General features: G+C 42.4%; 1 protein-coding gene across 1 annotated transcript; it reads right to left on the reverse strand.

Annotated features, from left to right (window-relative positions):
* Positions 1–5,309: 5,309 nt before the first annotated feature.
* OLFM4 (olfactomedin 4) lies at positions 5,310–20,852 on the reverse strand. Its single transcript, XM_067713182.1, has 4 exons — positions 20,715–20,852; positions 14,466–14,678; positions 12,491–12,650; positions 5,310–6,131 (listed from the first exon to the last, which is right to left on the reverse strand). Exons 2-4 carry the CDS (start codon positions 14,604–14,606, stop codon positions 5,329–5,331), a joined length of 1,104 nt encoding a protein of 367 aa, XP_067569283.1. The 5' UTR covers positions 14,607–14,678; positions 20,715–20,852; the 3' UTR covers positions 5,310–5,328.
* Positions 20,853–72,089: the final 51,237 nt, after the last annotated feature.

Consider the following 72,089-nt stretch of genomic DNA (forward strand, 5'->3'; position numbering starts at 1 on the left):
ATGGACTCCATGTTGTAATGTGTGGTACCAGTTTGAAGGGGGGTGGAGATGACACCAGTGGTTTCTGTGGCTGATGTGGTAGTAGATGTGGTTTCTTGATCTCTGTGTGGTTGGTAGGAGTGTGACCTCAAAGCTAAATGCTAAAATGGCAGCTTCTGGTTGTCATGCCTCCAGCCTTTCCAGTGATTTTGTAAAGCACCTAAATCCTTTTCTCCTTGCAATACCTGAAGTGGTAAGGCAGCCTGGCCACCCATTTCCTTTTCTCCTATGTACCCAGCTGGGCTCTATATCTCCCAGCCTCCCTTGAAGTTGGGCGTGGCCCTATGTCAATGGATGGTGAACTATCATGATGCATCACAACTGGGTACCACTTTCAGACCTGAGCCAAACAACTTCCACCTAAGATCTTGCACACTCTTCTCCCTTCTGCTGGCCTGATGCAGACAAGCACAGTGACCTTAGAAGCTATGTGTGAAGATGCTGGAGACACAGGAGGGAAGGAAATGAGTCTGGGTCCCTGAATCACTGTTTGGAGGGGAGTCATCTTGGAAGAGAAGCTCCATCCCATCATAGTGGCAACTGGTATGCAACTGGTATGTTAGGGGGGAAAGTGGTATGGTAGATGAGGAAGATGTTATGGACACAATCACCAAGGATGAAATGGTGAAAGCAGTGGTCCCCAAAGTGAGGGAGGAAAAACCTGCTCTTATGCTAAGTCCCTGGGATTATGAGATTTATCTAATACGGCATTAGCAGCACCCCAGTTAAAAGAGGCTCTTTCTGTTTCTGCACTAAACTCTGACTGATAACAGCCACCAGGGTGAAAGTCAGAGTAAGTCACTGGTAATACTGACATGAAAACATTATAGGCCACAACCAAAAAGAAAAGAAAACAAAAAAAAAAACAAACAAACAACAATAGGTAAGCTGGCAGAATCCAACTAAGAAAAGAGAGAGTTGGAGGTCAGTATAAATTTCCTGGGTGGAAGCTCAGGAATGAAGTTCCTTTGATCATATAAACCCCATCACTCCATCCTCATCCTCCACCACCCACCACATACACTGAGCACCAGAAAAAACACATAGAAGCCCCCAAATAAACCATAGGTCTTTCTTTAATATTCTTGAGGGGCTGAAGTCTGGGGAATCATCCTCATAGGGGAACTCCTTGTTCCAAGGTGTCCAGGGAGGGGACCCAAGAAGAAGCCTCCCCTCTGGACAGAGTGAAGGCCATCTTTCTCCACAATGGACCTTGATTCCAAGGGCTGTTCCCTTTGAATGCATTCCAGGAGCGGATGCAGATCTCAGAGAAAAGTGGGCACATCCCAAGCTACAGATGTGAGGCCTGGCAGCTGAACTGACAACTCAAATAGCATCTCTCATGAAGGAGCCAGGCCAGCTGGTCTGTTCCCCTGGCTGGGAGCAGGCCTCAGAAACGTGCCTGCCTTTCATTTTCTGATGTGTCACAATTTACCCTTTTGTTGTTCCAGAACATTCTGGAGCACAGAAGGCTAATCATCTTTCATGGTGAGACACCTGCTGGAGGTGGCTGACAGCTTAAGCCCAGTACCTCCCAAACATCATCCCGAAGGTGGCCACACAGTCACCCTCAGTCCGTTCACTGCCATTGCCCTTTCACTGCTTCACGAATCAAGAAGAGAGGAAAACACACTCTTGAGGCTGGCAATGACAACAAATCCCCAAAAGATAAATGATTTTATTAAGAGTGAAGCACAAAATAAGTACCCATGCATGTTCTGAGAGGACGGACGTGCTTGTTGACTCCAGCAAAGCCAGTAGGAGCACATGTGCATCTATTTTGGTCCCATCCAGGGCTTGATGAAAGCCAGCCTTCATTTAGGTTTTCAGTGGCTCAAAAGCCAAGGGAAGCAGCCTCAGTGTCTGTTGCTCACGTCAGTGTGTCTCTTGGAGTCAAAAGATAGAAAACGTCAACTCTGAGGATCAATCTTGGAGCTGAGCACAAAGAGAGGATGTCCCAATGGATGGAACTCTTCCAAGCCAAAATGGCACCTGCTTAAAGAGTTACTACTTGCCACAAGTCTGGTAGCGGAGAGGATATAAACTCTGGTCCCAATAAGCTTTATATCTCGTCAACTCATTGAGCACTTTGAACCTAAAATTCAATATGAGAAACAGGGATAATAACTCTTTTTTTGAGGGCAGAGCGTGAGCCAAACACTGAACTGCGTACTTCATATACTTGGTATCATTGAATTCACCCAAGAGGACTCCGAGGTAGGTGGTTTTATCCCGTTATACAGAAAAAGACATTGAGTGTCAGAAAAAATTAAAGAACTTGCCCAAAGCCATACCACTAGTGAGCACCAGAACCAAGAGTCAAATCCAGTTTTACTTGACTCCATATCCTGCCCTCTTACCCACTATGCATCATTCTTCTGTTTCAGGACCCACCTGGGTCGAGATGCTTATGGCACAGGGGTCGAGATTAGAGAACAAACATTGAATAAAGCTGGTAGCAAGGGAACTTCCCAGTTTGGGGAGTGATGCCAGATGGGCTTGACTGACCACTCCCCATGGCAATTTCAGCTCACTAGGGAACACTTGTAAAAGCAGGAGCTCACCAGAGCTCTCCACAATCCCCTATCTAACCTCCCCCCAGATAATAAAATGTAGGGAAGCCTGAGAGTCGCTGATAATGTCCAGTTACCCTCTGCAGTAATTTGAGCCCACTCGTTCTCTTTTTCAAGAGGAAACCTGAAGAAACCAAACTCAAAAAGCTTCCTGTGTGTGATTCCACAGAGATAGAAAACAGATCAGTGGTTGCCAAGGGCTAGGAGCTGAGGGGCAGAGTGGACCACAAAAGGCACAAGAGAAATTTGGGGGGATGATGGAAATGTTTTATATGGTAATTATCCTAGCTATTACACAACTGTATACATTTGTCAAAATTCATTTAATCATACACTTAACATTGGTAGATTTTACTGCATGTAAATTACATCTCAGTAAAGCTGATTTAAATATATATACACATTTTTTTCCCAAAAGGGTGCTAGCTGATGAACCTTGAGCTAAAATTCCCATTGTGTAGCTACATTGCAGTAAACCCTCAGACCAGAATCCCTTGGTTGTTCAAACTTCCCAGCGGGGAGATTTCCTACAGGCAGCCACTGCAGGGTGATACTCCAGGTCCAGTGGCAAGAAGGTTTGGAGGGGAATTTTCATGCAAACGCTTCTGTAGAAGTTTAAATAAAGAGCTGATTGCTAGAGCTATCTTGGCTTCCTGTCTCCTTTCCTGAATCTTCAGAGGTCATACTGTGTACTTGGTAGAAACATTCATCTGGAAAATTGCCTAGAGCCAGATTAAATATAACATCACTGTTTTTAACTTCTATGTCACATGATATACCTGTCTTTATCTTCATATCTTGTTGCATTTTGAAGGCCATACCTGTCTCTATGCTCAGCCCTGAAAGATAGAAAAAAAGTCTTGCTAAAAATACTCAAAAAGCTTGGCATGGATTAAAAATAAGCCTTTCAGTAAAACTCACTCCACTATCTTACCTCTTCTTTCAGCTCTAGGTCACTTGTGCCCCGACACATTCTTTTTGGGGAAAGGTATTCTTTCCCCAGTGTGGCCAGTTAGTCTCTTTGCTTTCTATCCAAGACCTCCTGTTTGGGGAAGATCTGGAAGCTTCAGACCCATGTTGATAGCTCAGTTGGAAAAGGAACATAAGCCACACAAATATAGTCTAACATTGGAAATAATCAGATCAGTCATGCAAATTAATGAGTACATAAGATCACATCCCAAAAGAAAAGAGTGCAGGCTCATACAACAAAAGCTGCCAGAGAGAATGGATTTTAAAGGGAAATGAAAACTAAAGAGCCAGCCCTGACTTTGGAGTCTTAAAAGGTATTGATGTTCTTCTCTGCTCTTAGGTGTCCTGGCGCTTGGGAGGTAGCCATTCTCTGAACCTCACAGCAAAGTGTGGACTGGTAAGAGGGGTTTTTTATAGTAAAATAAAAGTGAAAAAACACAAGAGACAACACTTTTTCAAACCACATTTTAATCATTTATTAAAAGGGGAAGAATACAGCATTTAAGGAGCCAGTCCTATCAACGAAGACTTCTGAACATCAAACGAAAATAGACCAAGACCGGATGATAAAGCCATTCAAAAGCACAGAAGCACACACACCTGCAAGGTTTTCAGATTGCACTGATTTACTACATACTTTCAACTTTTTTTTCACATTGCTTCCTCAAAAAAAATTAAAATTTAATTTTCTTACAAGTTTCAGGCTTAAAGACAAAAATTGCATGAAGCCGTTGATGTGACTTAATACAAGTCTAACGTATGCTCTAAGGGCTTTACTATAGAACCAGATAGGCTATCATTTTATCACGGCCGTTTGCTTTTCTTATGGTCTTAGAGTCATGAAAGTAAAAGTTCATGATAAAACAAAAGAAAATTAGTTTTGTTTATCTTATATCTGTTCCATTAAAAACTGGTTAATTTTTTGTTGTTGTTAAGTAGGAGTTTGGGGGAGGTGTGAGAGGAATTGATTGGTAAGTCTGGTTCTAATCTTCTGAGCTGCCTTTGGAATGAAGTTATGAGGTAAGAGTCTTCTACTGACTCTTATGAAGGTCAAAAGAGAAAAGAAAAACCCAAGTACCTCCTCTGCAGATCCATCTGGGACTGATTAGATAATTTAATGCCTAAAAGGACTTTTCTCCAGAAAACTCAGAGCATTTCACAGATAGAATACAAGCACACTGAATTTACTTATCTGATACATACAAAACATCGTTCCACATGCTAGTAAGAAAAACAAAGTTGGAGATTTGGACCCTCAAGGAGTTTCAGATATTAATCTGCCTAATTAAGCCCCAGATTTCTTTCAGGTGTGGAAGAATTAACCAAGCTATATGGAGGGGAACTGGTCCTTGAGCCCTCTCTTTTGTACAAAGAATCCCCAAAGCCATACAGAGTTCTCTAAGTTCCTTAATTTCCAGATGTCACCTCACCGAAGGCTTCCTTAGAACCATGATGCCCGGAGACCTCTGACAACCCGTCCACCCTGAAATGACCTTATTTCAGTTGAGAAATGCATCCCAGGAAGCAGGTGGCTTCCAAGAGAACTCATCCAATCAGGGCAATGTCCTAAGTCTCTAGTGTGGTAGAACTCTGCTCCCAAACACTACAACTAAGCAGATACACTTTTGAATCCTGAGCCCCCTCCCCACTTCCTCATCCCTCACTCCCCCACAGATACCTAAATAAGTGGAGACAATTTTTTGTCAAAAAAATTTTATTTCTCTCCACCCTAACACATAAAAGTTTACTGGGGTATCTGTTGGAAGACAAGATCATAATTCAGAAGGTAACCATCATTATAGACAAAAAGTTTCTGCTCGAAAGGATGATAGTTAATACTCTGCAGTTTTTCCTTCACCTTCTGCATTACAATGTTAAGTTTACCCTCTTTCCCTGTGCTTGTGTCATAGTAGTAGAAAATCTCTTCTGTTCTGGTGTTCAGAGTACGGGTGGCATACAGAACCCCACACACCATGAATGTGTTAGTAACAGATGGTTTATACTGCTTGGTATGCCAAGTGTTTAGCACCTCAAGTGTGGTGTCGTTGAGTTTGCTAATCACCATGTTACCAGTGCTGGCTTCAGTTGCATAAGTCACCCACAATCCATTCTCATCCACAGCCAAGTCGATATCTTGCCAATCAACATTAGCATAAGAAAAGCGGTTATTATAGGCAGCATCAGGGAGAGTTTGAGTCAAAGCAACTGAGGCAGTGGTCAGGTTAACTTTGGCAATGTCCCGGGTGCTGTACCAGTTGACATACATGTTATTCTTATAAACTACTACACCACCACCTTGGCCATAGTTTATCCAGTTCTCTCGGGCATTTGTGTACAACAGCAAATCATCCAGTGTATTGTAGATTCTGTAATATTGCAAAAGTCTCCCATCAGTATCCAAAGGTGCCACCCAGTACAGTCCTTTGCCTGGGTGTTGAGGAGAGTAATCCCGACCCCAGGCGCCGTACAGATAGCTAAATCCTCTCCAGTTGAGCTGAACTATAACCGGCCTGCTGATGTTCACCACACCGCCGTGAGCACAGCTCCCTAGAGGAACAAGCAAATAAAAGGGCATTCTTAGAGAAAATGAATGACAAGATACAAACAGTTTAATATCCTAAGAACCAAAGGAATCCATAAACATTTTTCTTGTCGATGTTCAATGACAACCGTGGTCCTGATGGAGAAGAGGCAAAACCTACTCTTGGTTTCTGTCTCAATGCAAACCCGCTGTCAGTTCTAGAGAGCACTACCTTCTATTTACATGAATGAGCTTTCAATCTGGAAAACGGGGATAATGAAATTCCCAAGAGCCATATTAAGAAGCGTTGAGGGCCCAGAAAGTGGAAAGGAGGACTTGGTGAATTTAATATATTTTCTTCTACGAGAAAGCGTTTTGCCAGTATTATTTTATTTCCTTTTCCTTATAGAGAAATCAAGAAAGTAAGATCAGGTGAGAATGCTACCCTATTTTCATAAAGCCAGAAGTTGCTATTCACCAGGGTCAGGGAGAATTGGGATGAAGGAGAAGTCTGTCCTAGGCAAGTCTTTCTTCCCTTCACCCTCTGCCCTTCCCTGGGACCCCAAGGGCATATCCACACCAGGTACCAATGATGCCCCAAGCTACTCTCAAAAGAGGAAGTTTGTACTATGGCATTTTAAAAGATACAGAAAGATGGTCTCCTAATGGACCTCTAAGAGGTCCTCTAACGGTCCTCTAATGGTGGGATTTCAGCCTTGAGAAGCCATGGAAGTTATTATAGGGCAACATTGCCTGCTCTGTGCCCAAAACATAGCCGATCGCATAGATCACTTGGTGACCCATCTCACTGCACAGTTACAAGTGGACCTTGCTGTTCATAAGCCATAGTCTACTGTGCCACAGAATGACAGGCAAGCACTTCGTCGTTCCCATTCTGTTGCTGTCACTGTCACAATGTGTACAATCAAGTGGGACCAGACTCACCGGTCCCTGAATCTACATTCTCTGTAACACTTGGGTGCATAACTCAGTCTGGGCAATTTGGCCCTTTGCAGAGCCCTCCCTCTGAAATGCCTGCCAACCCAGACCATTTATGAGCTATAAAAAATAAAATAAAATTCCTCCAGTATTTTTACAATAGCTATCTAAAGATTTGAACACACATTTTCTGGAATCTTAACAAATACCCTTAAAAAACTTGTCATAAATTTTACTGGAATTACAGAGAAAAGTCAACTTCAGATACATTTGAGATCATTTTCCCTCATCCTTTAAATGCTTGGAGGGAATCAGGGAGCCACGGAGAGTGTGTGAGGTGGGCTTGGGCCAGAAGCAGAGCTCCAAAGAATTGCCCGAGATTAACATTGTGGGGAGCAAGGGGGTGCAAAGCATTCGCCTCTGAGTCCCGGCCTCTGACACATATGGAAAGACCCATTCCTTTCCTTGCTAAATGCCTCCCCTTTCTCCCCTCCTCATTCAAGGACTGTTCAGAGATGAAACCATCACTAGAAATCCTGCTTTTATTTTTCCAATCTGTTGGGGCTTTTTGGTCCTGGAATTAAATACGTGCTCCTTAAATGCTCTCATAAATCCGCAGTTGGTGGGAAAGCCAGCCAGCCATACAACAGGTAGAGAAATGAAACCACTCTGTACCCAACCTCAAATAATTTTGCATATCATTAAGCAGAACACAGTCACGGCTTTATTTTAATAATGCATGCACCATTTCATAAATAAAAAAGCAACGTGTGTTCAGCTAAGAGACTGCTCTCCTCTAAAGAAATAATAAAATTATAAATTATTATTTCCTCTTCTAAAAGTGATCTCTCAGATGAATGCTTGTTTGCTTTTGTTTATGAAACAATGCATGAATTATTAAAATAGAGTTAGCGGTGTGTTCAGCCTAATGATAACAAAAACTGTTTGAGTTTCCATATGTTACAAACTGGATTTTCTAGTTAAAATACCTTCCCGAGAACTTATTTATTCAACTACATTTCACTCTGAGGAAATAAACGAAAGTCACTTTTTCCTTGCAGGTTAGAAGACTCAGGCATTATTTGCTTAATTGAATCTTGCCCTCCTTGAAAGGAAAGATTCCAAACCAACAGCAACAATTGTTTAAGGAAAGCTTACGAGGCATATAACACATTCAAGTATTTTATCATGGGATTAAAGAAAATAAACTATTCTGTCCTAGATGTGGAAATCCTTAGATATGAAGGAACCAAAATAAACTTCTCTTAAAAATCACTACTACTACTAATGTCTCATCATTTCACAAGTTGACCAGGTGATTAAAATTGTACCTGGTATAAATATTAAAACTGTAGGTCATTTAAATCTCTTTTCCTCACCCCACAACAACTCTAAACATCTCCTGTCCTTTTTGTTTTTATCCTCTATCTCCTTTAGACCATTTTTAGAGCCCTGGCTCTCATCAAAGGAAGTGGAAATAAGAAGAAAACTAAGTATTCTTGTCCATGCTACAGATGTGGCTACAGCAGTGACAAACTGCTGACAAGGCTATGGCGGGTTTCCTCAACTCCTGGCGACAAACCGTCTTAGAAATATGAGTGAAACTGACAGCCGGCCCAGTGCCCACTGCTCATCTAGCGCAAGCAGAGACCCCATCCGCCCACCCTTTCTACACCAAGCTTCTCCCCGCCCTTTCTAATCTTGTACCCTTTCCCAGCCTGCATTTCAAGGTCTTAGAGATACTCCATTCTTTTCTTTCTTTATGCCAACTTTATCCTGCCAGTGGAACAACAGCCCACTGCCCAACCCTGACCCGAGAACTATGAAAAACCAGCGAATCATTTTGCACTTCCTGATGGAAGAGAACACACCATAGAAATGAGAACGAAGGTACCCTTTCAGCTACTCCGCAAGCAAAAAAGCCAAGCTAATTTGGTGTTAATCAGGTTGGTGACTTCTTGCAACTTTCTTGTCACTCTAGGAATCACAGGTGCACCTCTCTCTCCATTACAGCATCTGTGGAGGGCAGCCTGGTACACTGAAAACATTGCCAGATTCCAATTCAAATCCTGACTCCAGCACTTATGAACCGCGTATCCTTGAGCAAGTTACCCAACCTTCTGAGCCTCAGTTTCCTTACGTTAAAGGAAAAATAAGAATACATACTCTGCAGAATTGTGAGGAAGAGTAGACAGAAGACATGTACATTTGACTCAATAAATGATAACGGTCAGCATTATAATCACATCCATGTTACAACTGAAGGTTTACACGACTGCTTCCCCTCCAAGATAGTGGTTTCTGGAGGTTTCTGTACTTACCCTGATAACCCGAGTGCCCAGAACAGGACCAGCTACCCAGTGACACCAAATTATGTTTGTGGAAATAAAAACTGATTAAATCCCCCAAACTCACCTTACCCTTATTTATAAAACACTAGCTCTTTACCCTGGTACATAACTGAAAGTTTCCAAGAGCCTGGTATTCAATCCACTGAACGTAATGCAGGGAACCCTCTACACCGGATAGCCTTGGTTGGCAATCTCTTCTTTGTCATGCAATTTATTAGATATTGCCATGGTATTCTGAAAATATCCTGGGAGGCCACATGGTGAGATTTTAAAATACTCTAACTTGGCTTTTTTAAAGTCTCATGGCCAGTAGCACTTTTTTTTTTAAAGCTAAAGATTATATGCCAGCAGAGGAAACTTAATCTTGGATCCATCAATGCCCTCTCTCACCTGGGCCAGTGAACTTTGAGCAAAGACGATAATACAATTAAAATGGTTATAATCATAAAATGATTAAGATGAAATGGATATGTGTTACCTAACACTCTGCTCCTCTCTAGGCTTGGAATTTTGACCGGTCACCCTACATCTTTCGGGGACCATTTACTGTGCACCTACTATGTGCCAGCACAGATCCTTGCATCTTTGAGCACAACAGTGATGACCCCTGGGCATTCACATCCCATTTTCCTATCTGCAGTCCTTTAGATTCAGGGGGAGAACAGAGAGAAACTGAAGGCAGTTGTTTTCAGGAAAAACAGTTAATGAGCACAAGGCCAATTATTTTAGATTAGAAAGTTCTATGAAATGAAGCAGAAAAGGATGCCATTTGCAGCAGAAGCCATCTATAAAGCACATTTTATTGAGCCCTAATGCTACGTACTGGCTCTCAGATCAAGCTGACCGCTGGGGTAGCGAACTGCAGCTGCCCAGAGGGCCCAAGAGAGCACAGAATTACTTTATAGCTGAAACTTGCATAGAGTGTTTTTTGTTCCGCGCAACTCTGCAGTGAAAAAAAGCAGACAGGCCAGATTTTAAAGTCCCATAATAGTGAGTAACTTTAATTAAAGTCTCCACAGGCTCACAACTTTGTGGTGCCTAGGGACTTTCCAATTCTGCATTATCAACCAATCCAAACAGAAAGAGAGCAAGTGAAAGACATTGATTTCAAAACATGACAAAAAGTCAGTTTAATATAAACATCATAAATATAATATGAACAGAGCTGGAGGAGGGCCAAGGGGCTTGGCAGGGATCCAGCTACAGCCAAGGTTGTGGGAAAGTGAGAGGAAATCTCGTCCAATTTGTTTAAACAACACAGCTGGGCTGGGCTGGCTCACAAAAGTCTAAGTGTGAGGACGTGGGGGAAAGTTCTAGATAAAAAAAGGCTAACAAAAATAAGAAAACAGACTCACTGTTTTCTTCCTTAGATACCAAGCCATGTATTTTCTCTCCCACCGCCAGCCTTGAGTTACTGACGCCTAACCCTCGAGGTCCCGAGATGACAGGGAGCAAGGGGCCTTGCACTTCGGCCTCAGCTCTGTCACCAGCTGCCTGTGTGGCCTCAGGAAAAGCAGTATCCTCACCACTAAGTCCCCTCCTCTGAGACATGACAGCCCTGAATGTTCTTTCCTGCTCTAAAATGTCCTCATTCCAAGGGATGCATAGAAAACTGTGGCAGAAAAAGCTATTTCATGAGGACAATTTGCTGAGGTTTAAAAAGAGAGAGAAAGAAAAAAGGACAGGAGGGATAGAGGAAGGAAAGAAAGATTTGCTCAGGTAGTATCAGGAGTGGTCGCTGCTTGATTCCTGCCCTCAGGGAGCCCTCCGTGGTCCCGCAGAATGAGCTCTCATTTCCAATGACGACGTTGACACCTTTGATCCCAGACCACATTTAGCCTGGTTTGTTAGAGGACAGAGCATGGCCTTTGTCCCAAACCTCCTCTGCATGTCATACTGTGACAGATTCCCAACTGCAGAAGGAGGGAAGGTAGGGCTCTGAAAAACACCAAGAGGCTTATAACTGTGGCAGTATTTAATTAAAGCCTTAAAGAAACCAGCAACACTGACAAGGATCCAGAAAGGCGAGGCCCAAAAGGAAGCAGGTTGTGACAATAGGAATGAATGAAAATAACAAGAGCTGTACGATTTGATTAACAGATACTGTCCCAGTTCAGGCTGAGATGCTCGGGATGTGCAAAGAGAGCTTCCCTATGACCCTGGCTCCAGGGCTGGACCCTGCAGCTTTAGTTCTCCTGGAGGGATGTGCCGGAACACACACGGATCTAGCACTGCCTTTGTTTGCAGCAAGCTGTTCACTTCAATTATCCTCATTAACAACAAATACAATCGCCAGTGTATAAATGCCGATCACAGAGCTCTGAGTCTCCCAAGACTTGTTTTATGAATCCTCACAGCAACGCTGCCAAGTAGGTATTACTGTTCTCCCGTTTAACCAAGGAGGAGATTAAGAACCTTTCTGCTGTGGCTACACAGCTGGAAAGTTCAGGCCTTTGGGGTCACAATGCCATGCCCCTGATCCCTACACTCCACCCGTCCATTCAAGGAGGTATTTATGAGCACCCACCTCTACGCTACACTTAACCCCCTCCAAGGATGATTCCTTAGAGAGGAACACGCCGTCTTTGCCCTGCAAGAACTCACAGTCCAGGAGGGACGGCAGGACACACCCTCACGTACTGGACATGCGGAGCCATCCGTTAAATCCTCACTGAATCCTGGGAGGCGCTCCACAGCACGTGCATTTAAGGAAAGCAGGAAGGAGAAATAAAGAGGTGGACGGAAGGAGGGAAGGAAGGAAGGAGGGATGGAAGATTCAAGGCGTAACCCAGCTCATCACATAAATGAGCCAATCAGCCCTTACAATCCACAGGACAGCCCGGAGGGGAAGCCAAGCGGATTGCAGAGGCTTTCCCCGGGCCCCTGATAACCAGACAATCACCGTAGAGACATTTCTTCTGTGCGCCCCAGGACATAACAGTATGTAGAGCTCTGGTAGGTGAGATTTAAAAGCGGGGAAGAGTAAACTCAGAGCCGCAAAAATCCCATCCTTCCCTCACCTCCACAATCCCAGAGCCCTTCCCCACCCAACCCTTAGCTCCTAATGGGGCCTGGTAAAAATGGGACCCCCTTACCTGGTGCAGGGGGAGGGGGTAGGGCAGGAAGGTTTCCGACTTTAGAGTCCTCACATTCCTTGAGTTTGTTCTTCAGAGCCAGGATTTGTCGGCGAATGGCAAGGACATTGTTTTTGTCTAGCGTCTCAAGCTTCTCCACCATGAGAGTCATATTCCTTATCTAAGGAAATCAAAATTCAGAGTGACTTTATATTATTGCGCAATTTCCTTCATAAACATTCAGGGCTGAATATGTCACTTAGGGAAACATTGCCAGAGAATACACCTGAGATTCTTCTGACTGGTTTCATTTGGAAGAATACATTTCATGGTTTAGCGTGAATGCCTGTCAGATTGCAGGCCGATGTGCGTGACAAGAAGAAAATGGCAAAGATTTTAACAGCTTTAATAACAGAACAGGCTCCGTCTAAGTATCCACAAGTGTCCATTAAAGTTCATCTCTAATAACCTTCCTCTATAAACTCGTGTTTACTCATGTCGTACTATAATTAAGTTTCTAATGAATGGTGAGGGCCAGAGAAAACCTAAATTCTAAAATACAGAACTGGAATTCTCAATGATAGCCCATGTCATGACTGTGCTAGTAAATTCTCGTTGATATAAATCACCCAAGCAAAAAATCTACAAACAATAAATGTTGGAGAGGGTGTGGAGAAAAGGGAAGCCTCTTGCACTGTTGGTGGGAATGTAAATTGATACAGCCACTATGGAGAACAGTACGGAGGTTCATTAAAAACTAAAAATAGAGCTACCATACGACCCAGCAATCCCACTACTGGGGATATACCCTGAGAAACAATTCAAAAAAGAGTCATGTACCACAATGTTCATTGCAGCTCTATTTACAATAGCCAGGACATGGAAGCAACCTAATGTCCATTGACAGATGAATGGATAAAGAAGATGTGGCACATATATACAATGGAATATTACTCAGCCATAAAAAGAAATGAAATTGAGTTACTTGTACTGAGATGGATGGACCTAGAGTCATCATACAGAGTGAAGTAAGTCAGAAAGAGAAAAACAAAAACTGTATGCTAACACATATATATGGAATCTTAAAAAAAACAAAAATGTTCTGAAGAACCTAGGGGCAGGACAGGAATAAAGACACAGCCGTAGAGAATGGACTTGAGGACACAGGGAGGGAGAAGGGTAAGCTGAGACGAAGTGAGAGAGTGGCATGGACATATATACACTACCAAATGTAAAATAGATAGCTAGTGGGAAGCAGCCGCATAGCACAGGGAGATCAGATCGGTGCTTTGTGACCACCTAGAGGGGTGGGATAGGGAGGGTGGGAGGGAGATGCAAGAGGGAGGGGATATGGGGATATGTGTATATGTATAGCTGATTCACTTTGTTATAAGGCAGAAAGTAACACACCATTGTAAAACAATTGCACTCCAATAAAGATGTTAAAAAAAATAAAAAATAAATTACCCAAGCATAACATTAATGGGATAGTGTTTATCCACAGAGCTTAAAAGGCTTCGCAAAACATCCTCACAAGAAACTCCTTTAAAGAGGCTTGTGGAGTATGTAGAGAAGCATTCCAAGAGGGATCAGGACTGTGTGATCATTCAAAAGGAGAAACAGACCTAGCAAATCCAAAACCGTGGTCTTCCAGTCCCATGAGGATAAATCCAGAACAGAGAAGACCCCTTGATCTAGCTTGGCCATGGAGTTGTTCACACTTATGTCATCTCCTTTCTAGAGACACTGAAAGGCCATTTGGTTTTGGGGCAGGACTCTGACCATTAGACAACACCTACTCCTCAATCAGCATGTTCCCAACGTGTGTAATTTACTGTTCAAAGCCAGGTGTCCATCCAAAACAGAACACGGGCCTTGCCAGGCGGTCATGAGAGAGTACAGCATTAGACGTCAGAAGAGGGACTCCAATCCTGATCCTAGCACTTGCTCACTGAAGAGACATTATTAATGCACAAGAAGTGATTTCATTCCTTACCTCCACTTCCAGCTGGTCGACAATCACTGAGCTTCCAACAAAACCGACCTTCAGCTGTTCGATCAGTTTCTCCATCTCCTTCACTTCTACCTTGATCAGCTCAAAGTCCAGTTCAGTGTAAGAAATGGTATCTTTTTCCATGATCTCTATTCGGACGGTTAGGTTTGAGAGTTTCTTTTCATACACGCTGATTAATTGCACATACTCCTTCACCTAGAGGGGAATCAAACAGCTCAAGTCAGTTTTCAGAGCGATGTCATACAGCTTTCCTCCACTAACCAAGTCCTTGGGGACTATTTGATTGCCTTCGATCTTTTTTAATTAAAGAAATGGATCAAAAATATATTTACCTAAATATTTTTAAAAATCTATCCAAATACAAAGAATTTATTATTACAGTGGGGGAGAGGGTGGATTTTGCACTTGCCTAGACTAAAAATAATTGTGCTGCAGAATCATCATTCGCAAGTACATTTTAATCTCCATTTTAATGTTTGAAGATACTAGCACCCCAAACTAAACTCGTTTGAATCAGTCTTTTGCCCGCCCTCCTCCGCTTAGTACACATGCTCTAAATCAGGGTTTCCCAACCTCAGCACTATTTACATTTGGGAATAGATTGTTCTTTCTTGTGGGGGGCTTTTTGTGTAGTATAGGATGTTTAGCAGTATCCCTGGCCTCTAGATGCCAATGGCACCTACCCACCCCCCAGCTGTGACAACCAAGAATGCCCCAGACATTGCTAAATGTCCCCCAGGGGCAAAATCACCACCATCATCCCCTTCCCTCCATTTAGAAACACACTCTAAATCTAAGTATTTTCTAGAAGAGGGAGAAATGCTCTGAGAAGAATTCCTTTGTTGATCACCAAATGCAATGAGTTTTGAGCCCCTCTGCCTTCTATAGAGTGACATAAAGACTCAACTTACAGATTATGGTTTTCTCCAGATATATGCCCAGGAGTGGGATTGCTGGATCATATGGTAGCTCTATTTTTAGTTTTTAAAGAAACCTCCATACTGTTCTCCATAGTGTCTGTACCAATTTACATTCCCACCAACAGTGCAAGAGGGTTCCCTTTTCTCTCCACCCTCTCCAGCATTTAGTATTTGTAGACTTTTTGATGATGGTCATTCTGACCCATGCGAGGTATTGTAGCTTTGATTTGCATTTCACTAATAATTAGCAATGTTGAGCATCTTTTCATGTGCTTTTTGGCCATCTGATATCTTCTCTGGTGAAATGTCTATTTAGTAAGTAACAAGAACATACTGTATAGCACAGGGAACTATACTCAATATTTTGAAATAACCTATAAGGGAAAAGAATCTTAAAAAAATACATATATATATATGTGTGTGTGTATAACTGAATCACTTTGCTGTACACCTGAAACTAACACAACATTGTAAATCAACTATACTTCAATTTAAATAAAAGATCCAACTGACTCCACAATATGTGAGGGTATGTGCAACTGTAAAGTGCACATTTCATTAAGTGCACCCATATATTTATTCCAAGTTTATTCCAAGAACTGATTATTGCAATCAGACCTTTAAATTACACATTTGTTGCATATTTTTGAATGTCTGATCATTAAGTTAAAATACTTCCAAAAATTCCCATGGTGATTTAGTGTATAATTGGAATCTCCAAATGGATATTTCAATAAACACAGTTGGTGGTTCTTTCCGTATCTGATCTCTAAAAGAAATGCCATGGCTTTTTTAAGGACCTGCTCATTAAAAGTTGCCGGTTTTATATGCTTTTTAAAAATGTGAAGAGAAGTAATACTTTTCCCCCAAACTTCACTAATGTCAAGAAGCTGATCCACAGGGCCTGGATGAATTCAGAGCCAGATGTCAGCCTCTAATCTTTCTAATACCAAAAGCAGCCCTAACTTCTGTCCTTTTAGCCTTTCCACTTAACCCTACTGTACAAATTAGACACATAGGCCACGAACCTAAAGGGCTAGGGCTTCAGGCAAAGAGGATTTTAATGGAAGTTGAAAACGCAGCCCTTGGCACTGCTCGTGTATCTCCTTCGGCAACTGATGCTCATTGCCATCAGATGAGGCTGATAAGGCTGGTGACATTTTGGTGGATAAGGAGGTTAAAAATATATATATATATATATATATTTATATATATATATATATATATATACCTAGCAAGTCCCACTCAAAAGTACAAACACATATATAAGGTAGCCAGGTTTCAATTCCTCCAAAAATCAGGCATAAAACATTGGCTGTGAGAAAAAAAATAATAATAATGGAGTGCCAACCGATGGCAGAAATGGAAGTTTGCGAAATGAATATTCTTGGCATTTGGTCTTGCCAGCTCTTGGAACGAATGAAACACCCTCAGCTTTCCTGGCACATTTTGGTGGCATATCACAGCTGTTGTTCTATAAAAAATAAGTGGTTCGACTGTCATTTCTGCTAAATAAAATGTGGCTCTCCCAGATTCTCACTGCAAACCTCAGAGAACGTATGGTGGGCCTGCCCTGGTTCTGCCCCAAAGTAAAGGGTCTCTACAGATCTGTTTGGGGAAAATCTTGAGGTTCCTTCAAGAACTGGACTTGACTGGAATGTCAAGAATAGCTCCGGGATGTTCAGGAAAATTGGAATTGTCCATGGAGTTACAGAAGGCAGGAGAGAATTTGAGAATGGGCCAGAAAGGCTTCGTGGTGTGAATGTTGCTAATTTAAATAGATTGTGAGTCTAAACTCTTCACGTGTACGGATCTCTAGTGTTGAGATGGAATGGACAATTCTGGAAACATCCCAACTCTCCCTGGGAGGTGCAGCCTCAGCAGAGGCGCCCAGTTTACCTGGGGATGTGTAGCAAGAATATGCGTCCAGCCCTACAGGGACACTTCCCTGTGTCAACATTTTTCGTGTAAAGCTCCCCATCACTACAAGTTTGAGCTTTAGACGACTCATCTACACTTGCCCTCAGATGCTCAGCCCTTCATTCAGAGCTCCCATTCTTCTGTTCATTATGCACGTATCATGTCATTGATGGGTTCTAAGCATTAAAGTCTCTTTGGGGGGTCGTTGCTCTATACAGTCAATGTGGTCTTGTAATAGATAAGGATGCAGCCCAGGTGGCTATTAAGCTAAAGAATTAGTTGGCTTGTGTTTCTGCCAGTTCCTCAAAACCTGTGATCGTCACCATAGCTAGATTAATTGAAATAAATAAAGGTACTTTGCCACATACTGTCATTTTAATATATTTTTTAACAACAAGATTAGTTGAGCTTGAATTGGCCGTCAAGACATATGAAGCACTTTGCAGCTAGATCCACCTAAGCTCAAATCTGGCTTCAGTACTTCGTGGACAAATCACTTAATTTCTCTAAGCCTTCATTTCCTCCTATAAATCGGAGGTAACGGTAACAAGCTCACACGATGATTGTAAACTCTAGAGATAATGTATATTAAGTGCCTGGTGTAATGGATGCCCTATAAATTACAGCAATTATTAGACAGTGATTTCAGGTTTTTTTCAATCTGCCCTTTTAATTTATTATATTTCACTGCACAAAACGTGGCTCAGTAGACGTTGTTTGTTTATGGGTTGCCTAAATGTCTCCCAGGCTGCCTCAACTCTCTCATGCATGAGGAACTATTAGCAAAAGTGTCACATTAAATAACTTGCCCCAAAGACCATAACCCTCTAGAGAAAAAAAAATTCTGAGTTGTCTCCTTTCTAAGTACAGTTACACAGGGACATCTCATAACCACAGAAAAGTATAAAATGCTTTCAGCATCTTATGCAGAGGCCGTCCCTGTCTTCTCCATGTCCTGACAGATAATGAATCAATGTAAGACAGTCCAAATCCTTTTCTACTGGCCTGCCCAAACGGGCGTTCCCCCAGGCCTCTAGATAAACGGTGATTTCCAAGACAACGTAGGGACAGCTAGGTTGTTCCAGGTTGTCCCCTGGAAACTCAAAAGCCCTCAGCTGGAGATAATTTTGGATGGAAGGCATTACTGACCTGGTGCATCTCGTCTTAGAGCATGATAACCGCACGGCAGAGAGGAAAGATAATGATTGAAAGAGAATGATTCCGGGGCTTCCCTGGTGACTTAGTGGTTGAGAGTCCGCCTGCCGATGCAGGGGACACGGGTTCATGCCCCGGTCCGGGAAGATCCCACATGCTGCGGAAGCGGCTAGGCCCGTGAGCCATGGCCGCTGAGCCCGCGCGTCCGGAGCCTGTGCTCCGCAACGGGAGAGGCCACAACAGTGAGAGGCCCGCGTACCACAAAAAAATAAAAAATAAAAAAATAAAAAAGAAAGAAAGAGAATGATTCCGAAGACCGAGATTCCTGACCTGGCTTAACCAGCCAAAAGACCTTTACATTTATGTCTCTTTACCCTTATGAGCCTCAGTTTTTCCATCCCTACAATGGGGAAAAGAACACTGGCTTATATGCCTTAAAGGGTTGCTTGAGAGTAGAACGGGAAAGCGCAGAGGGAAGCTATTACTGCTATTGTTGTTATCCTCACCTGTCACACCCCGAATCCATTATGCAAATCTCAGTGGGCAGGTCAATTCCTTTCTTAGGCTTCAATCATGAATTATTTTTAGAACCAGCTACTGACACTTTCGAACTGAAAGTTTTTCCACCTACTCCACACTTCTTCCCTGCCAATTATTAGCAAGGCAGATACCACCTGTCCCCCCCGCCCTTAACAGGATTGGAATGAAATGTCCCAGACTCATAAAACTCTCCCTGGAGCAGCCTGGGGTTTCAAACTGCCGTTCACATCCCTACCAGCCAAGAAGACATGCAAATCAGTAGTTCCCACTATTTCAAAGCAAATGACTCTAACTGAAAAGATCTTTACCTAGGATTTCCTCCACTTGTTATGTTTTTATGCATAACTTCTTATCTGTACTTGATTATGCTATGAATATTAATGACTGGAATTTATAATTTAGTTCTGTGCCTTTTCTGCTGATTAATTCAAGGACATTTTATTTCTTAAGAAGCTAGGTTCCTGGAGTTGTCAAACACATTTTCCTGGACCCTTGTTTAAACTTAGAATATTTATCTACCAATTGAGGTTGAAAGCAGGGGCTCAGCCTCATCAGAACTTTTGTCTTAAAAGAGAGCTAGGCTCATTGAGGTAGCTGAGCTGAAATTTCTTGGGAAAATCTATTTTGAATCTTGCAGGGAAGCCAGAGCTCCTTGTAAGTAAATTAATGGAATGGTATTAAATAATGCATAATGTGATGATAGCCGAGCTTGGACTTCACCTGTACAGAAGATGGAAGTTCTTTTGGTTGATTTTTAACTTGGCTAAAAAGGTTAAAGGGGTCAAAACTGGAATGTCAAGTTCATTGCTCCAGCCAGCTCAGAGAAGGGCTAACCCCATGAGATGACTTCCTCTGGCTGGAGAAAGCAGTAATCAGGGGGTCAAGTGGAGGTTTTTATCAAGGCTGAGCCACCTACTAGTCTCATTTCAAATTCCCAGGGAAGCCTTCGGTTTGGGGCTAATGCTGGATGCATCTGATGTAATGTCCCTGCTGAGACAATAGAGGCTAACCCCAAGGAAGAGAGAGAGAGAGAGAAGAAAGAGAGTGAATTGAGAAGAGAAAATAGGAGGAAGAGAGAGGAAAAGAGGGAGGAAGGAAGGAAGATGAGAGGGAGATTTGTGGGAGGGGTGGAGGAGAAGGAAGGGGAAAGTCCAAAAGCAAGAGAAGACCAAAAAAAGTAAAAAACAAAATAAGAAGGAAAAGGGAAAGAAAGGACTGAGGCAAGAGGAGAAATAGAAATGAAGGAAAGGAGGAATGGAATAGGCTGAAAAAAATGCAAGGGCAGGAAGATAGAACATAAAGAGGACAGAGGAGAGGAAAGAAAAGAAGGCAAAGCTGGAGGAATGACCAAGAAAAAGACCAAAAGGAAGAAACCACAAAACCAAATACAGATTTCAGAGTTGAAATTTACAGGGAGAACTCAGGCTTCTTTCCAGCTGCACACACACCATGATATTGAAGCGAGTTTATCCTGTGGCGTGACTCATCTCCATCCCATCTTCTCCCTGTGCTCTCACTCTTCCTGCTATAAAGAACTCCATAGGTTGCTGTGAAATAAATGCTAAAGCTTCCATTAGATGCAAATGTGCTCTTTGATACAGTGAAGAAAGGCTGCTTATAAAGTCCTGAATAAAAAGTATTTTGTTTGTTCTTAACAAGATATTGTTGGAAGAGGAAAAAAGAATAAAATACTTACTTTAGAAAACTCTTTCTCGAACTTCTGGGAGATAGTTTGAGCTATGATTTCCAAGCGTTCCACTCTCTCCACAGGAAAGGTGGTGTCTGGCAGGATAACAGAGCAGTGGCAGGTCCCACGGTCATCCTTGGAGCCAGTGAAGTTGGGAAACGACTGTAAATAAAAATAAGTTCAACATCAGTAATAAGCCGGGAAATGAGCCTTTGGCAAGGGAAGTGACAGAAACTGGCTTGTCAAACGAGTGCTCAGAGGCAAGAAAGTGGAGTTCAATACATAAATGAATGGAATCATAGAAACACCCCAAAGCTGCTGCCATGTCTCCCAAGTGTAGCTCAGTGTTCAGTCACCTCTCCACCTGTTAAGCAAACCATATCATTCTCCTTTCTGGAAGTCTTTAAGGAAACTACTACTGTCCCCATGTAAGGAAAAAGAAATAAAGAAATGATGAGAAGACTTCCCTGTTGGCGCAGTGGTTAAGAATCCGCCTGCCAATGCAGGGGACACGGGTTCGAGCCCGGGTCAGGGAGGATCCCACATGCCGCAGAGCAACTAAGCCCGTGTGCCACAACTACTAAGCCTGTGCTCTGGAGCCCGCGAGCCACAACTACTGAGCCCACACGCCGCAACTACTGAAGCCCGCGTGCCTAGAGCCCGTGCTCTGCAACAAGAGAAGCCACCGCAATGAGAAGCCCATGCACCACCACAAAGAGTAGCCCCGTTCGCCACAACTAGAGAAAGCCTGCGCGCAACAACAAAGACCCAACGCAGCCCAAAAATATAAATAAATAAATTTATTAAAAAAAAAAAAGAAGACGCGATGAAAGTCCTAAGTTGGCAATTCTACCACTTACTGGACCTGAATTCTCTTTAAGTCTCTGTTTCCTTATCTGTCAAATAGATATAACCTGCTTCACAGGGTTGTTCCCAAGAGGAACAAAGTAATGTAAACCAAGTCTCTGGCACGTGGTAAGTGATCAGTAAATGTCACTCTCCTTTTCCTTCTACACCCTCATTTCCTTTTCCACACTTCTACCCCAGCCCCAACCCAATGCCTTTCAGGAAAGTGAGAAAAACATCAAGGATGTGGGTTACAGTGAAGCTATGCAATGCACATTCACATCCTCTCTTCACCTGGGAAAGTGTATAATTAACATCCTTCAAAATGGCGACAAACCAGCCATTTGTTAAAAACTGAGCAATGTATGAGTTTGAAGATTTTGTGCAAATTCTTTTTAAGTTTTCCAGCTTATCACTTGCAGAAAAGTCATTTTTAAATATTTGATGTTTCTTTAATATATTCAGGCTCCCACTTCGGTGCCCCTGAATATTTTAAAATGACAGGTTTGAAAGATCCTGTTTTTCTTTTGTCCCCTTTGAGCTTCCCCAAGGGGATCCCGGCACAATTAACATTTTTTTATTGCTACAATTGCCTTACAGAGTAACTCTTGGCGGCCAACTGAATGCCTTTCAATGATCTTCTCTGACGGCCAGCCCAAAACTCACCTGTGGAACATCAGCCCAAAGGGTCTTTTTCTGAAACTACCAAGGGGAGAGCGATGGTTTTCAGAGTTTGAAGAAATGCAGGCTACACTTCTCACTATTTCAGAGGTCAGCTGGCTGTAGCTGAGGTTGTGTGCTCTGTGATTTAATGTCTACCACCTTCCCTGATTCTTGAACAAGCTGGACTTGGATGCTTCTATAATCAAGATCTAGTCCATCAGTGACCTCTGAAACAATTAATTCAGGCTTTTGCAGCCAAATTGCTTGTTATTTTAACCTAATCTTCTATAAGATGAACAAATACACACACACACACACACACACACACATATATATTTGTACCCAAAACTCTCTATGCCATATTAATTCTTGACATTGGCCTCAACTTTCTTTGCCAATCACACCCCACACCTGCAAAAACTGGGGAGTAAGGAGGAGGGACAACCAGGTTTATGCTGAACACTGTGGCTGGGAGGAGGGTAAGGGAAAGGTCTTTGCCAGGGACAAATAAAGACTAGACAAGCCACACCAGGAGCCTGTCAGAGAGCAGCTTCCCTGGGAACCAGTTTTATTACTCCCACGGAAGGTAGAAAGACTCCAGCTCAAGCATGCCAAGGCTTTTGCAGGAGGACCTGTCCATGCCATCATGGACTTTTGAAGAAATAGCTTATTATAATAACTGTCTACCAAAAAAAAAACGGTCTTGCATCGCATTTTGACAAGGGGAGGTCGATTAGCTGCACAAGACAGGGTTGGACCATTCTGAGAGTTCTTGGAAAAGCTCTGTCAACGCCATAAACAGTAGAGATCATCAAGCAGTCTCTAGACAATCAACTAGAAACTACTAGCTCACAACCTTTTCATCCTGAAGTTCACCTGAAAGGCAGGCAAATAATTATGAGACCTGCTGATAGCCATTCCGCTGTCTTGTATTGCACATCTCCGTCCTGGCACAGTGGACTTCCCGCCTTCCATCCTTCTTATCATCAGCCCAGCGTGCTCAGCTGCCATCCAAATGGTCCATAAGTTTGATCAGCGTTTCCCATTAGAGATATTTCTGTTCCTCGCACTCAAAGACCATGAAACTAATGGCGATGGGTCTCTTTCTGTGGCAAATGCTTAATCTCTATGTGAGTGTCACATGGGGGACGGGAGACAAAAAGAAGCACTTGTCCCCTTGGCCTTTGGAAGGGTATGTGATCCCCCTGGGGACCCCACAGACACCTTACACTGATCAGTTCTCACTCGGCCTGTGTTCAATTCACATTTACTGGTGTCTACAGCTTGCCAGGCTCTGGTCTGGAGCCGGACAAATAAGAGACAAATAAGACCCACTTCTGGCCCCGTGAATCAGGCCCCTTGTCATTATGAAAGCCTTAGTGTCTTTTTCCTCAACAAGCCCTTTAGCCTGATGACAAAAGCATGTGACTCGAGGTTCTGACTCTTGCCAGTTGCTGTGTGAGGCGAAGCACTGAGGCTTTTCTTGCCTGTGAGTTGAGGACCGTGATAGCAGCTCCCCTCTTTGGAGGGCGACACCTGAGGCTGGCGGAGTGCTCTGAGCACGCCAGCGAAGGTGCGACTCACATTTGGGATCTCAGGTTGCAATTGGTTCTAATTAGCAGCCAAGTCTAAGTGCCTGTAAAGATTCAAGGCATAAAATAATGGTACTCAACATTTTCAAAGTACAGAAAATGATATGTTTGGAACTTGCTCAATGACAGTTATAAAGGGGTTTTCCACCACTTTCCAAAGAGCTCATCAAGCAGCCCTAGAAAACTGGGTTTATAGCGGAAGTGACACCTAGCCTGCCATAAAAAAGAAGTTGGAGTCGTGATATTAACTCACCAGAGGGAGATAAGTAAACCTGGAAGGAAATTAAAAACTCTAAGTATAATTTAACTACTGTCAATGGTAGTTAATATTTATCTTATCTTTTAAATATTTATCTTCTTACCAAACAACAGACACTTTGAGTTTCTCTGTTTCTTGACCTATATTTTCTTTTCTATTATGTTAGCTGATCACCTTACCTAAAAGCCGGTTTCTGATTGGTGATAAAACCTCACAATATACTATTAATTTTCATTTTAATTTTTTTTAAATGCTAACCAGTTCTCATTGTCCCCAGAAGCCATTTAGTATCATGGAATAAAATGATAAGTCTGATTTCTGGCTACAAAGAATCTTGGTTCATATTCATGATTCCCAAACCATTCCCTTCTTCAAAATAAGCACTTTAAATCTATACTACATGAAAATATAGAAGGCTGCATGGAGAGAGATGGCGAAGAGCATGAACAACTAAGTTTGAACTGTATCACTGGCTAGTTTATTGACTTTAAGCCAATGATTTCATCTCACTAAGCCTCAGTTTTCACATCTCTAAAATGGGACAATTAATTGTACTTACCTCTGAGGTTAAATAAGATAATATATATTATGCACTTAACGTAGTCCTGACATTTATAAGCACTCAGTAAACACTGTTACTGCCATTTCTGAGCCCTATCCAAACCATTTCATTTCATAATTGACAAGTTTTCATTGCCTTTGAGGTTCTGATGGTGAAAGGAAAACAAAAGTCTTTTCCTCCTCTTTTCCTGTTGGCCCTTCCATTCAGATGATCCTATAAACAGTGACCTGACCTGTGAGTAAAGATCATAGAAGTACAGAGGACAGCCTCGGGGGGAGTTAAGACTCCCCCACCCCAAATCATACATTAGCAAGGAAAGCCTAGGTTTCTCAGAGCAGGACTCCTACAGAGAAGCCCGGAGCTGATGGAGGGAGGAGCTGCTTCCTGTGCCCTAACTTCTCACCCCTCTGTGCCTATTTCCCTTTCTTCAAAGGAGATCCAAAGAGGGCTCATCCCCTAAAGAACGAGGCTCACTGCACATTGTAGAGATGTGGGCTAGCTGGACCAGTCCCTTTCTAGTGCATGCTTTGTTTTTCATTTGTTTGTTTGTCTTGTTTGTTGCTACTGCTATCGTCATTTTGAACTGGAAATGGCTCTTAAGATCCCTTATAAGAAAGACTGAAAAGAGCTAACACTCCTCCAGGGAACTATGCATGTGTAACAGCACTTTCCCAAGGACCAGGGATTCCTCCTCTTCCTTCTGTCACCCATCTCCCTTACAAACAGGCTCAGAGAAACTCTCAGGTCTCCAACCAAAGCACTGTGGGTCCCTGATAGCCGCAAATCAATTAGACACACTTTTCTGGAGCTTCTACTGGCAGGGCTCATCCCCTAACAGCTGGTATCTGGGAGAGAACCCAGGCATCTTCATTTTTCTTAGTCCCCTCCGCCCCGCCCCGATTCTAAGGTGCAGCCAGGTTTGAGAACCTCTTGAAAGCTTAGATTCTTTCCCTAAAGCCCCCAGCCGGAGAACCGACAGGCTGTCTATCCTGCTAACAATTTAATTATTTTACCCAGGTTTTAATTCATTTTCAGGGCACCTACAATTAACAAAGGGAGTCGTAACTCTGCTCCAGTGTTCAGGCCTAGCCATCCGTGAGATTATATTCAGTTCCCCAAAAAGCCAGAGGAAGGGAAGGAACGCAGCTATCAGACTCTGGGGCATCCTCACCTGGGACTCGAAGCCGGGGGTGGACCAGCCAGAGCCAGAGGCGGAGGTGGAGCTGAAGTCAGAGGTGAGTAAGGAGGTGGAGGCGGTGGTGCGGAAGTGGGTAGAGGTGGCGATGGTCCCACCGACGCTCGCAGTATCTGAGTGGAGGAGGCACAGAAGGGCCAGCAGGCAGGGGAGGCCCGGCTTCATCTTGTGCTCTAGGCTGGAGCCACTAGCTGCTGCAGGAGCTCCAGGGCTTCTTATAGTGCCCAGTGGGGATTTCCCCCCGGGCCAGTGTGCAGGGAAAGAGGAAGCTGCCAGAGAGCACGTGACCACCCAGGAAGGTGAGGACAGCCGGGAACTTGCGTCACCTGCACATCGGGTCCTGAGCCCACTCTGACAGATGCCCTTGAATCTGGGTCTCTCCTACCAAATCTTAGCTCAAATGCGCTTTTGCAAGCCCAATATCTGGTTTCCGACTTGACGCTTCCTTGAAACAGATGGGATGAAAGTAGTCTTTGTGGATGAAGAGCTTGGGGACCCCAGGAAGGAAAAGTAAGCCTCAATCTTTTGCCCAGAAGCCATCTCTATTTGCCCCCTGCCCCCGCATTGTCCTGAATGCGGCTTTCCAGGGAAAGCTAGGGAACTCCATCTAGAGACTGTGACTCTCCCCAGGGGATTCCCTCTTCACTGGCTACTGCCCAGGCTGTCTCTGACCGCTCCCTTGTAGTGTCTGCTTCCACACAGAGTTCTCTCAACAGCCCCACTCAGAAGGAGACACCAGCCATGTGTCTGCCCTGGGACTTCAGTCAGGGCTCTGCGCTGTCAATCACCCGGCCCTGTGAGCTTGACAGAGGAGAAAGAACCCAAGCAGGAGGCTGCCCCAGACCCAGTTCGGGAGGCCCATGGTTGAACAGTTTCTTTCTCCAGAAGGTTCTCTCTTGACTTCCTTATCCCAGACCCTGTTGTGAGCTGGTTGGGCATTCAGGAGCTCAAGGTATATTCCTGAAACTGAGAGATAGGGGTGGTCTTCAGGCCCATTTACACCCCTCCACCATTTCACACACCTCTGTGACCGCTGCCCTCCTTCCTGCAGGGGAAAAGGGTGTCGGCCTGAATATTCAAAACCAGCTCTCTCATTTAGTCAGTGGCATTAGGCAAATCACTGAGCCCCCTAGTGTTATAACAATTCCTAAATCATTAGAATTAAATGAAATATTGTATAAGAAGTTGCTTATAAGCTTTGAAGTGCTATACAAATGTCAGATTTTTTTGTGTGTGCTTTTTTGGTTTTATTTTTAATTTCCTAAAGCCCAGCTCAATATGAAGGTGTTTGGGTTCGAAACAGGGAAAGAAGGTCCCTGCCCCTCACTGTCCCCACCCCCAGGCCAGGAGCAGTGCGGAAGACCTGGTCTGAAGGGTTCTTGCACCTCAGGGGCTGCACAAACTCTCAGAATCAACACTGTACTCATGTGAGAAGCAGGGTCTTCATTGAAACACACCTGACCAGCCACACAGGGCGCCTTCTCAGGGCAACTTTATACCCACATTCACGTGGACGTGGTGATAGGCAGTTAGAGCAGGCCCAGGAAGGTCAGGATCATTTTCCCAGAAGTTTTCTGGAAGCAACGGGGTCTGCTTACCTTATCTGCTCTAAGGCAATGTGCAGTGAAGATGGAGGTCAGGGACAGGGGATCCATGGCCATCTGTTAGAGGAGAGGAAGAATATTTTTTTTCTTTTTTCTTTTTTCTTTTTTCTTGAAGTATAGTTGATACAATGCTGTGTTAGTTTCAGCTGTACAGCAGAGTGGTTCAAATTTTTATATATGTGTGTGTATATATGTATATTCTTTTTCAGATTCTTTTCCATTATAGATTATTACAAGATATTGAATATAGCTCCCTACTGCTGTACAGTAGGTCCTTGTTCTTTATCTGTTTTATATATAGTAGTATATGTATGATAGTCCAAAATTCCTAATTTATAAAATTAGGAGGAGTGTTTTGAAGCCCCTACCTCTCCTATTCTGCCCTATAGTGTGTTGTCAGATTTAGCAAACAAAAATACAGGACATCCAGTCCAACTGAATTTCTAAAAAGTAACGAATCATTTTTTAGTATAGGGATGTTCCATACGATATATGTGGGACATACCTGTGCTAAAGTAATGATAGGCTGTTTACTTAACAGTTGAATTGAACTGGATATCTTGTGCTTTGTTTGGGAACCTGACCACCGAAGGCTGCTTGCTCTACCTGGGCAGGGCCCCCTGGGAAAGGATGTGAGCTGTGAAGCTCACTGTTCCCTACCAAAGCAATTCAGCTTCGGCCCCTTTGGCAGAATGGTCTAGCTACTGAGACATCTGGCCCAAGACAGGAAAAGCGGATGGCACGTGTGAGAGTGGAAATTGGTGAACTGAACCCATTATCCTGAGATTGAACACCATGACTATGAATAGAGAGAGGAAATCTTCCTCTGCTTCCCATCGTGGTTTCCCTCTTCCTCCTGCTTCCCACCAAAGCAAAGGGCAAAATCTCTTCTCTTTTGCTTGTAGCCTCTGTCTGTGGGTATAATGAGCTTTCCTTGCTCCTTTTTTCAAGGAACATGTCAGTGCCCTTGTCAAATAAATAAAAAATCTCATTAACAATGGCAGCCCGTAGTCATGACTACCTTTAGAGCCCTCTATGACCAATCCTTTAGGAGACCCTTTTCCAGAGGGGCTGCAGTCCTGCAGGAATGAGGCAGCAATTCTCTCAAACACAAGTGTGCCCTAGGCAGGAAGATACTCCCCCTCCCCCTCCCCCCCCCCACTCTCCCTCCCTGCCTCCCCCCCACACCCCGCCTCCCTGCCACTGCCTCACAAGCTGCTTTGTTCCTGTGTGCCTCCATAGTTTTCAGATTCTGTACTATTTGGTAGCAGCAAATGCACAAAAGCATTGATGATGACTCAATAATGAGATTATTAATAATAAGAGTTTGATCAGCTCTTCTGCAAATACCTTTGTCCAAAGAAACAACAAGTTTCCTGGTAATTTGACAAACTGAAAGACAGGAAGAAATTATCAGCACTGCAAAGCAAACAGTGTATTATTTATAAAAATTTGTTCTGACAATGGGCTCCTTCTAAAGGAAGAGGTCACTGAAATTCACTTGAGTAACACTGTATTCTTCACTGACAGCTTGAAGGAAAGTTACTGTGTGTGCATTTCATTAGGGGGATTCCCTAAAGCTGTACTTTTTGACCAGTTGCAACACACAGGAAAAAATAATCATATAGATAAAACCTTAATTTAATCCCCCGTCATTAAAAAGCAATGCCAAACATACCAAGGTACTTCCAGAAGACAGTGTCTTCAGGGTATCTGGTCTATAAAAAGACAATAGAGGCCAGTTTAGCCAACAGACTGACTACGGAGGTACGTAGTCAGTACCTTTCCACATCTTTCCACGTCTGTTGACCTCCAGACAAGGAGATCTGGAGGTTGGAGGTGGAGGTGTTCAACACCTCCAACAACCCTCGAATTGCTATTAGCAATACTAGAAATGATGTGTAAAAATAATAATCAACTGACATCATTCATGTACCCTGGAAAGAAGGTAAATGGTGTGTATGAGGCCTTCATTAACAATGTGTATCAGGCCCCACTCTGTACAAAGTATCAGGCCCTATGAAGACTTAAAAAGAAGGAAGAAAGCATAATTATTGCTAATAAAAATGTCCGGTCACTCAGGGGAGGCGGGCCACTTCAGAGAATATCCTAGGAATGAAAACAACAAATTGGACTCAAAGCCAATGACATGAATACTGAGGAATGACCGGATGGATGATTGGGACCAGTCTGAGTGAGCTGATGTGGGAAGAATTCACCAGGTGTTGAGCTTCTTAAGGATGGAGACAAAGGCCTTCTTAGTTTTGAATCGCAGCACCTGGCCCAGTGCTTGGTACTTGGTGCCCAATAGACATTTGTACACTGAAGGGACGTATTTAATAAATATATGAGTGAATGAATGAATGAGTTGATTCAAGGAGAATTGTGAAAAACTGTGAATTTTTTAAATTATTGGAGGAAAGGGAGTGAGTTCCCAGCAAGAGAAATTACATGAGTACAAGAACTCAGGCAACCTGAATTCTCTCCAAGGTCATGGTGCTGGCCACACCCCTGTAATTTCACATGGCCACCCTAGCAACTCATCCTCAGATCAGAATTCCTAAGGTTGTTCCTCAGCCTGACCCAAACCCCGAAACACTCTAATTCCCTAAGTATATCCTGTATAAGGAACTACACAGACTTAGCCATCCAATCATGGTTCAGAGAATTCCAGCTCCAAAATACAGAATTTTCAACCAAATACTTATGTTTTTAATCTGCAGCAAAATCATTAACGTTGGCTGAATGAAGAACCAAGCTAGTCAAAAGCGCAACTGATGGAAACCAGTGCAAAGTTCTGTGAAAATGCTGAAAAGCAAAAACAACAACCAAAAAATGTGTTGAAAGTCAACATATGCTAACTTTTTAGGAAAAAGAAAAACTCTACATTCTCTGAGACAAAGCGTGGACTAATGAGCCACAAGTGTGCTCAAAACTATTTCCCTTAGGATTGCTGGTGTACAGTCAGGAAACACCTGCCACCGTAAGGGGCCAATGGACTCAGGAAGCACCACACCCCAGGCTTATCTCTGGACCCCTCCAGAGAGACTCTACCCAGACACTTGGGACCAAGGATGGCCACATAAATTCCTCTTGCTGTTTCCTGACCACTGCCTTCACTTCATCCCAACAGCAGCACCTGAGTTTCCCACACCAGTTGGATATTGTAAATCACCCAGTCAACCTCAAATGGCCAGATCAGTTGGTTTCCCCAACCAGAAGTGAAGGTGCATCCTCCTCTTGCTTAGCTGCCCCACTACAGAAGCTCTGCTTGCCTCACATCCAAACCACCTGAGTTAATGATACCAGCTGTCTCAGCAAGGCCCGTTTTCCCCAGCGTTACTTGCACATGTTCAGCCTCATGCACCTCTCATGGTGAGAAAGAAGCACACTTTCTGCACCTAAGAGGAGTTGTCACCTTGAAATCCTAAGTGTGACCCCTGCTACTCCTGCAGCATTTTCAGATTTAGTCTTGTCTTTTATTTTTCTCTTTCCATTACTTCCCTGCCTGAATCTTCTCAAACCCTACAAATGCCAAGCCCAAGCTAGGTGTCAGGATTCTGCACTTAAAGAAAGGTCCATGTACTGAAAAAGGCAAAGAGTCTAAAATACTGAGCAAAACTATTGGATCTACCAACTTCCTAGCTGAGTGACTTTGGACATGTAAGCACAGCAGGACACGTCAAACCTGAGCTTTCCAATAAAGTAACCACTAGACACGTGTGTCTATGGAGCAGTTGAAATGTGGCTGATCCAGACGTAAGTGTGTTATAACTATAAAATACATACTGTATTTCAAAGACTTAGTATAAAAGAAAAGAATGTAAAATACCTCTTTAGTCATTTTTATGTTGATCACCTGTTGTAATGGTAATATTTTAGGTTTATTAAATTTAATAAAATATTCTAATTAATTTTACCTGTCTCTTTTTTATTTTTTTAATGTAGCTCCTAGAAAAAATTTGATGACTTGTGGGGCTTACATTAAATTTCTATTGCTATGATGGAGAAGCTTCTAAAGGTTACAGAAATGTCAGAAGTTGTACCATTTGGCCCTTCCCACTGATAGGAGGTTAGCTAAGCAGGTGTGTTGCTGTCATTAGATTTCAAATTTAACATTTCTTCGTAAGTGTTAAATGTTACAGACATTCTCTCTAAAGAGCCTCAAAATGAAATTATAGATTTTTTTTTCTTTATCTTAAAATGCTTATCATGTAAGAGAAAGGAAAAATATTGGAGAGCTATTTGGGACAAAGTGAGGGAATCATGTTAAGAATTACCTCTACAAGAATGGTCACATGGGGGCTCCCCTGGTTGTAAAGTGGTTAAGAATCCGCCTGCCAATGCAGGGGACACGGATTCGAGCCCTGGTCCGGGAAGATCCCACATGCCGCAGAGAAACATCCCATGCTCCACAACTACTGAGCCTGCGCTCTAGAGCCCATGAGCCACCACTACTGAGCCCACGTGCCTAGAGCCTGTGCTCCACAAGAGAAACCACTGCAATGAGAAGCCCACGCACTGCAACGAAGACCCAACGCAACCAAAAACTAATTAATTAATTAGTTAAGAATGGTCACATGGCATTTTATTTGAGCCCACATTTTTAAAAACCAAGAAATTTCACATAAACTCCTATGTCTGGAGTTCCTTTGAGGGCAAAAGAAAGTTCTAGTGACAGCAGACTTACACTCCCCGTATCAGTGAGCTGGAGCTGGGAAGCAGCTGCCCCGTTAAACCACACGCCTATTCCCCATTTGGCCACGTTCCTATCATTCACACCTGGTCTATTTCCTTTATGTGTATGACCTATCTAGCCTTTATAGGACTTTTGGATATGCCATTATTGTTCTCATGATTTCAGATTTGAAAAACAGCTTTTCAGAGGCAAAGAACATTTCCTCAAAAAAAAAAAAAAAAAAAGAGAAAGAATGTGGCAATTTAGATATTGCATTTCCCCTATTTCATCAGAAGAACAGCATCATGTTAGAATGTATTACCAAGGATTACATGCCATATCACTAAACTTAGATTTATGAGTTTTGGAAAACTATCAGAACACAGTGAAACAAATTTTGAAACTGCTATTTAAATAGAACTAAATTTAATGAATCATAAAATGAAGCCATAGGCAAACATGTGCAGGAAATTCATGCAAATATGATCACAAAACTATCAAATAACCCAACGTCATGTATGATCAGTTAAACATAATTGAAGTTGGCTCTTCCTTGTCCATCCTGAGCCTCACTTAACACTCCCTACCTAGCTCAGCTATGACTTACTTATCCATGAGGCTTGGCCCACGTGTGGCCCAGTGCAAAATGAAAATGTGGACCCCGTGTTCAAAAATGATTAAGAATTTTAAGGCAGTGATAGCAAAGCATAAAACCAAGTGCAAAACCTTTCTAAGTAGGGGGCCTTGTGGGACCGCACAGGTGGCATGACCATGAAGCCAGCCCTGACTACAGCAAGGGACATCTAGCCAATTCTGGAGGCTTAAGGAAGTCTTCCTACGGGAGGTGAAATCCCAAACTGATACTTGAAACTTTATTTTCTAATCTGTACCACCTAAAAATGGACTTTGCAGTATCAGGATAGAAGGGGTACTCTTTGATCTCCTCCTGTTCCTATCCAGCGGCCTTTGGCAACCAGCAACTAGAACTTGAAGGCGCCAGCAATACTGTGATGAGAGGAACTGAGGCTTCTCTAATTTAATCTCGCTTTTAAGAATTTCCCACTCTGGTTGCTATATAATGACACTTTACAGTTTCAACTTTTCTTATAGGATGTAAAACTTGGAGTTAGAAGGATGGTGACTTTGATGTCTTCATGAAAATTAATATTTAATGAAAAGCTTCCAAGATTATTTGAAAAATAAGTAACATGTATAAAACATTAAGCTGAATTCTTTTTCAGTTTATTGCTTAGTTACAACCCTCCAGTGACCAGACCAACCATTATCAAATATAAGTAGTCCCTACATAATCTTGACCCTGCACTGCACCTCACCCACTTCTTTGGGTCACACACGTTGGTTATGCCATACCTGTGTTTAGTTAAGTTTTGTTTTGTGTGTATAGGTATCTATAGGTGTGCATGTATGTTTGGTGTCACTTTGGGTCCTTACTGAGTTCCCAATTCTTTCATTCATAGAAGGGAGAAAAGAATAATAATTCTTCTTAGTTAATAACACTATTCATTCATTTATTTACTAATCTTTAATGAGTGTGTCCTACGTGTCAAGCACTGCTCTAGATGCCAGGTGATATAGTAATTAAAATTAAAATGCCTACCCTCATGGATCTAACAGTTTAATACAAGACAGGCAATAAAAAATATAAATAAGTAAAATATGTAGTGTGTTAGATGGTGTTAAGTGCCATGGAGAAAAAATACAGAAGGAAAAGGAAATAGGGAGATCAGGGGTTGCGTGTAGGAAGGAGATATTTGAGTAAAGGTGCAAATGAGGTAGAAGAGGAAGACATAAGGCTGTCTGAGGGGAGAGCATTCCAGGGAAAAGCAAATGCAAAACCACAGGGCAGGCATGTCACATGGAATTGAATGACGCAGCCTGAAGACCAGGTTGGCTGGCAAAGAATGAGGTGGAAGGGACTTGTCAGTGGTGTCAGAGGGAGTGCCATGTTGTGCTGGGCTTTTAAGACCATTAAAAAGATGTTGGCTTTGTCTCTGGGTAAGTGGCGGCCATTTGAGGAGAGGAATGACATGTTCTGATTTCTCTTTTAGCAGAATCACTCTGACTACTTGGTTGAGATCAGACTGTCCTGAGCTGATTGTGAGACTTCTGAGATAATCCAGGCAGGAGATGATGGTGTACAGACCAAATTGACGGCAGTGGAGATGGTGAGCCGTGGTCATGTTCTGGATGAAACTTGATGTTAGAGATGAAAATATCTGCTGTGGGCTGTAAAAGAAAGAGAGGAGACTGACCCTGCAGTCTCTGGTCTTAGCAAATGGAAGAATGACATTGGCATTAACTGGAATGGAGAAGGCCACAGAAGGAGCATGTCTAGAGGAGAAGTTCAGAGACTCACTTTGAGATTGTAAAGTTGGAGGTGTTTTTTAGACATGCGAGTTGCAATGTTGTGTAGGCAGTTGGATATAGAAGTCTGAAATTAAGAGCAGAGGTCCAGGCTTATAGAATTGTTGGCATATCAATAATGTTTAAAACCATGGGACTTGGTGAAATCACCAATGAAGTGTTTATAGATTTCTTTTTTTTTTTTTTTTAATGTCTGAGATCTAAGATCTAAAAATCTCCAAGGTTAAAAGTCAGGGAGTTGTGGAGGTAACAGCCAAAGAGATGGAGAAGAAGCTGCCTGTGAGGTCAGAAGAAAGGCGGGCAAGTGTGACATTGTTGAAGCCAAATGAAGAAAGAATTTCAAGAGGGAAAGAGCAACCAACTGTGTCAAATGACTCAAATGGGTCAAGCAAAATGAGAAGACTGAGAATTGATGATTGGACCTAGCAATGTGTGGGTCAAGGTGACCTTTAACAGAGCAGTTTTAACAAAGTGGTGGGCCTTGAAAGCATGATTGAGGACATTTAACAGACAGAGAAGAAAGAAACTGAAGCCACAAAGTACAGACCATTCAGTCAAAGAGATTTGTTTAAAAGGGCACCAATAAAATATAAGGACCAAGTGAGATACCGTGTGTGAAAGTGCTTTGGAATTATAAATGCACTATGTAAATGCTGGCTATGATTGTAAGAACCTGAACCTTCTGTGTTCTAAGAATATGGCTTTCAAAATGTCAGCCAGACTGAAGCATTTCTGTGCCCAGTTAGAGCTTTAGCACCTCAGAAGATTGTGTTCTCACTACACCCATGGCTGTTCCAAGCAATCACTAAATCCTCAAAAAAAATCAAAGTTCAAAGACAGTGATAGCATGGTCTATTCAACTCCCCTTCGCAATCTGGTTTTACAATCAGCCCACAAAGTACAGGATGAGGAAAAAGTCAAAGTTCTATACACAAAAGAAAGCTACAGATAGTCTTTAAGAAAAGAGGTCTTTGTTCTTCAGGGGTACAGAGCCTTGGGAAATTCCCAAATCAATCAACTCCTCTTGATTATGGTATCAAGATATTATAAAATGAGTTGTTTCCAGTAAGAGAAGTGCCCTCACCCACTGCTAATGAGAGACATGGCCCAGATGGTTATTGAAGGGCGTTGCGACCGTTCAAAATGGGCATCTACCCTGTTCCCGATTCAGGATGTCAAGTTAATACTTTTTCCTGAGGATATGGGCAAGGTGCACCACACGCCTGCAGGACTGGACCCATAGACTCCAGGCAGCATGTTTCACCTCAATTTTCTCCATCCCTTGGGGATCCAGGCCAGCTGCAAGACTGCCCAGCTCAGAACATTCAGCATGAGAGGACCATGGGGTCACACCTGAAGCAGTCAGATCTTAAAGCAACATGAGCTGAGGCTGAGGTGAAAAGACGGTCACCTATCCTTTCCCTTTCCTATGCATCCATCCACCAACTCATTCACTCAACAGATGTGCCAGGCTATACACTCTAGGCCAGTAGAGTTCAATAGAGATATAGTTCGAGCCACAAATGCAAAGCCTCATATGTGGTTTTAAATTTTCTAGTAGCCACAGGAGTAAAAAAATACAAGTGAAATTAATATTAGTAATATATTTTATTTAATGCAGTATATCCTAGGTCTTATCATTCCAACATTAAAAAAAATTATGAACAAGAGAGTAAAATTATTTTGCATTTTTTTGTACTAAATGTTTGAAATCCCATGTCTATTTTATAGTTCCAGCACATCTCAACTCAGAGTAGCCACATTTCAAGCACCCAGTAACCACAAGTGGCCAGTGGTTACCATATTGGCCAGTACGGATCTAGTCACAGGGGATTCCACAGGGAAAAAAAATCACAGGTCTTGCCTTGGAGAAGCCTGCAGACTAGTAGGGGTGGAATCACACAAGTAAGCAGGCTATTAGAATTGTACCAAAATAAAGGCCGCATGTTAGTGGGCTGCAGGAAAATAGCTCCTAATAAGATCTGAGTGGCGGGGTCAGAAAGACTACCCCAGGAAGTGAAGTCTTAGCTGAGCCCCCCAAAGGATGTAAGAATCTAAGAGAAAGAGAGGCAGGAAAGGGCACAGGAAATGCACTGAAGACAGAGGAGCATCATTTGCAAAGTTCTGGGAATAAGAGAGAACATGGCATATTCTGGAACTGGCAGGCATTCATTATCGCCAGACGTTGGAATCTAAGAAGGAGAACAAGAAAAAGCCCTCAAGGTAAGGAGGGACCAGACCACAAAAGGCTTTGTGAGCCATAGTGAGAAAGTTGGGCTTCCTCCTGATGGGAATGGTTGTCCTTAAAGAATTCTGAGTAGGGGTTCTTGGTTGCCCCGTTTTCCAAGTCCATCTACTCCAAGCCCATCTTTTTAATTGAGGAACGGTTAGCCCATAGAGGTGAGGTGAGCTGCTTAGAGTTCCCAGCTGGCTGATGGCAGAACTGAGACCAGAACCCCGACTGTGACCTCAATCCCACAAGGTCCTTCCACTGTCCCACCCGCAGGACACAGGTGTGTCTGAGCAGAAGTGGAAGTGCCATTGCTCCACACAGCAGATAAGGTAACAGAGCCCATTGCACCGGACAGTGAGGCAAGACAGTCAGGAACTAACCCCAGGAGGGAAGAGGAAGGGGAAATGTGATTGCCTAGGAGGGGCACTACCTCACCTGCTAAATTTCTGGGTGGCCAACTCTGGGTCCTGTTCACCTAGCTGAGCCCAGGCTTGGGGTAAAAGGAAAGTGTAAATGAGATCAGGGCCAGTAGCCGGGCCCTCTGCTGGCTGTACCTCCAGGCCACCTTGGGAAATGGAGCGAGTGAGGGCTGGCCCTGCCCAGAAATTCAGCAGGTGTGACAGTGGGTCTGGAATGCGCCCATATTTGTTTTAATATAAAAACAGCATTTAAAATGGACACAAGGTAACCAAACTAAACACCTAGACTGCGGTATTCTACCCTCAAGGTGCCAGGGGTGTAGAACGCCACAGGATCAATGTGCATCTTCCAGCTGTGTCCACTTTAAATGTTATTTGTATATTAAAACAAACAGGGGTACATTCTTGACTCACTGTCTCACTTGCTGAATTTCTGGGCAGGGTCAGCCCTCACTCCACTTCTTGAGGTGGCCTGGAGTTACAGCCTGTGAGGTGGGGAAAGCTTATAAACCTGTTCTCAGGGTCAGAAATGTTAAGTGATTCCTCTAAAGACACCCAGGAAGTTGGTGAAGAAGCCAAGTTGAGGACCCATGTCTTCTGGTTCCTTGTCCATCGGAGTAGAAATGGACAAGGAGGACTAACAAACCCATGGGAAGTTGATCCAAGGTCACGATCATCACCTCCTAGCCTACTTGTTCCACCATTATGGCTTAATGCCTTTGGGTGTGGGTGTGTTTATAGCTCTAGGGCTACCCTTTTCAGTGCGAATATTCCCAGGAAGGGTCTAATCTTAAAATATTATCCATTAACAGAAATTACATAAAATCAGGAATGGGACACAGAAAAGGTTGATGGTGAAGGGCCAGGATGAGAGCCCAGGAGGGCATAACAGATTCTGAGGGGGTGATGGGAAGGCACAAAGGCTGGCTTTGCCCTCTTCAGTTTCCTGGAACCAGTCTGCATCCATAGAGCAAACATTTACTGAGCACCTAATATATACAAGGCACTGTGCCACACTCTGTGAGAAACACAAAGAAGTATAAGGAAGGTCTTCTGCTCACCCTGTCCTCAAAATTTAGTGTATTAATTCTCTATTGCTGCTATTAAAAATTACCACAAAATTGGTTTAAAACAACACAGATGTATTGTCTTATAATTCTAGGTCAGATCTCACGGTGCTAAAATCAAAGGTGTTATCAGGGCTGAGTTCCCTTCTGTGGTATCCATGTCCTTACCTTTTCCAGCTTCTAGAGGCTGCCTACATTCCTTGGCTCATAGCCACCTCCTCTGTCTTTGGCCAGGAGTGTCTTGCCCACTTCACAACCCTCTGAAACTGACTCTTTTCTTTGCCCTGCTCCTCTACTTTTAAGGACAGTTGTGATTACATTGGGCTCACATGGATAATCCAAGATCACCTCCTCATCTCAAGGTCAGCTGGTTAGGAACCTTAATTCCATCCTCAACCCTAATTCCCCTTTGCCTTGTAACATAACCGTCAGTGTCCAGGGATTAGGGCATGGACATTGTTGGTGGGTGAGGAACATTACTCTGTCAACCACAGGGAGGTTAAACACTCAGATATAAAATTAATTCTAAATAAGTAAGAACCACACAGATCATAGATGCCACAGAGTTCAAGAAGGGAAAGATCACTTCCTGCTGGGATCATCAGGAAAGACTTCCCAAGACAAGAGGCTGTGTGATATGCAGGAGGTACCAGGATACTCCATGAGATGAAGGGCTTGATCTCTGTGATCCCACTCATCTGTCCAGTGCTAAAGCATTTTGTCCCACAGAAGCAACAGCAGCAAAAGCAGCAGGAGAGAGAAATGCCGAGCTGTGGCTGCCAGCGCCTGGGGAAATCACAGGATCTCCACTGAGATGAGTTTTCAGGGACAGGTCATGGAGGGCTTGCATGCCCGGCCAAGGACTGAAGCTTTATCCCATAGGCTCTGGGCAGCAATTTAAGGCTGACTAAATAATGCATCCAGTGATGATGCAAGGAATATGGGGATACAGAGTGATGAGGCCAGAAGGGCAGCATTTTCAGCAATCCAGACAGAGGTAAAAAGGGAGAGGATGAGGGTGATGGCGGGGGGGGGGTGGGGGGAGTGGGCTGGAAAAAAGGCACAGACACATGGGCATCTCGCAGGCAGAATGAAGAGATGGGTGGGTTGTGGAGAGGTGGGCAAGGAGAGCAGCACGGTCGTGATGGGGAAGGACATTTCAGGAGCACGAGTCTAAGGCGTGGGCAAGATCCCAGGAGGAAATCGTCCTCTGGCCGTGGAAAAGCAGGGTTCAGGAATACTTGGAGGTATGGAAGGAATTAATATCTATGATCAAGAGCAACGTAATAAAGAGAGGGGCACAAGGATTCAACCCTGGGTAATATCCTATTTAGGGGTCTGGAGGAGGAAAGAAGCCACTGAAGGAGATGGGAGCAAACAGCCCCCATGGGCTCACACACACACACACACACACACACACACACACACACCGGGAGCAAGGCTGCCCTGTGACTTACAATGTTATTAAGATACAAGCACCTTATCAGAAGGGTGGTGCAGTAAATCGCTACCAACCACAGTGCTTATCAGCAAGCAGCCGATCAGCCAGGAGGGCCCTGAGAGGTGAGAACAGTGGGTCAGTGACAGAAGCGCCCAGCCTGGGGCTCTGCCCGGAAAAGAAAGTTCAAGGGAGCACTTCCAGCTCCCTTTCTCCACCGAGCAAATCGGGAGTGCTGCCCTCACTTGGAGGGGGTTTCTGAGAGGACACACTAGGGGCTGAAGTCAGTTCTGAGAATGTGGAGACAGGGCCCCTTTCCGATGTCCCCACCAGGTGCTGTTTGTAACATCCTTTAGGCAACCGTGTGTGTCCACAGTCCCTGGCACAATGTCCCGTGTGTAACAGACCTGCCATGTTTGTTGGTTGCAAGCAGAGATGAAAAGACCAGGACAGGGGCACTCAGAGGATTTCCCATCATGGTATTTCTCCACACAAAACCAGGCTATGGTGCAAGCAGACTTACCATGTTGTTCCCTTATGTGGAACTCAAAATAAAGGTAAAATTAATGTGTTTTGCTACAGGTCAACATAGAGGTCACCCTTAAGGGTCAGGAGCAGTGACTGGGGTTGCACACAAGGGGGGCTTCTGAGGAGTGGGAATGCTCTGTCTCTTGGTCCAGGGCTGGTTACACGAGGAGGCTCTCTTGGTGAAAAATTCATCAGACTGTGCTCATATGGTTTGTGCTTTTTTCTGGATGTATATTACACATAGATAAAAGAGTTCGCTTTTCAAAAATGCTACTGTGGAAATGCCCTGTGCCCCTGAATGGGAGGTCAGGAATGCTGTGCTAGGAAGAGAGGAAGTGATGCCAAAGAGAGGAAGAGATGCCCAGAAAGAAACCTTGGCCATCCTACAAGGGCCACACTGAGCTTTGCTCCAAAGAAGGGAATCTGGTTGATGGAGGAAACTGCCAACTGGTCAAGCTCACCAGTCATGGTCAGGGGAACAGGCAGCTTTGGAGTCCCCTGCTTGTCATGTGAAGAAGGCACTACAGACTCCACAGTCAGCAAGATGCTTGGTCTCGGTGCTGGTCAATTTTAAGCGCCAATCTGGCTATGTTAGGATGCTTAGTTTTTTGGTCAAATGCTCATCTAGGTGTTACTGGAAAGATATTTTTTTTAGATGTAATTAACATTTACAATCAGTTGACTTTTATCACTTCTCAGCCTTTTGGACAAGATCATTTGTAGCAATTAGTTGACATTAGGTAAAGCAGATTATCCTCCATAATGTGGGTGAGCCGCATTCAATCAGTTGAAGGGCTTAAGAGCAAAGATGTGAGGTTTCCCTCAAAAGAAGAAATTCTGCCTCTAGACTGAAACATAGAAATTCTGCCTTGGGTTGACAAACTTCAGACTCAAGACTGCAACATCAATTCTTACTTGAATGTCCAGACTGCCCTACAGATTTTGGACTTGACAGCTCCCACAGTGCTGTGGGCCAATTTATATAAATACTGGTTTATATAGTTCCTATTTATATTGGCGCACCATATTGGTTCTATTTCTCTGGAGGTCCCTGACTAAGACAATTTCCAACAGGCTGTTCTCAGGGGTCTCAAAGCATCTTTCTCAGGCCTCCTCTGAGGGCAGAAAAGGTGGCAGCAGCATTTCCATTTGGGGGCTGCAGCCTAAAGTGAGGATCCTTTTTCTAAGGAAAAAGAAATCCACAGCCAGTCCAAGGATCTAAATGCCGGCTTTGCCCTCTTTACTCTTAATTCAGCAAATGTCACAGGCACGCTCTGTTAGCACTGAAAAAAGGAAGTTCTGGGAGAAGAAAATATTGAGAGAAATCTACATGTTTCCAGTTTTTCCTGCTTGGGTTACTTATGTGACTTTTTCAGAGGGTCCCCAGAAACCCCAAATAAACAACCACATTCCTGCAGGTATATCCAAACCCACGTAAACTCTGACCCAGTTAGATACAGCAGAGGAATTGGGTGAAACAAACACAATGTTTGTAGGGCTTTAATCTTCTCCAAACCCTGAAATACTGTTGAGATGCTTTATCTTCCATTGCACGTGGAGAAGATTAAAAAGCCATGATAAATGGTGTGCTCTCCAGGAGGGAATGCCATATATAAGGCAATACATAATTTCCTGCTTCTGGTACCGTTTGGGATAATCGTCGTGGTGACGTGAAAACAGGAGGGATATTAATTTAAGATTAAGGCATAATTATAAGCCCTGTCATACTGTTAATTTCTTTTAAATGTTCTTCTGAATAATTCCACATTTGAGAGATGGAATAAGCACACAATTAAAAACTACATTAAATAAATGAATAACTGGGCTTCCCTGGTGGCGCAGTGGTTAAGAATCCACCTGCCAATGCAGGGGACATGGGTTCAAGCCCTGGTCTGGGAAGATCCCACATGCCATGGAGCAACTAAGCCTGTGCTCCACACTACTGAGCCTGCACTCTAGAGCCCGCGAGTCACAACTACTGAGCCCGCGTGCTACAACTACTGAAGCCTGCGTGCCTAGAGCCGGTGCTCCGCAACAAGAGAAGCCACCGCAAAGAGAAGCCAGCACACCGCAACCAAGAGTAGCCCCCGATTGCCACAGTTAGAGAGAGCCCGCACATAGCAACGAAGACCCAATGCAGCCAAAATAAATAAATTAAATAAATAAATTTAGAAAACCAAAAATGAATAACTAATTAATGAATAAAAGAACTCTGAAAATAAAATGGGCCATGCAAATTCTAAAAAATAATTTTAAGAGGCCAGATCTTAATCCTTCAGGTCTTTGAAGGAATTGCACTTGGATTCAGATAGATAGCATCTCCCTCTAGATTTAGCTCTCAAAGAGCTGTGTTCTTTGGTCACACACTGCCCAGGGACAGATTTAGGTGCAGACATTGCAGGCGACTGGGCTGTATAATTGACCAACCTCAACACCTTCCCAATCTTAACACCATTGCCTCCTCCATAATGCCTGAAATTCTACACTTTCCTTTGTCCTCCAGCCAGAAATTCTACTAAGATGATTCTACCATTGATTATGAATTCCATTAGAAAATGCAAATACTCCCATAAAGCTGACAGGTGGATCATTCCTTAGCACACTGATATGAAGCAATTTAATCACATTGCTTTCCTCCCAACACCTAATGGAGGCCAACTTCTTGGAAGAGTGAAATGAGGAAGAAAGGAGTGGTCATTTTGCAAGAAAGGGAAATAGTAGGCTGAGAAAGGGAGAACCACCCAGTTCAGGAGTGTTCTGGGAGCTCAGGGAAGGTGAGAAATAAGACGCCATGATGAGCCTCTATTACGTGTCCGCAAGGAGTTAAGACTAGGGTGAACCATATGGATGAGGAAGAAAGGGAGGGTGCTATCACCCAAGCTTGTCTTCTATGTGCCAAATGAAGGTCATCATGATTATATGCATTTTACCAGTTGAGGAAACTGAGACTCTTGTTAATAACACAAGACCACACAGTAATGTGGTAAATGGGAGAGAAGAAATTACAGCCTTTTTCCATCTGACTCCAAAATCTATGCTTTCAACCACACCACACTTCCTCACAGCAACTTAACAGTTAGATGTGATTATTCCCATTTTTTAAATGAGCAAATCAATGCTTTTAGAGACTAAAGAGGCATAATCATTCAGTGTCTCCAGGTGTGAAAACATTAGCTTGTGCAGTAACTGCAAATACTTTGGTTCCTCGTCCTGAGGGTTGGAATGGCAGGAGAGGAGGCTGAAATGTTGTCGGTGAGATTGCAGGAACCAGGGAAAACCGCCAGTGCTGCCCACAGATATGAGTCAAGCTCAGATCCTCACTTCCAGTATCTAACAGGATGTCCTGACCTTAAACTAAGTCAAGGTGCCAAACCTGGGAGAGCGTGCAAGTCACACCTGAAAACATTATTTTCACTTCACACCATTCTGCTCTAACGGACATTGATAAGGGCTGCAATTAACAGCTCTGTTATCAGGGGAGAATAACCAACATAAAACCCTGCAGTTATAAAAATTATCACTTAAGTCTGGAAGAGGACTGAGAGATAACCCTTTTCTCCAGGTACCAGGAAGCATGAAAACACTGGGCTTGGGAAAGATCTCTAACTCCTATCCAAGGAGTGTTCTCATGAGACCAACGGCAGACATCACAGAGGCCAGGGCCACTGGGGACCCTGGGACTTTGTGGCTCTCCACTCACCTAGTAGGACCTCATGGGAAGCCCTCACAGTCTAGGAGCCTGCTAGCAGCCTGGCCTGAATGCCCACCTAGCAGAGCCTTCTCAGCTGGCCACCACCAGCCCCACCTGGTCCCTAGAGCCGTCCTACCACCAGCTCTGTCCCAGCTGGCCCCCCAATTCCAGCTCTTCCCCGGCTCCCCCTGTTCACTGACATCCTCCTCTTCTGGGGTCTCCACCACCCAAGCATCCCAGACCTGCTGGGGAAACGGAGTTCCCAGCAGGATCACCTCTTTCTTCAACAGTCCCTGACCCCTCGCTCTCCCCCCACCTGTATCCATCTCCTCAGTCTCCTCTCCCTCCTAAAGCTTTTCTGAAAAACTCACTCACAGTGCCCACTACACCTCACAACTGGCATTTGTCATGCATGTCACAAGGCTGCGGCGGTGCCTAGCTTCCACCCATTTCTCAAGTTCCCGCTATGTTCCAGGCACTGTGGGGTGCCAGGTATCCAGTAATGAACAAAAAAGCACCACCTTGGCCATTGCAGTCAAAAGCCTTTGAAGGCAGGGCCAAGCTGTATTCATGTATGTAATCCCAGCCCCTAGTAGGGTACCTCATACACAATAGGTAATCAAACATTGATATTAAAGCTAAAGGGTATAATTACAGTTTACAGAGGTTTTTGATTACTGTCTTAAAATGCTTAAGTGTTAACAGCCAAAAGAGAATCAATAGGTTTTCCATTATAGATAACATATTTACATGTTAATGAGAACCATTAATCCCTTAATCATCACTATTCTCCCTCCCTCCAAGTCCCCACACCCTAATGGTTAGGATTTCAGTTCCTGGAAGAGGGAGATATTTGAAGGAGAAGCCCCTCCAAACCACACTAATTATCAGTCTTCTATGCTAGGCACATAAAAACATAAAAAATAGGCCTTGGTTGTCCCATCTGCGCCTGCCGCTCCCCCCACAAACACATCAGTTAACAGAGTGCCCTACTTTACGTTTTTTGGAAATCTGAAGTGTGTAGCCCAAAGCCAAATTCAGCCCACAGATTTTTTATGAGGCTCCACATTATTTCATAAAATTTGAATTTCACACAATGCCCATCTCAGTGTGCCACAGACCTCACCGTTCTCTTCTATTTACATCTGGCCCTAATCAACAGATTTACTTTATTTGTCTGGCCCTCACCCCCACCCCAGAGGCATTTGGATTTTTCATTCTTGATTAATATGTAACTGTTTAAAAATAATTTGATGACCACAATAACCCCTTGAGCTAAGTAGGGGGTATTATTATTTCCCCCATTTTGTGGTTGAGGAACCTGAAGGTCAGGGAAGAAGTGAATGACTTTCCCATTTTCAACCACTGTTTTCTACGGTCTATGTCAGTCTGGTTTGTGGGGTTTTGATAGGTCACTAGCAATCACCAGTGACTGCCTCCAAGGCCTTGATGGCCTATAGGGTCCAGAGTCCTTCAGAGGTTCTTAATCTGGCCTCTATGTACCCCTAGACATTCTAGAGATGAGATTTCAAGGGTTCCATTGGTCTCTCAAAACAGCACACAATTTTTGTGGGCATACATACACTGGGGAAAGTGCCTATAGCTTTCATCAGCTCTCATGGAATATGTTAACAGCAGGGTGAGGTGACCACCTGATTGGCAATCTTTTCCTGGAGAAGATTTCTCTCCAACCCACAATGTGCAAAGCTACCTGGCAGGGCTAAGAGGGTCACTGGTGGTTTATAGTTAACCAAGTAAAAGGACCACAATCTGCTCTTGCCAGTAGTCCCTTGGATTATCTCTGAACTGGAGTAAGAGGGTAGCAGGGTGGAAGGATCTAGCCGGCCTTTATGAATGTCTCACCTGGAAGGAGACTCAGGCTTTTCTGAATGATCTGCCACTAACAGAAACATGAAATATTCCCCAGGTAGGTGGATATAGTGTCTTAGCAAAATTGATCAAAACCAACAGGAAGTTAAGGCACTGAAACTTTCCTAAAGATGGTGTGAGGGGGGCAAATCTAGAAGACAAAAGTGACTACACAATACAAATTCGATAAGCCTCACTAAAACTACCATACAAGGCCCTCTCCTCTTGCTGGAGCATCTCCCTAGACATTGCCCCATTTTTCATGCATGTAATCTTCATGATCCAGCTTCCTCTCCTCTACCCATCAAAACTGACTCCAAAGAAAGAATGTAAACTTGGCTCCACTAAAGTCTTAAGAACTAGTGGGGCTTAATAATGTCTTACTGTGTTTTTCCCCCACAGGCTTTGTTTTTTATGGGTAATGAAATATTAAGTCAAAGGAATAAATCTTTACCTGAGAAATTTCTGATATCAATCCACCAGTGAGACATATTTGTTGCCTTTGTAAGCATATCTGGACAGACATGAAAAAGTGCAGCCAAATATACAAGATCTGGACTTGGAGTCAGGAAATCAATTATCTTATATGTCAGGTTTTAATAATTTTCCACTTAAAGAAAAGGTGCCTTGTCTTTTGAAAGCAGAGAGAGGGAGAGATTCAAGATGGTCGAGGAGTAGGTGGACGTGGAGTTCATCTCTCTCCACAGATGCATCAGGAATACATCTATAGATGCAACAATTTTCACAGAACACTGGCTGAAAACTAGCAGAAAACCTTGGACACCAGAAAGGACTAGAAAGATCCCTGCATAACTGGGTAGGATGGAAAAAAAGAAGGGAGAAAGAGGAGGAGAGGAAGTAGGATTGGACCTGGACCCCAGGGTGGGGAATCTGAAGCAGAGGAGAGATTCTTGAATTCGGGGAAACACTCTCTCCAATGGGGAAACCCCCTCTCCATTGGGGAAATTGACTGGGACAGAAGGGAAGCATTTGAGGCTGTTGGAAGAGGATGAAGCAGCTGATCTGTGGCAGATGGGATGGAGCAAGGAATACACAGATGGTCCATACCACAGCCCTACATGCCCCAGACTGGGATGTGTGTTCACAGGTGTGCAAAGAGGCTGGGAGCTGGTGCGTGGGGATTGGAGAACAGGCCCAGAAAGTGAACTGCCATTGGCTGTGGGGAGACGGACTGGGGGATGGGAGGGAGGAAATCTGCAGCAGGGAATGCCTACGGAGGAAGACTGGACTGCCATGGAAGCAGGTGCTACTGCTGAGTCACACGCAGCAGAAGGAGCCACTATTGTAGCCTCTCTCTCCCCACACGCTGGTGCCTGCCAACAACAATAAAAGAAGCCCACTCAGGGCTGGCTTTTGTGTGCCGGCTGCTGAACAATTAAAAAAAAAAACACTCAGAGCTGGCTATCACGTGCCTTATGCCGGGCACCAGAAAAGGCCCTCACTAGGGCCATATCTCCTGTGCCCTTGGCCACTGGCTTCCCTATGCATTTGGCACCACCGGGGCTCATGCAATCCAGTCCGTCATACCACTTCTGTGCCTAGTCCTCACAGGGGCAGACCCAAGAGCTCCCAGAGAGCCTCAGGACCAGACTCCTGTAGGTGGACTACATGCAGAGGTGGGGATAAAACCAAAGCTGAACCCCAGGTATGGGGTGACTAAGGAAGAAGATCGAAAATCTTTCCATCAGCTGTACAAGCTGCAGATAAATCCCATCTATGGAATATCTGCGTAGACAGTGAGTGTTCCCACAACTGAAAATGGTCTAGCTCTGGCAGCTGTGGACTTTGGGGGGCAGCACACACAGGAACTGGGCCAGATCAGAGTCTGAGGGGCCCCCACAGGGCCCACAGCAGGTCCAGAGACCAGCCCAGAGACAGAGGAGAGACTCTTGGGGAGGCAGAGGTGGGTTGTGGCTCACTTACAGCAGAGACCCCAGGGAAACAAAATTATTACTACTAATTTTATTATGTTTTGATTCATTCTGTTGGTTGGTCTGGCTTTTTTTCTTTTTTTTTTTTTTTTTGATTTCTTTTTCTTTATTTTTTGTTTGTTGCTGTTTTAGTTTTTTTTTTATTTAGTCTTTGGGGTCTCTATGTTTTATAACATATATATATTTTTATATATATTTCTATTTATACTTTGCTTTTCTGTTGTTCTGTGTTCATTTCCCTTATTTTTTTGTTTCCTTTAATATATTTTTCCTTTTCTATATATATTTTCATTTCTACTTTGCTTTTCTGTTGTCCTGTGTTTTTTCACTTTTTATTTTATTTTATTTTATTTTATACTATTTTATTTTACTTTATTATTTTTTAATTATTTTTATCTATTTGTTCTGTTTCCTTGCTTTATTTGTCAGTTGGCATACTGCTTCGGTTTTGGTTTTAGGTTATGTGTTTTTGTTAGTTTTAATGCTAATTGTTTGATTTTGTTTTTGAGTTCTTCTATTTGTCGGGTTGTTCTCTTGCTTTTTCTTTTATTTGGCTCTGTTTTTGTTTCTTTTACATGTGTGTGTTTCCTCGTTTCTGTTTCTGTTTGTTTGATTTTGTTTTTACCATTTCTCTGGAGTTTTGTCTTTTTTTTTCCTTAATATATTTTCTATTTTCTTTTATATTCCTATTTCTGCATTGCTTTTCTGTTGTTCTATCTTCGTTCCCCTTTCTCTTTTTCTTTTCTTTTTTTTGATCATTTTTGTCAGTTTGTTTTGTTTCTTTGATTCATTCTTTAGTTGGCACTCTGCTTTGGTTTTGCTTTTTGTGTTTTTGTCAGCTCTCTTTTTAATTGTTTGATTTGGTTCTGGGTTCTTCTGTTCGTCTGCTTGTTCTCTTGCTTTTTGATTTATTTGGGTCTGTTTTTGTTTCTTTTGTGTCTGTGTGTCTTTCCTTATTTCCATTTCTGTTTGTTTGTTTTTACTTTTTACCATTTGTCTGGGGTTTTGTTAGTCTTTTTTTTAAATCCCCTTTATTTCTGGGACAAGCAACTTGTGGGGTCTTGGTCCCTCAACAAGAAGTCGGACCTGAGTCTCTGGGGTGGGAACACCTAGTCCAGGATGCTGTAGCACTAGAGAATTCCCAACCCCAGGTAATATTAATTGCTGAGAGCTCTCACAGAAACCACTATCTTAATCCAAGACCAAGCTCCACCCAACTACCAGCAGCTCCCAGTGTTGGATGCCTCAGACCAAACAAAAAACAAGGCAAGAACACAAACCCACCCATCAGCACACAGACTACCTAAAGTCATACTAAGCTCACAGACACACCAAAACAAACCACCTGACATGGCCATGTTCATCAGAGGGAAAAGACTCAGCTCCACCACCAGAACGCAGGCACCAGTCCCTCCCATCAGGAAGCCTACACAAGCCACTGGACCAACCTCACCACTGGGGGTAGAGAATAGAAGCAAGAGGAACTATGACCCTGCAGCCTGGAGAAAAGAGATCTCAAATACTGTAAATTAGACAAAATGAGAAGACAGAGAAATATCTTACAAGCAAAGGAGCAAGATAAAAACCCACAAGACCAAATAAGTGAAGAGGAAATAGGCAAACTACCTGAAAAAGAATTCAGAGTAATTATAATAAAGATGATCCAAAATCTTGGAAATAGAATAGAGAAAACAGAAGAAACATTTAACAAAGACCTAGAAGAACTAAAGAGCAAACCAACAGTAATGAACAACACAATAATTGAAATTAAAAATACTACAAAAGGAATCAAAAGCAGAATAACTGAGGCAGAAGAATGGATAAGTGAGCTGGAAGGCAGAATGATGGAAATAACTGTCACAGAGCAGAATAAAATAAAAAAGAATGAAAAGAATGGAAGACAGTCTCAGAGACCTCTAGGACACCATTAAGTGCACCAACATTCGAATTATAGGCATCCCAGAAGAAGAAGAAAAAAAGAAAGGGTCTGAGAAAATATTTGAAGAGATTATAGTTGAAAACTTCCCCAACATGGGAAAGGAAAGAATCAATCATGTCCAGGAAGTGCAGAGAGTCCCATACAGGATAAACCCAAGGAGAAACATTCTGAGACACATACTAATCAAACAAACAAAAATTAAACACAAAGAAAAAATATTAAAAGGCAGCAAGGGAAAAGCAACAAATAACACACAAGGGAATCCCCATAAGGTTAACAGCTGATCTTTCAGCAGAAACTCTACAGGCCAGAAGGGAGTGGCAAGATATATTTAAAGTGATGAAAGGGAATAACCTGCAACCAAGATTACTCTACCCAGCAAGGATCTCATTCAGATTTGACAGAGAAATCAAAAGCTTTATAGACAAGCAAAAGTTAAGAGAATTCAGCGCCACCAAACCAGCTTTACAACAAATGCTAAAGGAACTTCTCTAGGCAGGAAACACAAGAGAAGCAAAAGACCCACAAAAAAACACCTAAAACAATTAAGAAAATTGTAATAGGAACATACATATTAAAAATTACCTTAAATGTAAATGGATTAAATGTCCCAACCAAAAGACACAGGCTGGCTGGATGGATAAAAAAAAAAAAAAGACCCATATATATGCTGTCAAAAAGAGACCCACTTCAGACCCAGGGACACATACAGACTGAAAGTGAGGGGATGGAAGAAGATATTCCATGCAAATGGAAATCACAAGAAAGCTGGAGTAGCAATACTCATATCAGACAATATAGACCTTAAAATAAAGACTATTAAAAGAGAAAAGGAAGGACACTATATAATGACCAAGGGATCAATCCAAGAATATATAACAATTGTAAGAATCTATGCACTCAACATAGGAGCACTTCAATACATAAGGCAAATGCTAACAGCCATAAAAGGGGAAATCAACAGTAACCCAATCACAGCAGGGGATTTTAACACCCAGCTTACACCAATGAACACATCATCCAAACAGAAAATAAATAATGAAACACAAACTTTAAATGACACATTAGACCAGATGGACTTAATTAATATTTATAGGACACTCCATCCAAAAACAACAGAATACACTTACTTCTCAAGTGCACATGGAACATTCTCCAGGATAGATCACAACTTAGGTCACAAATCAAGCCTCAGTAAATTTAAGAAAACTGAAATTATATTAAGTATCTTTTCAGACCACAATGCTGTGAGACTAGATATCAATTACATGGAAAACAACTAAAAAATACAAACACATGAAGCTAAACAATATGCTACTAAACAACCAAGAGATCACTGAAGAAATCAAGGAGGAAGTCAAAAAATACCTAGAAACAAATGACAATGAAAACACAATGACCCAAAATCTATGGATGCAGCAAAAGCAGTTCTAAGAGGGAAGTTTATAGCAATACAATCCTACCTCAAGAAACAAGAAAAATCTCAAACAACCTAAACTTACACCTAAAGCAATTAGGGAAAGAAGAGCAAAGAAAAACCCAAAGTTAGCAGAAGGAAAGAAATCATAAAGATCAGATCAGAAATAAATGAAAATGAAATGAATGAAACAAGAGCAAAGATCAATAAAACTAAAAAGCTGGTTCTTTGAGAAGATAAACAAAATTGATAAACCATCAGCAGGAAAAAGGGAGAAGACTCAAATCAACAGAATTAGAAATGAAAAAGGAGAAGTAAAAACTGACACCACAGAAATACGAAAGATCATGAAAGACTACTACAAGCCACTATATAACAATAAAATGGACAACCTGGAAGAAATGGACAAATTCTTGGAAAAGTACAACTTTCCAAGACTGAACCAGGGAGAAATAGAAAACATGAACAGACCAGTCACAAGCACTGAAATTGAAACTGTGATTAAAAATCTCCCAACAAACAAAAGCCAAGGGCCAGATGGCTTCACGGGTGAATTCTATCAAACATTTAGAGAAGAGCTAACACCTATCCTTCTCAAACTCTTCCAAAATATTGCAGAGGGAGGAACACTCCCATACTCATTCTACAAGGCCACCATCACCCTGAAACCAAAACCAGACAAAGATACTAAAAACAAAAAAGAAAATTACAGGCCAATATCACTGATGAATATAGATGCAAAAATCCTCAACAAAATACTAGCAAACAGACTCCAACAGCACATTAAAAGGATAATACACCATGATCAAGTGGGGTTTATCCCAGGAATTCAAGGTTTCTTCAATATATGCAAATCAATCACTGTGATACACCATATTAACAAATTGTTGGATTAAACCTCATATGATAATCTCAGTAGATGCAGAAAAAGCTTTTGACAAAATTCGACACCAATTTATTATAAAAACTCTCCAGAAAGTGGGCATAGAGGGAACATACTTCAACATAATAAAAGCCATATGTGACAAACCCACAGCCAACATCATTCTCAATGGTGAAAAACTGAAAGCATTTCCTCTAAGATTAGGAATAAGACACGGGTGCCCACTCTCACCACTATTATTCAACATAGCTTTGGAAGTTTTAGCCATGGCAATCAGAGAAGAAAAAGAAATTAAAGGAATCCAAACAGGAAAAGAAGAAGTAAAACTGTTACTGTTTGCAGATGACATGATACTATACATAGAAAATCCTAAAGATGCCACCAGAAAACTACTAGAGCTAATCAATGAATTTGGTAACGTAGCAGGATACAAAATTAATGAACAGAAATCTCTTGCATTCCTAGACACTTACAACAAGCAATCAGAAAGAGAAATTAAGGAAACACTCCCATTTACTATTGCAACAAAAAGAATAAAATACCTAGGAATAAATCTACCTAAGGAGGCAAAGGACCTGTAAGCAGAAAACTCTAAGACAATGATGAAAGAAATCAAAGACGATACAAACAGATGGAAATATATACCATGTTCTTGGATTGGAAGAATCAACACTGTGAAAATGACTATACTATCCAAAGCAATCTACAGATTCAATGCAATCCCTCTCAAATTACCAATGGCATTTTTCACAGAACTAGAACAAAAAAATTTACAATTTGTATGGAAACACAAAAGACCCCAAATAATAAGCTCAAAATGGATTAAAGACCTAAATATAAGGCCAGACACTATAAAACTCTTAGAGGAAAACATAGGCAGAACACTCTATGACATAAAACACAGCAAGTTCTTTTGTGATGCACCTCCTACGGTAATGGAAATAAAATCAAAAATAAACAAATGGGACCTAATGAAACTTAAAACTTTTGCACAGCAAAGGAAACCATAAACAAGATGAAAAGAGAACCCTCAGAATGGGAGAAAATATTTGCAAACGAAGCAAATGACAAAGGATAAATCTCCAAAATATACAAACAACTCATGCAGCTCAATATCAAAAAAACAAGCAACCCAATCCAAAAATGGGCAGAAGACCTAAATAGACATTTCCCCAAAGTAGACATACAGATTGCCAAAAAACACATGAAAGGATGCTCAACATCACTAATCATTAGAGAAATGCAAATCAAAACCACAGTGAGGTATCACCTCACACCAGTCAGAATGGCCATCTTCAAATAATCTACAAACAATAAATGCTGGAGAGGGTGTGGAGAAAAGGGAACCTTCTTTCACTGTTGGTGGGAATGTAAATTGATAGAGCCACTATGGAGAACATTATGGAGGTTCCTTAAAAACTAAAAATAGAACTACCATGTGACCCAGCAATCCCACTACTGGGCATATACCCTGAAAAAGACGTTATTCAAAAAGATACATGTACCACAATATTTACTGCCACACTATTTACAAAAGCCAGGACATGGAAGCAACCTAAATGTCCATCAACAGATGAATGGATAAAGAATTTGTGGCACATATATACAATGGAATATTACTCAGCCATAGAAAGGAACAAAACAGTTGTTTGTACTGAGGTGGATGCACTTAGAGTCTGTCATACAGAGTGAAGTAAGTCAGAAAGAGGAAAAACAAATACTGTATGCTAATGCACATACATGGAATCTAAAAAAAAGGTACTGATGAACCTAGTGGTAGGGCAGGAATAAAGAACAGACGTAGAGAACGGACTTGAGGAAGCAAGGGGGGAAAGGTAAGCTGGGACCAAGTGAGAGAGTAGCACTGACATCTATACACTACCAAATGTAAAATGGATGGCTAGTGGGAAGCTGCTGCATAGCACAGGGAGATCAGCTCGGTGCTTTGTGACGACCTAGAGGGGTGGGAGGGAGGCTCAAGAGGGAGTGGATATTGAGATATATGTATACATATAGCTGATTCACTTTGTTGTACAGCAGAAAGTAACACAACATTGTAAAGCAATTATACTCCAATAGAGATATTAAAATTAAAAATAAAATAAAAGCAGAGAGAGGAAGTTAAGCCCTTTGGTTTAAAAATCCCTAAAGGATATCTAAGATCCTTTAGTGTCTAAATATTAAAAAATTCTAAGAAAAGATCAATGAAACTAAAATCTTTAAAAAAATACAAACAAAATAGAAACGTTTAGCTAAAGCTGCCAAGAATAAAAGAGAAAGGATTCAAATGAATAAAATTATAAATAAAAGAGGAGACATCACAACTGATACTACACAGAAACAAAGGATCATAAGAGACTACTATGAACAAATATACTCCCCAAATTTGACAACCTAGAAGAAATGGATAAATCTCTAGAGACATACAACCTAACAAGACCAAGTCATGAAGAAATAGAAAACTATACAGATCAATTACTCATAAGGAGATGAATCATTAACCAAAAGCCTCCCAACAAAGAAAAGTCCAGGACCAGATGGACTACCAAATATTTAAAGAAGAATTAATACCAATACTTCTCACACTCCTTCAAAAATAGAAGAGGAGGGAATATTTCCAAACTCATTTTATGAGACCAGCATTACCCTAATGACAAAACCAGACAAGGACTCTATAAGAAAAGAAAGTGACAGACCAATATCCTTGATGAATATAGATGCCAAAAGTTCTCAAAAAATATTAGCATGATGAATTTAACAGTACATTAAAATAATCATATGCAATGACCAATTGGGATTTATTCTAGGGATGCAAGAATGGTTCAACATCTGCAAATCAATAATGTGATAAACCACATTAAAAAAATAAAGGATAAAAATTATGTGAGCATCTCTACAGATGTAGAAAGAGCATCTAACAAAATTCAATAATAAAAGCTCTAAACAAAGTGAGTATAGAGGGAATGTACCTCGGCATAATAAAGGCCATATATGATCTTTATATAAAGTATATACATAAACCCACAGCTAACATCACACTCAATGGTAAAAAAGATGAAAACTTTTCTTCTAAGATCAGGAACAAGACGAGGATGCCCACTCTCACAGCTCTTGTTCAACATAGTAATGGAAGATCTAGCCAGAGGAATTAAGTAAGAAGAACAAATAAAAATTATCCAAATTGGAAAGGAAGAAGTAAAATTATCTCTATTTGCTGATGGCCTGGTATTATACATATAAAGATGTCACAAAAAAACGGTTAGAACTAGTAAATGAATTCAGTGAAGTTGCATGATACAAAATTAATATTCAAAAATTAGTTACATTTCTATATGGTAATAATAACTAACAGAAAGAGAAATTTAGGACACAATCCCACTTACAGCTGCATTAAAAAGAATAAAATACTGAGGAAAAACTTAAACCAAGGAAGTGAAAGATCTGAATAACGTAACTTATAAGACATTGATGAAAGAAATTGAAGACAAATAAATGGAAAAATATTTTATGCTCATGGATTGGAGTCATATATCATATGGAATCAAATATCATGGATTGCTCTTGGATCGTTAAAATATCCATAATACCCAAAGCAATCTACAAATTCAAGGCAATTGTTATCAAAATTCTAATGGCATTTTTCACATAAATAGAAAAAACAATCTTAAAATGCGTATGGAACCACAAAAAACCCTAAAGCAATTTTGAGAAGGAAGAACAAAGCTGGAAGCATCTCACTTTCTAATTTCAAACTATGTTACAAAGTTATAGTAAAAAGAGTGTGATATTGGCATAAAAACAGACATATATACCAATGGAACAGATAGAGAGCCCAGAAATAAACTCATACATTTATGGTGAATTAATTTATGACAAACGAGCCAAGAATATACAATGTGGGAAGGAAAGTCTCTTCAATAAATGATTTTGGGAAAATTAGACGGCCATATGCAAAAGAAAGAAACTGGACCCCTACCATACACAAAAATCAACTCAAAATGGATTAAAGACTTGAATGTAAGACCTGAAACCAGAAAACTCTTAGATGAAAACATGGGGAGTAAGTTCCTTGACATTGATCTTGGCAGTGATTTTTTTTTTTCGGATTTGACATCAAAAGTAAAGACAACTTAAGCAAAAATCAGCAAGTGTGGGATTATATCAAACTAAAAAGTTTCTGAACAGCAAAGGAAACCATCAACAAATGAAAAGGCAGCGTATAGAATGTGAAAAATATTTGCAAATCATATATCTGATAAGGAGTTAATATCCGAAATATATAAAGAACTCATACAACTCAATAGCAAAAAAACCCCAAGCAATCCAATTAAAATCTGAGCAGAAGAACTGAATAGACATTTTTTCCCAAGAAGATATTCAAATGGCCAATAGGTAATGAAAAGTTGCTCAATATCGCTAACCATCAGGGAAATGCAAATCAAAACCACAGTGAGATATCACCTCACACCTGTTAGAATGACTGTCAGTAAAAAGACAAGAAATAACAAATGCTGGCAAGAATGTGAAGAAAGGGAACCCTTGTGCATTGTTGATGGGGATGCAAATTGGTGCAGCCACTATGGAAAACTGTATGAAGGTTCCTCAAAAAATAAAAATTGAATGACATATTATCCAGAAATCTCACTTGTGGACATATATCCAAAGGAAATGAAAGCAGAATCTCAAAGAGATATCTGCACTCCCATGTTCATTGCAGCATTATTCAATACAGCCAAGATAAGGAAATAACCTGAGATTTGGGGTGTGTGTGTGTGTGTGTGTGTGTGTGTGTGTGTGTGTGTGTATACATTTGTATATAATGGAATATAATTCAACCATGAGAAAGAAGGAAATTCTGCTATTTGTAACAACATGGAATGAACTTGAGGACATTATGCTAAGTGAAATAAGCCAAAGACAAATACTGCATCGTAGCACATACATGTGGAACTTAAATTAAAAAGTCAAACTATGGAAACAGAGAATAGAAAAGTGGTTGCCAGGGTTCAGGGGGTGGGGAAAATAGGGACAAGTCAGTAAAAGGGTACAAATTTTCAGCTGTAAGATGAATAAAGTCTGAGGACCTAATGTAAAACATGGTGACCATGATCGGTAACACTGTATTGTATAATTGAAATCTGCTAACAGAGTAGAACTTAACTGTTCTCACAAAAATAAAACAGTGAAGAGATAAATAAGGTGACAAATGTGTCAAATAATACATGAGAGGAATCCCTTCACAATGTATACAGATATTAAATCATCAAAGTGTACACTTTAAATATCTTGCAATTTTGTCAGTTATACCTCAATAAAGCTGAAAATAATTATATGATTCCAAAGTTTAGATCTTACTCAGCCCTGTGAAGTGCACACCCAACCCTTCTCCTGCTGCTCTTCTGCAAGTCTGGCCAAAATGCCTCAGGTGCTCAATACACGTCCCCGAAGAACTAACTTTAGGGGTTTCTCACCCCCACGCTGCCCAATCTCACCCACCTCTGGGACCAGCATTCCAGAATCCTCAGTATTCACCCCTTAGTTAATGGCACCATTGTCTATTTACTCACAGAGGTAAACCTCCCAGAGTCATCTTTGACTCTTCTCTTTGCCAAGTCCCCACATTCATTCCATCAACAAATCCCACTGGTTCCACCTCCAAGACACATCTGGACCCTGACTGCTTCTCATCACATCCCCAGCTATCTGCCTAGGGCAAGCCATCACCACCTCTGGTCTATAACACCAGAACAGCTTTCTAACTGGTTTCCCTGCTCTGCTCTCCACTTCCTGTCCATTCTCCACCAGCACTCAGAAGGTCTTTTTAAAATGTAAACTAAATTGCATATTTCCTGTGCTTAAAACCCACTGCTCTTACCCAAACTCTTACCAAAGCCTGCAAGACCTTACCTCTTCCACCTCTTGCTTACCCCATCTTCATCTCCCACCTACACTTTGACAATACATTTCCTTCACTGTCCTTACCAGTATCTGAAATTATCTTTTTCATTCCTTTATTTAGCAAATACTTGAGCATCTAAAATCTAGCTATCAGGTCCTATTCTAGGTGCTGAGAATACAGCAATGAACAAAACAGATTTTTTAAAAATTTGAAAACCCTGTCCTTGTAGAGCTTACATTCTGGTGTAGACAAATAGGGGAATTTGTTTAACTTGTGTATGGACTAACTCTCCTGCCAGAATGTATGTTCCTTGGAAACAGGGACCTTGATTATCTTGATCACAGCTGTATCCCCAGTACTTAAAACTATGATTAATTGTAGATGCCCAGTAAATATTTATTAAATGAATACATGAAACATTTCTTGATTGAAGACCTTGTCCTCTGTTTAGAACAGATATCTGATTATGCTTCACTCTGGAAGTGTAGAAGACCATCCAAGAAGGCGCTCATAAGACGACCCTTCTCACACAGGGCCTCACCGCACCCTGGGATAACTTGGGACACAATTGCTCCACCCACAGGCTTCCTTCCGGACTTAGACAATTGGTCTGGCCAAGAAAGAGAGTTGACTTTTCTGAGCCAAGGTGTTTCTGTCTGTCCCTCTGCCTTGCAGGCCCCAGGCAGAATCTCCCATCTTGGGGTATCTGGCAGGCCCAGTCTCAATCATCATGCCCCTTCCCTTCCTCACCAACCCCTAAGACAAGACATCTCAGCCAGGGCCCTGCCTACTCTGGCCCAAGGCCAAATCTGTTTCTCTCCCGCAGGTATGTTCCACCAGCACCCACAGTTCATAAAAAGGTTTCCCATTTAAATCGAATGGATTAAATTGATCACTATCATCAAAGCCCCATGACCACCACCAGCACTCAGCTGCCCTTTTACTTTGGAGAATGGATGGTATCAACCCAGACTCCAATTCAGGAGTGGAGATCCCTACTTCATGGAATGGGTTAAAGAAGTTAACTTTAGAAATAATGCTTAGTACCTTCTTCTGCCAGAGCTTAAAAAACTTCCTGGGCAACATCTAATTAATCTTCACCAAGTTCCCAAGAAGCGGAGGTGGGGGGAAGCTTTTATTATCCTCTTTTAGCAGACAAGAAAATATGGAGAATCAGCATTTTTCTCCACAGAGAGGATCTGGGCCTAAACTATGGGCCGCTACCTCCGCAAGCCAAACGCTGCCCATCACACCACCCCTCCCCACCCTCAGAAGCTGCAGAAGAGGAAGAGCCACAAAGGAGAAGTCTCAAGACCCCTCCAGCTGTGATGGGAAAAGGCGTCAAAGACATCCCATATTGAGTTTGGGATTGACATGTACACAGTGCTATATTTAAAATAGATAACCAACAAGGACCTACTGTATAGCACAGGGAACTCTGCTCAATATCCTGTAGTAACCTAAATGGGAAAAGAATTTGAAAAAGAATAGATACATGTATATGTATAACTGAATCACTTTGCTGTGCACCTGAAACGAACACAACATTGCTAATCAACTATTCTCCAATATAAAATAAAAATTTTTTAAAAAAGACATCCCATATTGTGCAGCTCTATGACTCCACATTCCTGCTCTGTCCTTGGAAGGCACCAGCATGCTTTCTTTGAGATCTAACAAGCTTTCATACTGAATGATTCTTTTTCATGTCTCTGGGAAGTTGGGATAGCTGGAGACTGTGTTTTGAAATACATGTATTGACATCCAATGACACAGCTCTGCTTCTGTGGTATAACTCTGTCAGATCACTCTCCAGCCCATGCTATGATCTGCTCAGACCTTCATTTTCACTGTAATGTCCCTCTTCCTCTCAGGGCTTCTCAGCAGCTGGCTGCCCCCAGGGAGAAATGACTGCACTCATTTCAGGAGTGTCAGGCTTTCCCTGGCTTCCGAGGAGAGCAAGGCAGCTGGAAGGTGGTGAGGAGCGTGTCCCAGGAGAGTGATTACGCTGGGAAAGCTGGTCTTTGGAGACACCTGTTCCATTGTCTCTGTCTCCTCTATCTACTCCAAGCTGTTCCTGCCTATCCCTGGGGAGATACACCAGAAGCCCTTCTAGATATGACAGGTCAAATAACGTCATACCAGCATGGGTCCAGGCATCAGTGGCTTAATGGGATGGTTCAACCAGGACAACTTAATCTAGAACCAGAATACCCTAAGCTGGAGATTCTTGACCTGGACCTCAGGAATTTATAAAGCCCCTAAAATTATAGGCAAAATTGTATATACTTGTGAATATATCTGTTGTCCACACTTTTCATCTGATTCTCATAGGTTCTATTCCTCAACAATGTTAAAATTATATATCCAAAGAAAGGACTCCAAGGAGAAATTTTCCAACACTCTGACCGAAAAATTGAGGAAGAGATGAGGAACAGGCAGGTGCTTTTACTGTCCCATGACACTAACAGTTGACGTGCATGGGAAGCATCCCAGAGGTGCCGGGAATTGCTCTTAGCACTCTGCATTTATAAACTCATTTAATTCTTATAGGAGCCCGGTAAGGTGCTACTTTTACTAACCCCATTTTACAGGTAGTGAAACTGAGGCACCAAGAATCACAGCAAGAATGAGGCAAGCCCAGATTTGAAACCAGGCAGCGTGGCGATGGAGTCTGTGCTCTCAGTACAACACCGTGCATCTGGCTGCCTGGCTGCTGGCCGCACAGTTGTGGGCTCCCCTTGGGGGCTGCTAGTCACCCTCTCAACATTGAACCGTTCACCTCTGGGACTGCAAGACCGAACTCTACATGCTGACTGCACTGGGAGACACAATGGTTTTGGCAAACCTTTCCCCTATATACTTGAGATGATCCAGTTTAACCAAGTGCTTTGTAAGCTGCACAGTGCTATACAAATGTGAATTAGGATGACAACTATGATCTACGTTTTGTCTGATAAAGTATAATAAAAAAATAATCATGTCGAGTGCTGCAGGATATTTCTGCTTCAACCAATCTGCTCTCTGCTTTCTTTGCTCTTGACCACTTTCTGCACTACTCCTCACAAAGTTAATTTAAATGAACAAAATCTCACATCCCTATTTAGAAGTACCAGAAACACGAAACTCCCACAACTAGAACATCTGGCCTCACAGCAGCCCAGATATGTGTGCCACACATTTAATGTGTGTTATTTTTTTCCACAGTGCTCTACACCCAGTGAGCACTCAAATATTTTGTCAGTGTCAATGGTGACATTATAAGAGGGTGCATTTTTCCTAATGCTATTCCACTTAGTTTCAGATTTCAAAATTTCTCATATGACCCACTAAGATAGGATTTAACATCAATTACTCAATTAAAAATCTTCTTCATCTAATTTTAATTCTTTTGCACATGATCTCAAAACTTCATAGAAAATACAGCTTCCATCCAATTCAATATATCTTATTTTTCAGAGTGAAAAGCAAAACATATGACAAAAATCAAGCTGAAAAAATGTCAGACTGTGAGAACAAATTGAATTAGTCCTGCTTCTCACAACAGTATTAAATCTATATTAGGATGCCTTTCAGCAGATTTCTCATTCATTCATTCATTCATTCAACAAACATTTACTGTGCCTGGCACTGTCCTAAACAAAACAGAAAGATTCCATCCCTTGTAGAGTGTACATTCAAATGGGGAGTCAGAAAATAAACAAAAATATAATAAATAAGAGAATTGGATAGCATATCAAAAAGTAATGTGTTCTAGAAAAAAAACAGAGTTGGTTCTGGAGGATCGGGAGTCCTTGAGGGGCTTGGAGGGGTTACGGTGTGAAAAAGGTAGTCACACTGAGCATCAGTTGAGAAGGTGAGAGTGAGCAAAAACGTGAAGTTAATAAGGGAACGAGCCACGTGGATATTTGGGAGAAGCGTGATTCAAGCAGAAGTGCTAAGGCAGGAGAACACCTGCTGCCTTCAAGAAACAGCAAGGAGGCTGGTGAGACTGTAGCAGAAGAGCCAGGGACATGGTGGTTGGGGATGAGGTCAGAGGGTGTGGGTGGGTGGGAGAAGGCCTGGCTGTGTAGGACTTTGTAGGTCGTTATAATGGCTTTGTTTTACTCTGGGTGCTATGGAAAGTCACCGGCAGATTGGAACAGAGAGGAGGCAGGATCCGACTTTAATTCTGAAAGCATCCCCCTCCCACTGCTGTGTTAAGACCAGATTGTAAATGTATGTGTGGGTGTTGGGAGGGAGAATCAGAAATAGGAGTAAGAAGACCAACTAGGATGCCGCTAAAGTGACCCCGGCAAAGAGAGGGTAACGGCCGAACAAGCAAGGTAGCAGTGGAGACGGTAAGAAGTGCCTAGATCCTATTTTGGAAGGAGAGCCTATGGGATTTCCTGATGGATTCAATATGGGATACAAAAGAAAGAGTCAGGATGACGCTGAGGTTTCTGCCCTGAGAATTTTATCATTAAAAAAAAAACCAAGTCCTCAGTTCTGTTGACAAAGCAGCAAAGAGGTCAGTGGATGCAGGGATCAACTTGCACATGCGCTCTGTCCAACGGCCCAGGCACAGTAGCCCAGGATGTCCTTCTCTGCTTACAGCTCCACCCCCAGCGAAGGCACAGTGGATCTTCATTCCCTCTGCTCATCCTCCTCCCCTTCACCCAGCAGACCCAGAACAAGAACTCCCTGGACTCAAAGGGTATCACGCATCTCTAGATTCAGTATTTCTTCTCTTTGATGGTGGCATGTGTCCTCGTCTTCCTTCTTCAAGCTTCCAAAAGCGTTCACAGTCCTGATCATGAGCAAATGTACCATTTATGCTTTTAGAGAGGCTGATTCAATTTCCCTCCAACTTTCAACTCTATGGACAGAATGGGTTAAACACAAATTTCATGGATTAAGGAAGCCAAATACATTTTCTGAAGATTTCTGAAAACCTGGTTTCGTAGGTGGCATATCGGTTACAATCTAACCCAGGCCCAGAAGTTCATATTTGCTCTCTTTACAGAAGGCATCTCATTAAATCACTGCCTAGTCCATAACTGACTTTATTGGGACATAAATTCATTTCACTAAACCAATAAATGTTAATTCTTCACCCTGGAGATTCCAGTCAGTCTGGTTTTATCCTGCTCAAGCTCCTGAGGCTGCCATCAATTACTCATGTTTGGGTTTATATGTCATTATGGAATCACTTTAGCTAGAACTAACGGGAAGTGAAAGGACAATAAAGTGAAGCCTTGTTCCAAAGAGAATCAACAGAAGAGGGCGTTCGTTCACCTGAACCCCATTATTCTTTTCTATGAAATCAAATATCCTGGCATTCTGCAGCAGCAATCCATTAGATTTAGATTCTCTGCAAAAGCAGGGCAGGCGAGTGGTGACTACTGATGAAAGCAGCTGGAGGGTGGAAGGTTTAGGCTTGAGGCTCGCTTTGCAATAATGAAGTGTGGGACTTTCAGCCAATCACTAATGTCACGGAAACTCAGTCTCCTCACCTGCAGGCTGAGAAGAGTATTAAGTCTCACGAACTGGGGGAGAAGTTCCTGAGACGAGTGAGGGTTTGGGGGCGCAAGAGGGGAAACATCTTCTTCAGATGTGCTCCCTCTCTGTTTCTCTGTGATGAACCCCATTTGCCCTAGCAGACTTCCCTTGTGGTCTTAAGTGATTTCACCTCTTTTTGAACTTCCATTTTCCCATTTGAACAATGGACCTGATCACATCTCTCCTCCTTTTCCCCCCCGCTCCCCAGGTACACTGATACAGATCATCTCTGTAAGGTTCTCAGCATCTGACCAGAAATGGGATCAATTTGAGAAGAATGGAATCTCCCTTGAAGCAGGATTCCATTCTGAAAAACAAAGACATTATCTCTCCAACCAAATGTTCTTTCCTATGATGGAAGGTTTCTCTTTAAAGCTGTCAGCTCTTTTTGTTCCCCCCTCAGAGAGAAAATGGTTTCCTCTCTCAGAACCATATATAACTTCAGAAGCAAGGGGGGAAAAGAGCAGAGCTGGCAAAAAGCAGAGGTGAATTGAATGCCTGTACATCCCATTCAGGATAAACTGCCCTTGGTGTAAAACAGTCAGTAACATTTTACAAGGAAAAAGTGCAGATAAATGGCTGCAGTCCCAGGACGGTGCTCCTGATGGCTTTTTATAAACCATGCACACAGTCTGGACGCCTCTGTGCCCACTGCCCCCACTCTGGAGAGAGTTCGTGAGCAGGGCTCCAAGCCAGCCAGGCCAACAGTGCCAGCCAGCTCCGGCCAGACCTTCCTCCATCTGCAGGCCAGAGAGCCTCCTGTTAGCTCCAGCTCCTTCCTGGGGCTGGAGCAGGTCCTCCAACCAGACTTAGACCTGGAAAGGTGGAGAGAGGCTTCGTGCCAGGCCCCGTGCTGAGCTCTGAACAAAGGGGGAGCCGCAGAGTGAAATGGGACAGGCATGGGCTTTGCAGTCACATTGGGAAGCCGGTCCTGCCATTTACAAACAGCATGACCTTGAACTATTTCTTCCTTCTATAAAATGGAGATTTATAAAACCTACCGTGTAGGTTGTTGCGAGGATAAAATGCTATGACATTATGAATGCACTTAACACAGAGTTGCTTTTCAGTGTATTTTTACTCTCTCCCCTCGTTACTAAGGTTAACTCACTTAGTCGTCACCAGGATGCTGCCATGTCAGGAGGAATTTGTAAATAAGGAAACTGAGGCGTGAAGTGACTTCCTCGACAGCACCTGTCTGTCTCTGACTCTTCCACTGAGTAGACTTCAGCCTCTTTATCTAACAAAAACACTGAGATTCAGAGAATGAATGGGTTAAATGCCTTTCCAAGTCTCTCGGCAGATCCAGGTCAGAACTCCTTGTTTGCAGTCAAACGTTCTTTATGTCAGCTTAGAGCCTTAGACATCACCTTCATTTCACAGACAAAGAACCCGAAGCCCAGGAAAGACAATGACATGCTCAAGGCCAACCTCCAAACACTGGCAAAAGACCTTGAGATCTTTCAGAATACTCTGTGCTTTGGTGCCCTAGGAGCTCACAGACTGGAGTTTTTAATGGATTCCCTGAGAGCCTGCTATGCACCAGACACAGTCCCTGATCTCAAGGAGTTAAGGCCAAGTGGGAGAAGTCCACAGGGAAGGTCACCTGAGTGGCAAGTGCTACCACATGGGGAAGCCTGGGATGGGAAGGAGAATGTGGGAAAGATAGCTATTCCAACCTTGGGGGGATCGAGACTGGCTTCCTCAAGAAGTTAGATCTAAGCCAAAGAATGAGTAGGGGACAGTCAAACAAAATGAGTAGGGGACAGTCAAACAAAATCAAACAAAATGAAGTCAAACAAAATGAAGGGGACAGTCAGACAAAATGAAGAGTTTCCAGGAAGTGGAGGCAAGGTGTCAATTGCCAGAAGTTTAGAAAGGGTGACCTATTAAGATAATTGGAGCATGAGGGGAAAACACAGAAAGACAAGGCTTGAAAGCTAAGCCAGCTAGTTAAGGTCTTGTAAACGGCTTAAAGAGTTTGAACTCGATGCTGTAACAGGCAGTCGTTGCTTGGTACCCAATGAATTGTCGGGCATACCTGCAACAGAGGGGGAAAGACCTACATCACCCAGCGGCAGCAAGGTCTTTGTCTGGTAGAATATACTTTCGGTTTTCCATCAAGACCAAATTCTCATGCATATCAAAGAGGATTAAAAATTTAAACTATAGCATAATGTATCTTGAATTAAGTAAAGCATTTCAATAGTCTTTCTTGATTTCCCTGTGAACAAGATGGAGAAATGCACACTGGAAAATAGTCCTACTCTGTGAATGAATAGCTGGCTGGACATTTTAATGCAAAGAGTTGATTAAAGGGCTGGGGTCTCACTCAAGAGAAGTCTCTAGTAGCATGCCACAAAACTCTCTGATTCCTGTCTGATGGGTATGTTCCAAGGCTTTGAGGAAGAATAGAAAGCTTGTTTATCAAAAGTGAAGATGACTCCAAGAAAAGAGGAAAACCTAGCACTTCAGAAAAAAAACTATCTTAAAAATATCAACAAGGTCATATAAATAATATTAAATGTAGCTGAGACAAATGTAAAATCCTACATTTAGACTCAAAGAATTTACTGCAATATGAGGAAGAACTTGTTAGTGGTTTGTGTGAAAAAAGTATTTTTGTTAACTGTATGACATGATTGCTGGACAAGAAAAACTGACACAATTCTTTATTGGAAAGAGGAAAGAATTGAACAAATAAATAAAGTCTAGCTTGTACTTCCAGGCTGGTGAGGTCTGGGGGTTGGAAATGGTCCCTGTAAGAGTCATGAACAGTATTTCTTTGAGTCACTGAGTCATCCCTGCCCACCATCACAGGGATGCCTCACATACACTTCCGAATACGGTACCCCTGGAAACCTCCTTCCCTGTGCCCAATAACAATGGTATAACTGCTGGGAAGACATGATACAGGAGGTTGCTGTGACATGTCCTGCATCTTCACATTTTAATATGGTTAACAAAGCAGTTTTGGCTCTTGCATCAGTGACTTAGAAAAACTATAGATCTAACTCCTTCTAGCTCCTAATGCCCTCTCATGATGCCCTTTCCTAAGAGTCCATTATCCTACCAAACTCATCAACACTTTTTTCCATTGGGGTGGGTCTCTTTGTATGGCCTCTTGATCCCATGTATCTGCCAGCCCAGAGCTCCAGGTGTGCTGGACTGGTCTGAATGCTCCATCTTGCCCTGGGACTTGCTCTGCACACATGGTATCTCTGCAGGAAGACTCTGCCCAGATACAAAGAGGTCATAACCCAGCTGTAGTTTGTGATGATCAACTCATATTCTCTGGATAAATGGTGAATATTCTAGAGACTGTTAAGAGAAATGGCTGAAGGACTTGGACTATTTGTCTTAAAGAAGGATTAGTACAGATATGATACTTGTCTTTGAACATCTGAATGGTCTTCACATAGGAAAAAATAACAAGCATATCTGTGGAGCTCCAACACCAATAACTAGCTTTGAAATGTGTAAGATGCAATGAAACCTATTTTGGTTCATGGTAAGGCGAAGCTTCCTCACAATTTAAGCCATCCATAAATGAAATGAGCTGCCTAGAAAAGTAATGATTTCACAGGCACTGGAGTTGTTCCCAACATATTCCTGAAGGCCATGGGACAGGAGTGTTGCAGAAAATATTCTTGCTTTGGCGGGAAGTTGGACCAGATGTTGGATTCTTCTCAAATATATGGTTCTGTAAGCTGCTAGATATTTGCTTCGATGGCTAGGGTGCTCTGTGGTTCCCATGGAAGTGCAGGGATCCCTGAATATCAAAGGACAGAGAAGAAAATACTGGGGACTTGCACTGTTATTTAGGCTGTCCTCTGATTTTATTGCATGAAATGGATGAGATGCTGTAAATTACATGATTTCCCAAGATAAACTATTCTAGTTTATATCCCTTATCAGAAAGATTTCCCTTTTCTTCCTCCTGAATCTCTAGGCTTAACTCTTAAGCCCATTACTCTTGACTTGATTCTCAGCAAATATGAAGAACAATCATGTCCCTCATTATACCAATTCATGTAACTAAAAATGTGTTGCATGAGGCTTCTCTTCTCTAAACTGAGAAATTCCAGTGCATTTCCTGCTCTTCTGAAGTGTTCTTCCTAATGAGCACTTCCCCAGATTCCTCTAAAAGTTCTCTAAAACTGAGTAAAAAATTTATAATGACTCCCTCTTTTCTAGGACAGTGTCTCTCCCAATTGTGTTCTATGGAACATTAGTTACTAGGTTGTTTTTGAAGGGCCCTATTATGAAATGAATTTGAAACATGCCAGACTAGGTAAAGTGAATCAGACTCCTCAGAGCTCTCACTATGCATCGTGAATCTCCTAGACCAAGATATAGAGTGTAGCCTCTCCCGAACTTAACACAGATGTCTCTTTCAGAGCATCTCAAAGGCCTCTTGTTCCACAGAACACAGTTTGGGAAGTGCTCCTCTATTAAATGAGGTCTAAAGCTCATACCTGTTTGGGAACTGTTGACTGAAACCGCCCACCTTGACCAGGCATGATGGTAACCACTTGAAGGAACTCATCAGGAGGTCGCGATGAAGAATGCAGTGCTGCCGAGGAAAGCTAACCAGGAGAATTCGGGAGGGGCCGAAAGGAGGAGGGAGGAGACAACATGCCCTGCCAACCTCCCAGAAACCCTCACGCTGGATCCATCTTGGCTGAGAGATGCACGCACCACCGGGAAGGACCCTGAGTCAGACCAGCTACGGGCCAAGCAAGATGATTGGCCAGAGACAACCCGGAAACTAACGCCATTACCATGAAACCTGAGGCTGCAAGCCACGTGGAGAGCAGTTCTCCTGGGCTGCCTTACCCTGCCGCTCTCCACCCGGGTGCCCCTTCCCAATAAAGTCTTTTGCTTTATCAGTACGTGTGTCTCCTCAGACAATCCATTTCCAAGTGTTTGACAAGAGCCCACTCTCAGGCCCTGGAAGGAGTCCCCCTTCCTGCAACATACCCACCCCACAGAGCTCTTGGTACTGAGGCCCTCTTCGAGCCACGTGACCAAGCCTCCCTCTCCTGTCCCACGGGAAACCTCCTCCCCAGCCAGGCTCATCTCATGGCCCCACCTTCCCGCTATACTCCTGTTAGCCTTCCCCTCCTCTCCAAGCCAGATCTTAACCATACTTCTGTCTTAGCTTGAGCTGAAGTGGTGTCATGGAATGGAATGATTATAAGAGATGACCAGTGTTAAGGTGACCAGAGTTGACTGAAAAAAAATGCACAACCTAAAAGTTGAGAATTATGTTTTATTTGACAGGCTTTCTGAGGACTCAAGCCCGGGAGGCAGCCTTTCAGATAGCTCTGAGAGATTGCTCTCAAGAGGTCAGGGAGGAGCCAGGATATATAGGAGTTTTGCAACAAAGGTCAGCTAGTCGGAACATAATACAATAGCCCGGAGATGGAAACAACCTAAGTGCCCATCATCGGATGAATGGATAAAGAAGATGTGGCACATATATACAATGGAATATTACTCAGCCATAAAAAGAAACGAAATTGAGCTATTTGAAATGAGGTGGATAGACCTAGAGTCTGTCATACAGAGTGAAGTAAGTCAGAAAGAAAAAGACAAATACCGTATGCTAACACATATATATGGAATTTAAGAAAAAAAAAATGTCATGAAGAACCTGGGGGTAAGGCAGGAATAAAGACGCAGAACTCCTAGAGAACGGACTTGAGGTTATGGGGAGGCGGAAGGGTGAGCTGTGACAAGGCGAGAGAGAGTCATGGACATATACACACTAACAAACGTAGTAAGGTAGATAGCTAGTGGGAAGCAGCCGCATGGCACAGGGATATTGGCTCGGTGCTTTGTGACAGCCTGGAGGGGTGGGATAGGGAGGGTGGGAGGGAGGGAGACGCAAGAGGGGAGACATATGGGAACATAAGTTTATGTATGACTGATTCACTTTGTTATAAAGCAGAAACTAACACACCATTGTAAAGCAATTATACCCCAATAAAGATGTTAAAAAAAAAATTACTGTTAATGAAAGAAAACCAGCTATCTCAAATTAACGGAGTTAGCACTTTTCTATGAATGGGAAGATGCAAGAGTCTGGGCTCATTAAAATCATTCATTTTGATATGCACCTCAGCTATCTAGGGCCAGTATCCTGTTCTTTCCCATCCTGAGTCCCCTCAGGGTGCACCAATGGGGGTAGCTGCAGTGGCTGAGGGTTTGATGGCAGACATGCTCTTTGTTTCCATCCCAAGTTCCCTCAGGCTCACTGTCCTAGTGGCTGATGGCTGCAACATCCTTGGTTTATGGCAAGGCAATATTTTTCATTCATATGAAGGCAACCTCAACCAAGACCGCCCCTTCGAGATTTAAATGAAACAACTAAGAGCCAAAAGGTTAGCTTGCCTGTGTCACACAGCAGGACCCTGAGACTAGGACTGAAGTTTTCAATTAGCTGAGTGTTCCTTATGCTGCACCAATGGGCTGATCTGCAAGCCGGGAACACACTGAGAAAATATGTCACTGGGCCTCACTCCAACCCTCCTGAATCAGACCCCCTTGAAAGCCTATTTTATCTTCTTATTTTTTTAAAATTGTTTTATTGAAATATAGTCGATTTACAATGTTGTGTTAATTTCTGCTGCACAGCAAAGTGATTCAGTTGTACATATATATACATTCTTTTTTAAATATTCTTTTCCATTATGGTTTATCATAGAATATTGAATATAGTTCCCTGTGCTATACAGTAAGACCTTGTTGTGTATCCATCCTATGTGTAATAGTTTGCATCTGAAAAGCCTATTTTATTAAAACCTCACAAGATATCCTAACACACCACCAGGTTGGGGAACCACCACATCATATAACACTAGCTACCCAAACAGAGCTCCGTGTATAGTCAATCTGGCCCCTGATCCTGATTTATTGACTAGCTTGATCAAGTCAATGTCTGAGCCTCTGTTTCTGCCTTGGTAGACTGAGTCAGTTGGACCTGTTCATATCTTAAATCCCTTCTAACAATTTGATTCTGTCATTTCAAAGTTCTACCTTAGTTATGCTTAACATTTCCCTATTCTTCTAGCCAGCATTGTTCCCTCCAGTCTCTGAGCATTTGTATAACTTTTATTAAGGGCTAAATTATAATATATATAATATTCCATCTTATAACAGTATTTCTGGAGTGTCTCTGATGGGTCAGGTGCTCTACAAATGTTATTGCTAATGCAACAGTCTTAAAGGTATTAACACCCTGTTTTAATATAGAGAAACTAGGTGTCTACAAGGTGAAATAAAAAGTTCAAGGTCATGCCATTTCAAGCTGTGGAACTGGATTTTTAAAGCAGGTCTGCCAGATTCCAGATGCTGTTCTCTGTCCATGGACCACGCGGCTTGTGATATGAGTCATGTTTCCTCATTAAAGATGTAAGCTCTCTCCTCATCAGGCATCCCTTACAACACCAGCACCTCGCTGAGCATCAAGAAGGCACTCAAAAAATATTTGTTGACTTGATTAGTGAATTAACTCTCTCCTTCTACCTGGAGCACAGACCGCATCTTTGCCATGTTGTGAAAAAAGTGCTAAACCCAGGGACCATCTGCAAGTTTTCAGTTAGCTCCGAGCGGAAGATTACATCTGTGTAGACTGCACCTGTAGACTAAAGCTTAATTAATAGGCTTATCTTGGACTGAATGAGTTGAAGATACAGTACCTTGTGCAAAAGGCACTGGGGAGCATGTTAATTGTGGGGGGGGGCATGTTTCATTTCTCTTGTTTTATACTATTAAAACCTTGTTAATGAAAATGTATTATTAGTAGTAATAATAATAAATATGAAAATCCTCTCTCTCCTGATCCCTTACAAATGTTGTTTTTCATTTTGAAGCCTCAGTCCTCCAGGGAGAAGTGGGAGGGAGTGTCACAAATCCAGATAATGATCTTGGGTATTACACTGTTCATTTGGAGCTCTGGTTTAGTGAAGCTGACAGATGTTGGGGAAAAACATGTCTAGCCTGGAAGCTCTCTGGTGGCCACCCAGCTGTGGCTGCAAAGAGGAGTGAGCTTTCTCCAACAGAGCTTCACGTTCATTTAAATTCAGGATTTGATGTGCAGAGTCACCCTGCTCTAAAGGTAAGAGTTGATGTGCAGTGATGTTAGGTACTGGCTCCAGCCTGATGCTTTGCGGACCAACTCACCTCTAACCACACAGCTCTCTCAAGGTCCCTGAAATCAGTGTCAATTTTTATGCCCTGCAGTTTTGACAAAACTGCCTTGCTTATTACCCAGTTACCACTCACACCAGAAAAAAAAAAATGCGCCTTTGTGTTAACCACCATCATGTGATGCTTCCTTTGTTCTTTCCCCAGAGCAGTTTAGAAGAGGGGAATATTTAATTCACCTTTAAATGATACCAATTTCCTTAACAACAGTCTGAACTCATGTTTCCCCCCCCCCAAATAAATAGACAGAGAGGTATCCTGGGGAAAGACCTACTCCAGAGAGACAAAACAACCTGAAGGGTGATCTTTGATGTCCTTGAGCCTTAGTTTTCCCACTTGAAAAAATTTGTAAAAGGCATTTTGATCTCAAAAGAGAAAATCTGTTAATGAAATATAAGGCAGAAGGCAATAGTCTTCTCAACAATAGTCAAGGGAGGTCAGGCCTCAGCCTCAGGGAGCAGAAATCAAATGAAGACATTACGTGAGGCTGGTCTCTCTTGGCTCTAAACC

Source organism: Pseudorca crassidens, chromosome 18 (assembly GCF_039906515.1).
Source record: "Pseudorca crassidens isolate mPseCra1 chromosome 18, mPseCra1.hap1, whole genome shotgun sequence".
NCBI lineage: Eukaryota > Metazoa > Chordata > Mammalia > Artiodactyla > Delphinidae > Pseudorca > Pseudorca crassidens.

Coding starts and splice junctions, on each gene's coding strand:
- OLFM4 (XM_067713182.1), bottom strand. CDS start 14,606: ATGGAAAAAGATACCATTTCTTACACTGAACTGGACTTTGAGCTGATC. Junction 12,651..14,465: donor TCGACCAGCTGGAAGTGGAG/GTAAGGAATGAA, acceptor TGATTTCCTTAG/ATAAGGAATATGACTCTCAT. Junction 6,132..12,490: donor ACCCCCTCCCCCTGCACCAG/GTAAGGGGGTCC, acceptor TTGTTCCTCTAG/GGAGCTGTGCTCACGGCGGT.